Here is a 72,089-nt window from a genome sequence, read left to right on the forward strand (position 1 = left end):
ATCTTTTTCAAACCTTTTCTCTTATTTTATTTTATTTTCCTTTGCTTGTTTAATTGTTTTTATTTTTAATTTTTATTAGCTACTATGAATTCTCACCCCTCTGGTTTCAAGTTTAGTTCCAATGTTGTTGTAAGGAATGGAAACTATAATGAAAATAGGCATCAAGGTTGGAAAAATCAAAGATGGGAGGAGCCACAAGGATTTAATCAACCCTCTTGGCAACAACCCCCTCCAATGCGCTATAACCAACAAGTCCCACCATATGCTTATGAACCACCTCCTCAACACAACTCTGGACCACCATACTCACAAGCACCTTACCACCAAACACCCCCATATGACCCTAATCCTTATCCACCACACCAACCACCATATGAACCACACCTGGAACCACCACCTTAATATTCACCATCTCCATATCCTTATCAAGAAGAACCACCTCCGTATTATGAGCCCTCTCTCCCAACAAATGAACCCTCCTATCCACCCCAACCTCCATTGGATAACAACACACTCATCTCTAACATCATTGGTCTCACCTCTACACTCCAAAATCTTATATCCCGCATAGACCAATCCTCTACCTCCAATATTCAACCCTCAAGTTTTAGTGCGCTTCTTTTTCAACCACATAATAATCTTTCTATCCCATCACTACCCTCCATGGAAGAGCACCCACATCCATCAATCCAAGAGCAAGATGATCCCAATTATGCTATTGATATGGAACAAGAAAGAAGGAATCATCTTCGCGAATCCATACTTCATAAGAAGCTAGAGGAGGCCCTACAGATGAAGGTAGTAGAAACCCTTGAAGTCGAAGGAGTGGTTGAAGAATTAGTAAAGGAAGACATCGAGGAGGAGTCTGATCTTGTCTTAGAGCAAGAGGAGGCCCAAAAGGTGAAGGTGGAAGAGACTCTTGCAGATGAAGGAATGGTTGAAAGGAGCTATCATGGAAAGGAAATCATCAAGGATGAGTACGATTTTATGCTAAAACAACTGGACAAAGCAGCAATTATTGAAGAAGAAGAAGAAGAAGAAGAAGAGGTTGAAGACTTGGGAGATACAGAACCTCCATGGGAAAGTCCAGTCATAGAACCTCCTTCCAAGACATTTGAATTTGATGCCAAAGAGGGTGTACAACCTCCAAGGCATATCATGGCTAAAGACTTTGAAAAGGTTGATCAAGAGATGGAAATTAAAGAAGAAGAAGCACAACCTCCCATGCCCTTGGTAAGTAATGAAGAAGAGATTGAATTGGAAGAAAGTTACCAAGAGGAAGAGGTTGAAATTGAAGAAGTTTGCAAAGAGGTGGAAGTTGTCAAAGAGCACAAGAGAGTGGAGCTTGAAATCACCTTTCCAAAGTTATTGGAGACCTCTCCGCCTAAGTCACCATCATCCTTTACAACATTCAAGTGGGTAAAATTCATATCCCTTAGCTTTCTCATCCCACTTGAATATGGTTTACTTGAGACAGATGGTCAACTTAGAGCTCTTTGTGGCTATAAGAGTAAGAGGGAGATGGTTAGTGGTAAGAATTATCATGCAAGGTTCAATATGGTTGCATGCTCCAAACTGAAGTATCATGGTTGGAAGAATACTAAATTGTATGGGTCTAAGAAGCTGTTTGGATGCCTCAGTGAGAATTCGGATTGCTTACCACCCGGTTAGAACAAAGATGGTCAACAAGAAGATGGGTGCAAAAGTAAGGTTTGGGACCCCGGAGGCCATTGGAATCACAAACATTGGTGGAGATTCCTGGATGAGTTCAAGCACAAGCCACCATAACAAAGGACTCCCCAAATGTCCAACTTAAGGACTTTAACTAAAAGTGCTAGGTGGGAGACAACCCACCATGGTATATTCTTTCCTTTTTGTTCTTAGTTTTATTTTATTTTAGTTTCACTCGTGTTCATTCATAATTTCTGCATAGTCATCTGCATTATACATTTGCATCTTCATATTGCATAAAAAAACACGCACGTGATGCGTCCGCGTCACAAGTGCGTTGGGAAGAAAACAAACTGAACAGAAAGTCACGCGAGAGCGTGGCTGGAGGCGTGCCTTAGGCACAAACGTGCCCACGCATCCACGTCACCCACGCGACCGCGTCGTTTGTGAAATAGCCTCCCCATGCGTTCGCGTCACCCACGCGAATGCGTGGCCCTGTAAAATCGACGTAAATAGGTGTATGGCAGCATGTTGCAATGGAGTTAGGCTGGACTGATGCTAGAAGCACCAACTACATCAGGCGACCGCGTGCTCCATGCGGTCGCGTCGTTTTCAAAACATCACCATTCACGCGATCGCGTCAACCACGCGATCGCGTCACCTTAAAAATTTGGCAAAAAGAGTTTGAAACAGAGAGTCGCGTGAACGCGCGGCTGCTCTCGCGCCATTCGCACAATTCAAGTCACGCGACCGCATGACCCACGCGTCCGCGTCGCATGCGACGCACAATTTATCTAGATCAGTGCCAAAATCTTATCTTTTCTTCCGCAATCCTAATTTTTCCTTCCCTCTTTCTTACTTACCTCCTCTTCCTTTCTTTCACTTCTCTTTCTTTTTCACCTTCATTCTATTTTACTTAATTTATTTCATACTTTCATTCATTGCATTTTAATTTTGTACATATTTTTACTTTCTTTTCTAAATTTATTACTTTTCTGTTGGTGTTGAATTTCCTTATTTAACTGTTACATCTTTTCTTGAATTATTTTGGTGCTTAGTGACTTGCTTTACACTGTTGGGTAATATTTTATACTGTCTTTCATTACCTACTCTTCCCCTTTGTCGCAAATTTTTTTTGCAACATTGATATGCCATTTGCTTCCATTGTTTTCTCAATTGCATGTTGTAGCTACCATGTAATTGTGATCCTCATTATTTAGCATTAACCCAGCCATGTTTTATTTGTTTTTTTTATCTTTCTTTCTGGGTTACTTTTCTTCTTTTCCTCTACTTTCAGGCTGGCCACCGAGAAAGGGAAAGGGAAAGCTTCTAAATGGGGAGACAAACAAGTCCATCAGCACAATCTTTAGAGAAAAGCATTAGTTGAAGCAACCCTTCCACTTGCACATCTTAGCATGCACCGAGGACGGTGCAATCTTTAAGTGTTGGGAGGTCGATACCGATCTCCATGTGTTAGTTATTTTCTTCTCAACACCAATGTCTTATTTTCTTTATTAGTTCATTGTTGCATCTGCATATTTGATTACATGTTTTCTTGATTTTATGCATTTAGTTACTACTTGGTTGAAGTAATATTTTCTTTTTCAATAAATTTTTATAGTATTTCACTAATTTAAATTAAAAACTTTTGTGTTAAATTTGTTTGAAGTTGTATTTAGAACATAGTTTAAAAAGCTAAGAACACACAACCTGTGAGATTTGAGCCTAATTACATGGTTACATTATTTAACCATAAATTTTTATTCTTGTGTGTTCACTTCTCTATGATTGTAACTTTGCTTTATTCTATTCTATATGTCCACTATTTAGTGTATTTACATGCTTGCATATGATTGAGGCCATTACTTGTTTTAGCTCACTTTTTCCAAATAAGCCTACCATTTTATGTCACCCTTGTTAGCCACTTTGAGCCTTTTAATCCCATTTATTCTATATTTTACCACATTACTAGCCTTAAGCGGAAAAACAATTAAATATCCCAATTGAATCTTTGGTTAGCTTAAGATAGAAATTGTGTATCAATTAAGTATGGGAAAATTGTGGGAACAAGGGTTAATAATGGAATGTGTTATGTTCTTACTCTAATAAAATATTAGGAATTTGGGTGCCTACTCATGTAAAACAGAAAAATTAAAAATCCATGTGCATTGATAAGTTATGTTTATTTTTCTATTTAAAAAAAATAAAAAAAGAAGAATAAAAAAATGAAAAAGAAAAAAGAAAAAAAATATATATATATAAATGAATAAGGGGACAAAATTACCCCAATGTTAAGTTAATGAAAAATCAATGCATATGTGATAAAATTAAAGAAAAGTTGATACATGAGTATGTGATGAAAAAGTGGGAATTTTGGGTAGCTAGGCATGAATTAGAATTATATAGAGTATATGTATGTTAGGTGAAAGCTTAGGTTAATTAAAGATTCAATTTATAGCTCACTTAGCCATATATATACCCTCACCCTTACCTTAGCCCTATTACAACCTTGAAAAGACCTCATGATGTTTGCATTGGTACATTAAATACTTGTTGATTGGTTAGATGAAGAACAAAGTTTAGAAAGTATGATTAGAGAAGAGTAGAGTGAATTACCCTATACACTTGAGTGATTAGAGTGCATATAAACTACCAGTGAGGGTTTAATGCTTAATTCTATGTTCTCTGCTTTCATGAACTATCTTCTTACAAGTTTACTTGTCTTTTATTGTATGATTTGGATTAGTGGAATTTGATTTATATTTGTCTTGGAGAATTTATTTACTTTCAACTAAATAGGTAGAAACATCTTAGCATATAGTTGCATTCATACAGATAGGTTGCATTTCATACATTCCTCTTCACTCCTTTATAGCTTCTCTTGAGCTTAGAATGAGGACATGCTAATGTTTAAGTGTAGGGAGGTTGATAAACCACTATTTTATAGTTTATCTTATGCTCAATTGAGTGGTTTATATCAATTCTTTGCACACTTATCCATACAAAATGCATGGTTTTACATTCCCTTCCTGATTTTGTGCTATGATTGAAAACATGTTTCCTAGACCTTTAAATTGTTAACTTTAATCCTCTCTTATTACCATTCGATGTCTTGATATGTGCGTTAAGTGATTTCAGAGATTACAGGGCAGGAATGACTCAGGGGATGGAAAGGAAGCATGCAAAAGTGGAAGGAATACAAGAAGTTGAAGAAATTGCTAAGCTATCCAGCCTGACCTCTTTGCACTCAAACGATCATAACTTGAGCTACAGAGGTCCAAATGATGCGATTCCAGTTGTGTTGGAAATCTAATGTCCGGGGCTTCGATTTGATATATAATTTGCCATAGTGGCCGTACAGCTAGGCGACGCGAACGCGCGCTCCACGCGGACGCGTCGCAGTGACGAAAATCAGCGTGGCAGATTTCGCCCCCAGCAATTTCTGGGCTGTTTCTGGCCCAATTTTTGGCCCAGAAAACACAGATTAGAGGCTATAAAGTGGAATAATCCATTCATTCATAAAACACACTTTTCATTCACATAATTTTTAGGTTTTAGATGTAGTTTTAGAGAGAGAGAGGTTCTCCTCTCTCTTAGGATTTAGGATTAGGATTTCTCTTATTTTAGGATTGCTTCTACAATCACAGGTTCAAAGTTCCTTTAATTTATTTTATGATTTTATTTATTTCAATGCTTTTACTTGTTAATGTTCCTAAATTGGCTTATGAACGTTTTCATGTTAAGATTTGAATATTCTATTTAATATTATTTGAGGTATTTCAGACTTATGATTGCTTTCTTTAATTTATGTATCCAAATTATTTTCATTCAAGTAGATTTTCTTCCCTTTTGGCTTTGGTTGAGTAATTAGCAACACTTGAGTTATCAAACTCAGCTGTTGATTGAAATTGGAATTCTTTGCTGGTTAATTTGTACTCCAATAACTCTAGTCTTTCCATAGGAGTTGACTAGGACTTGAGGATCAAATTAATTTATCCACTTGACTTTCCTTTGTTTAGAAAGGGTTAATTAGAAGTGGGAGCATAATCCAATTCTCTTCACACCTGATAAGGATAACTAGGATAGGACGTCCAGTTCTTATACCTTGCCAAGAGATTTTACTATTATTAATTTATTTTTTCTGTTATTTAAATTACTTGTTCTTTATTTTAAAAAAACCCAAAAACATATCTTTTTACATAACCAATAATAAATCATACCTCCTTGCAATTCCTTGAGAAGACGTCCCGAGGTTTGAATACTTCGGTAATTATTATTTTTTTGGGTTTTTTTACTTGTGACAACCAAACTTTTGTAAGAAAGGAATTTTTGTCGGTCTAGAAGCTATACTTACAACGCGAATTTATTTGTGAAAATTCTAGATCGTGTGAGAGTTTTGTTCTTCAAGGCTCCATAACCATCACATTACCCAAGCTATAACTCATTAAAAGCCCAACCTGCTCTATTAAAACATCGTCAGGCCAAGCTTGGGGGCTATGATATAGCTGTTAGAACCTAATTTAAAAGGCATAAATCGGCTTTATATGTTATAGCTCGGCTCTGCACGTTATGACTTATTCAAACATCATAATTCGGATCCACACACCATAAGTAAGTATCATAATGATCTGATACGATATTGCTATCCTTTAATAAAAATGATTGCTAAAAACATAACTACTCTGCTTCACCTCACATATAAAAAAGGTAAGATGTTTTATCTTCGGCAGAACTAAGACGAACATACGCAATACTAACTTAAGCATCGGATTGCCTTTTGCAAGTACACTCCCCCTTTGTTCTCTCCACAACGAGATATACTCTTTGGACGGAAAGCTCGGACATTCAAGCCACCAGCTTGGAAATAAGGATAAAAGCTCGGAGCCGACTGTTATGAAGACGAGGTATATCCGGATAACTCACGCAAGGATAGTGTGCATTCATTGGTTACAGGAGAATTTAGAAGAGAATTGGTGAAGATTAAAGAAAAAAGAAGCCAGGAATCACTTTGAACAAGAAAGAGCAAAGATAGAGAAGCAAGCAGAAAGCTCTCTGAACTAAACAGAGAGCTCTTTGGATTGAAACCAAGTGTACCACGCCAACCAGTTATGCCCTCCCAGGGGCACTAGGTCTTTCAACGTACAACGTGTGAGCACTGGCGTACAACGCCAAAATAGAGGTCGTGCGTAAGCATCATTCATGCGTACGCACAAGTGGCGAAAAATGCTCAATCATGCATACACATGACCCCCAGTTCAACGTAGTATGTGAATACATCAATGTAGGACGTGAAAGCATCAACATAGGAAGTAGAGGTGCCATGCATACACATCTAGCATGCATACGCATAACAAGTGAATTATGAGGCATCTCATGCGTACGCATGATTGCACTTTCATGTAGTACCTGGGATTTTCCACATACAATGCATGGGACTAAATAGGGGCAAATTTTGAATGAATTCAAGGCCACGTTCAACGTGGGATATTTCATGTACGATGTGAATCATGCCAAAGAGCAATATGGGCCATCTCAAGACTTCATGTACAACCTGAATACCTCACGTACCATGTGAGTGAGGAATGGGTCACTTCCCAAGGGCTTAATGTATTCACCAAAGACCTCCAATTCTTCATCACTCAAGTGACTAATTCAAGACTCAACTCAAGCCCACTAATCACAATAATTAATTGAGCATTGCAAGGAGATAAGATTGAGAGCTTTGCTGGAGGAAAACATTAATTAGTTAGATTTTATTTTATTTTAAATTTGATAATGTTTTAGTTTGAATTTGAATCTTTAGGGTTTGTATTTAAGGGGAGAAGAGAGACGTTTTCAGACTTCTTCTCTTCTTCGGCACATTTACCTTCGATAATTCTAGGATTTCTCTAAAGAACATGAGCAACTAATTTTCCTTGGTTAAAGTTAGGAGCTCTGTTGATTCCATGACTTAATACACTAGCTTTTTCTACCTTTGATTTATGCATTGATATCTTTTCAAGAATAAATTTTTGTTTTTCATCCTAAAAGATTTGAATGTGTTGGGAAACAATTCTTCTCTGACTTGAATTCTTTTAACTTCTTGAAAAAGTTGATTAATTGAATTAAACTTGAAAACTAATTCTCACAAATTTTAAGTTTTGAAATTAGACTTGATAAGCGACATAAAATCAACTAAGGGAGATTCTTACGAATTGTGTGGCTTATGAATCAATGAACGTGCTTAATTCTTTTCTTAAATAATTGACTAAGGGATTAGCGATTAATTAGGTTAAAGAGAAATCGAATTGCCAAGGGATTGGGGTTTGATTATTGATGATTTGTCATGATTGTATCTTTACATAATCAAGGTGGAAAGTGAAAAGTATTAATCCAGAAGGTTCAACATCTCTAAAACCTTAACTCTTTTAATTATACTCTCTTCCAATACTCACTATTTGCTTTTGTTACTTTATTGTTTATGTTAAAACTTTTAAAAACTATAATTTTGATTGTCTAACTAGATTAAACAATTGATCATTCATTGCTTAATCTGTTAATCCTCGTGGGATCGACACTCACTCACCGTATGTTTATTAATTGGTACGATCCGATACACTTGCCGGTAGTATTGTGGTTGTAAAAACCGCAACAATATATATATATATATAAATAATTGGAAAAGAAATGAAAGCCTCAGCAATCAGCATGACAAGAATCATCTTAAGTAACCCCAAAAGAAAAATCATAAAAGACTGTCTATTTCCATGCCATATTCCTATTCCAAGTTGAAGTGTTTGCTTCTTGTTAAGCACATAATTTAAAACCAAGAGTTTGCTTCTTGGAATGTATAGCTGAACACAGATTTCGCATTTACGCATATATCATTGTTCTGCTACAATGACAAGTAGAGAAGTTTGGTTAACGCTTTCCATGCTAATCAGACCTCTACACACAGCGGTGTTCCACTCCTCTGAGAATTTCTACACAAGGAATAAAATGCAGGGAACAAACAAAGGACAGAAGGTACATGCAATGAAACTGCCTCAAGTGAATTAATAATTTTAATATAAATCCCTAATATATTATTGTCCAACAATCAAATCGATTCCCCAACTCACTAAGGTACACGTTAATACACAATGATGTTCAATATCGGAAGTTCATGGCCGCTCTCAACCGCAAAAGTATGCAATTTAATGCACAGGAAACTTCCAGAAAGCACTCCGCAAAAACAAATGATTAAATTAGGCATTGTGATCATCCAATGATACATAGATCATCCTGCATAAAATGCACATGTAATATAAGAATGATAACATCTATTGCTGATGAAAAAACGATGCCTATATTGTAGTAGGCATACCAGAATATGGAAAGGAAGAGGAGCAAAACAAGATAGAAGAGCTTAATGAGTCGTTGCTTCTTTTCCCGAGGGAGCAAGTTGAATATCTCTGTAACATCAACCAAATGCTTTCCTTGATTGTACCTGAAATAAATGTACAAAATACATCAAATTAGTAGGATTCAAGTGAGAAAATTCAAGTCCATTATGAAATAATGTATGACGATAGCAAAAACACAAATATAACAAGTTCTCTCCTTTGATAGGCTAACTGCGGCGAATTCTGAGATCATCTACTGAACAAGCAGCATGTGCCTCAATACTTGAGTGTTGCTGGCCTGCTGCAGCAGCATTGATCAATTCTGCCACTAGTTACCAGTTTAGAGAACAAACATTCTTCCCCTCAAATAGATATGTTAAGAATTGTAGCCTACCTAGCAATAGTTCTAATATATAAATCAAAATGCTGTTTGTGTCTGTTAAATCAGCTTTTTATTTATGCACAACAAAAATATCACTCCTACTTTTGTGCTAGTCAGCAATAGAGATGCTAATGGTTGGGTAATTGAGTTTGGTTTGATGCAGAAACTGCACCTATTGAGGTTTGAAGCTGCACTAATCCACAACTATTAGAAACCAAACAGAGACATGGAAACTTATTAAAATGGCCAAACTTAATCATTGACCCTGGTATCAAACTGACCAAACTTAACAACAGATCCCAGATTGTTCAGTTCTTAGTTTTTACGAGACAAAAAAGTAAGTAAACATCATAAACTCATTAGTTATAAAGCTGAAATAAATGGGTTAGTTAGCTTGGCTTTCGTTCTCGTCAAAGAATACACTTAAATTGAAATGAAGAAGAATGAAGGACCAAAAAATCCAAATCCAAATTTCAAACACTCCTCCCTCACCACACTACTGTACATGGATAACCCCCAACAAAACCAAAAATGAAGTTACAGTCATCCTCGGCTTATCTCATGTCAGAAAAGAAGTTATTACTATTCTAGGCAGTCATACATATACACTGCAGAGGAATGAAAACATCATCCTTATTTCAATTTGCTGTCTATAATGTAGTAGTTCCAATTACGGGCTCCACAAAACATAATAGTCATACTTCAGTTATTGTAATCATTCCGAAACAAAAAACTTGCTCAATTCATGTTTAGAGTTGATGGAAAACTTACAATCTATAATTGTAGTAGAGGTAAGGAACACAAAATAGTGACATAACCCAATGCCCTGTTATAAGGTAGAAGCAGCATAGGACACCTTGTGTTATAAACTCAGGTAAAATCACTTTGTTTATTCGCGATGAGGAATCGTAAGGATTTATATAATCAAACTCTAGATCTGCCAAACACATTAACTGCATCGGATATAAAAGGGAAAAGAAATAAGTTAGCATACGTTAGATAGCAAAAAAAACAGAAGCTTGATAATAAGCAAACAGCTGCAAAGACAATTTGATGGCATTGCAAAGAACACTTAACTAGAACATGATAGACCAACATGAAGAACATACAATCATAAGAAACTCAGGTCCTCTCTACTAGATGTACCTAATTCAAAATTAGACTAAACAGCATACTCTACTTAACTACGATCATATTTTTCCAGTCTTAGAACTGAGTTTAATATACAAAAATTTCACATGCATTCTGGCCATTGAATCACATCTTCTGAGGAAAATTACACAAAAAGAGCCCCATCGTACCACAAATTTTCATTCTTCACTGTCTTCTGTTGCAGAGAAAAGTAAAAGTTTCACTTTTTAACCTATTTTAAAAGTAAATTTCTTCTCGTTCATCAACTTCAGAGAATTAATGAAACTTAACACGCAAAAGAAAGAACGAGTGAAGCCTTTTTTTTCTGCAACCGATACCTAAAATCTATTACCACAAATGAACAAACTAACCAGAGAAATTCTTTCCGTTGCAAATTAAGAACTCAAAAACAAAAATGCACATAAAAGAGGGGTTGTCGTTTGGGAAATTTTGACCTGGTAAATAACGATGACAAGCAAGGCAATAAGGATAAAGAAGGAGATGAGCCACGCAAACAGATCAGCCATATGCTATTTCTCCCTCTTCTCCTTCCTTTCTAACTTATAATTTCAGGGCTTTTCACTTCTCTCTCTTCCACGCAGTGGTGTGAGAGTGCGCACGATTGCGGGTGTGCAGAGCTCGTGCGCAGTGCGCACGGCTTGCTCGATTTGAATAACTGAATGTAAGTAGTGAAAGGCAGAGAGAGAAGCAGAAGGCAGAAACCTAGAACCAATGGAAGGCTTGGAGGATCGGTATTCACTATTCAGTTCCGCAAGTAATCGGGGGAGGAAGCTAAGAATCCTGTTCCAAGTTGAAGTTAACACACTCTCTAATAATCATTCTAGCAAGAGCTTGTTTGGGTGTATTATCTTTTTTTGAATTATCTTTTTTTAAAAAATTTTATGAGAAGATAAAAATAATTTTATGTTTAGATATTTTATAATTTTTTTATTTATTATATAAAAAATATTTTTTTAAATAAAAAAAATTTAAAAAAATATAAATTATAATTTTTTAAAAAAGATATTTTTTTTATTTTTTTAATATTTTTATTTTTACTATTAAAAATTTACTAAATATATTAAAAATAAAAAAAATTATCTATTTTTATTAAAAATTTTTTTTATCGAAATAATAACGTTTAAACAAACATTAAAAAAAAGAGTGGAATTAGCTAAATAAATATTAAAATTAGTATTAATTAAAATTATTAAATTTTTAATAAGTATCTTCAAAATTTAAGAAATATTTGTATTTTTATGGAAGCTTTTTAAATTATTAAGCTTACCAAATACGCATAACAAGTTTAATAACTCATGTTATGCTTCGGAGTTATTTTTTAATAAATATTACTATATATTTTAGAATAAAAAATTTGAGACTAATTAATTTATTGAGAAATAATAATATAAGAATTTAATTTTGATGCGCTGTTAGTATGAAATAATTTTACACGCGCATCTAATTGTATAACGTCACATCAATAAAAATAACTAACTTTAAAATTAATTTGGTCATCCAAAAAAATAGATGTAATTATATGATTGGATAAAATACCTTACACTGTCAATATATCAAAATTAAACTCATAATATAATCATAAAATACTTTTTGATATTAAACAATTCAAAAAATAATTACCAAAGTTGCAATATTGTTATACAAAAATAATTAAAATTTTTTATCATAATTTATAGTTATTAATTTTTTTTGATACACTAAACTTTTGTCAGTATTGTACTCTCACGCATAAATGAGATTTTTTTTAAATAAATAATTTAATTCTTTTCTTTATTGATATATGAAATTTGTAAAGTATTTACAATTTTGCATTACTTTACTTATCTCATTTATATGGTAAATGAGTTGAGTTTAAGTGTATCTTATTTATACTACATTTTGGGATAAATATATCATGTTTGCACACATGATACATAAGAGAGGATGAACCACATGTATCTTATATACATTGTTAACGAAATGTGTGAAAAATGTGTGAAAAACTATTTCGACTAGTTATATATTTATAAAAGGATCTGCAAGCATCAGTCGTCTCCACAAACATTTTACTTCTTCTCCGCTATTCTTTCAATAAATTTAGTAAAAATATCTAGTAGTAGTAAATATATTGTCGTAAGTCTATATAACACCCAAACTTTCAGCACGTCATGATCGTACCAAAGCAAGGCGTTACTTACCTGTTTTCCTTATTTACTATTTAATATTGAGCCTTTAGTTCAATTTCGCATTTCAATTTTTAGGAAAAAGCCGAAAATTTTTGTTTTTATTACTTAAAATCATATATCAAAGATCTCAAAAAAAATACTAGTCACATAATTATTAATAATAATAAATATCTTACAAAAGAATACAAAAGAAATTCAGTTACAACTCCTATCCCTCTGTATAAAATAAAATAAAATAAAAACAAGGGCGAGGGAATTCTATAAAAGCAACTCAACACATAAACTTAAATAAAACTCCTAATCGCCCGCGGCTTCAAACTGAGTCTCCGAACCTGTCACTAAAAGGGTGGAAGATTTTGGGGTGAGAACAAACCACTAGTTCTCAGTAGGGAATATGAATGCTGCACTAAACAGAGTAAATACAAATAGCTAATTCATATCATAAAAACAATTTCACTTAAAATAGTTTTAAGTTCCTTCCTTTAATTCACGTTAATTAAACAAAATTCCAATCACATTAACAATTCCTTATCCATAAACATCATTCCTAATTACTTTATTAAGATCACAACACAAGTAAAATATCCATAAAGCACGTAAGCACATCACCAAAACAACAGCACAAACACAAATAAATAAAATAAAGCAAACACAATCAAATGTAAATGCGCAAACAAGATGATGCATGCCTGTTCCTAGCGCAGGCCATGAGCTCATGCGTCGGTTGTCTACCCGCAACCCGACGTTACTCAGAGTGAACCCCGAGTATGGTCCCTTTACTGTGTCAATTAGACACCTTGGCATCACGGTTACCCGTGTCAATTAGGCCTCATTATAATAACATTTCAATGTGTATCACAGTAAGGAACAGTGCTATCAATTAGGCGAACATTCCCGCATTAGCAATCTCAGGCTATCCATTAGGCGGGCACTTTCGCATTAGCAGTTCGGCACAAGGCCCATTCAATATAATTCTCAACTTTTATTTCATTCCTTGTTCCTCATTTTTCTTTCTTCACTTTATCTCTCAATATCATTGTCTTTAACTTTAACCTTTCTTAGGAGCAACTTACACATTTTTATTAAACTAAGTCCTTGAACTTTTATAGAAATTCGGACATAATCTCCTCTAAAATAGCACTAAAACCACCCTTACGGGTTCCCTCAGCTTTAACAACGTTCAAACTTTCCTTAACTATTTACCAGGTAAACATTCTTAATTAGTCATTATACTCTCTTTAATCCCTTTAGTTATTGTAAAATCACGGGTTTAGAAAATAAAACTTGGTTCTGGGGCATTCCGACTATAACTGAAAATTGTACAAATGTTTTAAAATTCTGCTATCATTGCAGAAAAACAGCAGTGAGCAGTAAATTTGTTAAATTCACTAAAAATCCAGTTCTCATCCATTGCCTTTCAAAATTTATGTACTTAGACAAAACTCTTTCAGCTTTCCAGAAAACAAAATTTCAGATTATTACCATGTCACATGAAAAAGTTATGAGCTTAGGAACACAGCCCTGTTTTCACAAACCAGTTCAGAGTTTCCAGCAAACAACTGATTTTCCAAGTGACTTATCTAAGTCTACAAAATAGATATGAACATGAAACTTGTACTCACTTAAAATAGACTGATAGATCTTTAAAATTCTTTTGGAACCAACTCAAAATTCTATTTAAATTAAAAGTTATAGCATCTGAAAGTTGGTACTGCAGAACCAGAAAACCAGAAAAATCTGCAGCAACCACTAAACTTCAAAAAATCATATCTTCCAAACCGCTTGGCCAAATTCTCTGAAATTTTTATGACATGTTCAAGACACACTAAAGTTTTACAGAAAAATAATATCATCTAAAAATTTGGTCTGGACTGCTCCCAGAAAATCATTCGTTTTACTGCCAATTATGCATATTTCTGCAGAAATTCTGCACAAAACATTTCCAACAACCTCACATACCAAATCCTATAAATCCTATATTCAAGCCTAGGATTCATCTAAAACCATAATTTTACCTTTCTTTTGACTAACTAAAGTTGCTAGCATAATCAACACAGCTCTAAGAGTTTATATTCATTAATTTACCCCTTGTTGCAAAGGCTCACTCATAACTCAAACTCACTTTTCTGCATCTTTATCATAACAAAAATTCACTATACACTTTTCAACAAACAAACACATGATAAACCATCAATCATAAGCAGTATACACAGCTGCAAGTAACATATCTTGTATAGACTATCCCTTACAACATTCAGCACGCACAATCATCAAATCAATCACCAACTACAGTTATAATTCAACTCAATTCCGTCAATTATTCACACAAAGCAACCATAAACCATTTGCAGTTACTCATTTAATTTTAGTAGCATTCATAAGTTAAAACCTTTACTTTTAAAACAAATCTCCTACCTTAGTTAGTCGAAACCCACAAAGTTAGGCGTGACTCCAACTTCGTTCTAACTCGCAGCAGTAGCAACAGCCTCAAACCGGATTAGCAACAGCAGTGGCATTAGCCTCACCAACAACTCTCCCCAATAGCAATATCATCGAACAATTTGCAGCGGCATTTACACAACCCTAATACATTAATATCTCAAGGTTCTCAACAACCATGAAAAAGAATGGTAACAGTGAGGGTTTTTGGAATGAGTGCAACTTACGGAATTCAAAAGAATAGTGGAATGAGGCGACCAAAACTTCGTCGGTGACTTCCGACGATCAGAGCAGAGACAAGGAGCTCTAACAGCCACATGCAACTTGATGAGGGTGACTGAACGGCCTTCCTTCAGCGGCAGTAGTACGGACGACTATAGCAGCAACGGGGAAGATGGCTTTCTCCTCCACCTTGGTTTGTGACTCCGGTGGTGGCGATGGCTAAGAGAACACCCACCACCACGCGTTCTTCTCGTCCTCTGGTTGCTCGCGATTCTCCTTCTCCCTAACCTAATCGATGACGCGGCTTTGGAGATGATGGTGGCAGTTTCCATGGCGACGGTTGATGCGAGCTCGACGGCAGCTGAACTAACGGCGGCGGCGGCAACGCATGGCAGTGACAAGGACGAACAGCGTGAAAGTCTCCGTTGATCTCTCTGTCTTCGCGATTTTACTTCTCTCCTTCTCTAGCTCTCCCGGCAGCGATGACAACCGGCGCAGGGAGCAGCACAGCCCGGCGATCCTCCTTCCTCTGTTCCGTCACACTCTCCCTCTGATCTCTGTTTTCCCCTCAAGCCCCCCCAGTTTCCATTCTTTCCCTTTCTGATTTCTTTCTTTCTTTTGTTGCGTGGGTGTGGGTGGGGATAAAAGGAAAAAGGGAATGGTGATGGTGAGTGAATAGCGGTAAGGAGTGGGTAACGTGGCTAATTGGGGGGTGAACGAGTGTGAAGGGAGGGGGTTACGTGTGTGTGGGTTGGGTAGAAGGGATTAGGGTTAGTAAAATTAGGGTTTGGAATTGGGAATTTAAGGTTTTCTATTTGAAATTGAGAATTTCGGATAATTTAGTAATTTCAATAAAATTGAAGGTAATAGAGTAATAATTTGAAATCAAATTTAATCAAATAATAATATCTATGAAAATACTATTTAATTATCAACTTATAATTTATTTTTCAAATAAAGACTCAAATTCAATAATTAGAGATAATTAAATTAATTTTATTTTAAAATTATAAAATAATGTTCAAAATCTAATTATTCAAATTAGCGCATATAAAATCCTCATTGTTTTTAAATCACTAAACCTTTAAATCAATAATAAGAAAGTACTTAATTAATACAAAAATTTCTGAAAATATGCTCTCAAATAAATAAAATAAATCATAAATAATTTATTATTAAATTTTCAAAATCTAGGGTCTTACAGTCTATATGCTAAATTGTCACATGAAAAATAGTGACAATGGAATTGTGTTTGAGTGTGATAGTCCTATTCTCTTGCGCATTTAGAGACTAAGTTCTTTGTTTGAGTTAAAGAGTCTAATATTGAAGAGTCTCGGAGCTAATGGGACAAATGAGATTGAAAGAGTTGGATATATGTTACAAATAATAGTCAACAAAATAAGTTACTAACAATACATTTCACCACCTAATGAAAACTAATCTGACAACTAACTTATTTTATGTTACTAAAATAACATCTATTCTAGTCATATATAACAATACTAAATTTATAAAAGTAACTTAACTATAACTATATGCTTATTTATTTAAAAGAAAAAAATAATAACACTAACTGGAAATCGATCGCTCCAGCGACATGTCATATCGTATTCAAGCAATTGATGTCGTCATCTTGTGCATCTGCGTGCGCTATAATGTCCAAATACCTCTAAAATATCAAGAAAATGTCCAAAAAGAAGAAAAGAAGAAGTGTAAAAGTGAATAAAAGTGACATTTTTCACACTATAAATATGACTTCCTTATAGAAGCGAGAATTAGAATTATTTTGTTTACACTGTAAACGAGATATGCTCAAGATTAATTCATTTACAATCTAAACGAGATATGTAAAACGATACAAATTAATAAATAAACTACAAATTACATATATCAATAAGTAAAGTAATTAAATAATTTATTTTAAAAAATCCAGCATAATATGTTCTTGTTAACTTAACAGTGTTTTTTTAATTATCATAATTATTCGATAATCATTAGAATTTATTGAATATCTAAGTATTTAAAAAAATATAATTTATGAATTATAACATATTTTTTTATAATTATAATATTTATTAATATTTTATTTTTAATAGATACTCAATAACTATAATAATTATAAAGTAATTAATAAGTTATTAAAATCCAAAAATAAGACCGTTAATTTTATAACAAATAAAATAAAAATTCACTTATAAAAATAATAAAATAAAATTTTATATAATTATTTAAATATGATCCAGTTTAACTAGTAATCTAACAATTGAATTATGAATAAGAATAAAAATAGGACGAGCTGAATTTAACTTTGAATTAGATGAGTTTACTTATGTTATAAATAGTTAATCCAAGTCTAGACCTGTTGTTTCTTGTCACAACATTTTCGCTTGAGACAATGTAACTGAAAGGCGACTGAGATATGAGAGGAATAATCGTCGTTTTTAAAAGAAACTGTGCTATAAGATTCAACGTTGCCACTAATTAATTTTTTCACCAGAATAAAATAACTGACTGGATATCAAAAAATGAGAAAAATCTATCATAGTAGAGTTTAAGATACCTTAATGAAAATTGTTGCACAAAAATATGTGATATTTTAGTCAAAATTATTGCACAAGCCATTATTATAGTCTTGGATTTGAAATAAAAGGAATAAGAAGGCATATTCCTTGTTCCAAAAAATTAAATAAAGAAGAACAAATAAGTAAACTAATATACAAGGAGACAAAATAATAATAAAATAAAATAAAATTAAAAAAATTAAATAATTGGAATAATAATAATAACAATCATACATTATTTAAGGTAGTATTTACACGCAACACACATCTCAAAATACTCATTCTTATTTTTCAGAGTATCTCTTCTCTTCTCTAATTAAGGTAAGCTTCTATTTTTTTTATATTTTATTATAAAAATTTTTTAAAAAAATTCAAAAAAAAATAATGAAAAAAATTTATACTAAAAACCTTTAGTTTCACTAGTTCTTTGAAATTTCTTTAATAAATCTCTAGAGATCTTTCTTTTTCTTTTTTTTCGATGTATTAAAATTTTAAAATATAATTTTTTTGAAATTTTTATTAACAATGAATAATGGTCTCTCTGAACTATTTTTTTTGTTGTAATATTTTCTCTTTTCTATTCTCTTCTTCCTCTCTTTGGATACTGATGCATTTTGATATTTATAAAGAAAATATAGCTCAATCAACTCAAATTAAAAATCTCTTAGCACACTACAAAATTTTTACTTATTTATGGAAGTTTTTTGGAGAAAATTTTTAGAAAACTCTATAAAATAATTTATTTATGGCAATTTATTAAACTCTTCTTGATAGAAACTCTCACTATTTACAGATGATTAAAACTCCCACCCCACAAATAAACCCAAACAAACAAAATAGTGAAACCCCCAAACCAAACCCTAAACAGAATTTCTCTATTTCAATGCAGGAGAAATGCCGCGATGCCGCACCTCCAACTCCTATTGCCACTGTCGACTCAATTGCATCTAAGCTTACATCCACAAGGCCAGGTCCCTCTCATTAGGGCGCATCAAATCCGCGCGGTGTCATTGCTGCTTCGTCTTTCGCGGCTGGTTCTGCCACTGGTTCTCACTACAAGAAAAATGCTGAGAATCGTCGGATTTACCGTTGAATTTAGTGTCGGATATTAGCGGCGGATTTTTCATCAGATTTACCGTCGGAATTGGCAATGAATTCGTCACCCTAAAATATTATCATCAGAGTTGATGTTCTGATGGTAACGTCGACGGTAAAAATTGGAGGGAAAAAAATTGGTGCACTAGCTACTGTCGGATTTACTAGTGAGTAAATCCAACGCTTAACCTTATTTTGTGAAACGCTGTATTTTGGTTACACGCACAATGTTACCATCGGATTTATTTGCTAGTAAATCCGATGATAATCGTGTCCTAAATTCGAACTGCGAACCTTCTTCCTCTTCATTTCGGAATTGGTTTCTCTCTCTACTCACTCACCTTCCTCTCTCTCTCTCTCTCTCTCTCTCTCTCTCTCTCTCTCTAACCTCTCACCCCTCAGTCTCTCTCTAGCCCCCTGCCACCACTACTGCCCTATCCTACTGCTGTTGGAAAGACTGCTGCCGCCGTTGTTCGAAACGCTCCCTTCTATGTTCTCTGTTATTGCCACTGCTGCCCTGCCGCCACAGAAAAGCCCGCCACCACCGCTGCTCAAACTGTCTATTTTTGTTCTAGGTTTTCTCTCTTCTCTCCTCAAATTAGTTTAATTAGATTGATTTATATTTTAGTTGATTTTAGATGGTTAGGGATTTTCAATGAATTAGTTTTCATTGATTTTAGGTAGATTAATTTCTATTGTAAATTATTTTTAGGTGGTTAGGTTAGGATAATTTAGTTAGATTGATAGGTTCTGATCTCTGCTCAATATGTTTGGAATTATTATCTAAGATTGTTGATCCTTGTTACTGGGATTATGTGAATCAGTCTGAATCATTAATTTGTATTTTACTGTTATTTTGGCTGAAGAATTGTTGCTGAATTTGTTTGAGCAATGCTTAACTGTTTTGATGATTCACTGGTTGCTGTTGTTTTGTCAGAAAATTACTATTTTAATTCTTATTTTGCTTATTCATATTGCTACTAGAACTGCCGGTTTATGCTGATTAATTACAGTGTTTTGTCGTACGCATTGATGTTTCATCATGTTATTTTGTGCTTTCTTGAGTTTGCATATGATAGTATTTTTTTATTGTTAGAATGCTTTAAAAGTTGGAATGTTTTGAAACATTGTTAACAAAGTTAGAATTCTTTGAGAGTTAGAATGCTATGGAAGTTAGAATACTTTAAAAAGAAAATAAGATAGAATAAAATTAGAATGGTTTAAAAGTTTAATTTAATTATTTTCAAACTTAAACACTATGTAATTTCCTTTTTTTATTTACTAAGCTAAACCACTTTTTGAATTATTTGTTATTTCTTGAGTTTTTTCTTATGTTATTATTTGTTCGTGTTTGTTATGTTATTAATATGTTATTAATATATTTGCTGCATAAACATGACGATAGGCAGTAGAGGTAGGTCAAGTGGGACACATGGTTGTGGTAGTGGGCGAGCTTCCACCGAATCCCCCAGGGCTGCCCAGTCATCGCCCTCTACCCCAGCTACCCCATCAACCACTGTGACGTCATAGGCGGGTCCATCAAACCAGCAATTTATTATGGTCCCAAACCCAAACTAGGTGCCTCCTTCTACTATGCCCGCTACAGATACAACAATGACGTCGACAGAGCCTGCGATGGGTGATACCTCCAATTCCCTCGAGCAGGATGCCCCTCCAACACCGCCCGTCATTTAGAGTGTCTATACATGCTAAATTAGGTTATTTAACTGATATATGTGGCATGAATGTCCATGAGCATACATTTGGGGCTTTGAAGCACTTGACTTGAGATATTGAGAGTGATCAACTTGATATCACTTATTTGGTGTGAACAGGAACCAGATGTTGACTCACAGACGCGGTCGCGAGCAAGGCAGAGGTAGATTAGGCAATGCAAATCCTGAACCAGCAGGGAATAACCCTGTGGACTTTATGGCTGCCCTGGAAAATATGACTGCGGCTATGCAGGCGACATCCGAGGCGTTGAAGAATCAGATGAATAACGGGAATAACGGGAACAATGGTGAAGAAGGGCCAATGACGCTTGCCTCTTTTCTGAAAGTGCACCCTCCAACCTTCAGGGGGACCACAAATCCTACTGAGGTGGATAACTGATTTCAAGCAATGGAGCGGGCTCTGCAGGCTTATCAGGTTCCCGAAGAACAGTGGGTTGAGTTCGAGACCTACCAGTTATAGGGTGAAGCCCAGTACTAGTGGTAGGAAACACAACGTATCCTGCAACCAGATGGTGCTGTGATACCTTGGGAGGTGTTCTGAATGGAGTTTTATAGAATGTATTTTTCCAGTTCAGTTAGGAACGCTAAGGAGCTTGAGTTGCTGTAGTTGAAATAGGGCCAAATGACTATTACAGAGTACACTAATAGGCTTGAAGAATTGTGCCAATTTTTGCGAATCTGTCAAGGTGCTCCAGAGGATTTTACTGAATGAAAGTGTATAAAGTATGAGGAAGAACTTTGGAGCGATATTCTGAGCTCCGTTGGGCCGATGGAGATTAGGGACTTTTTCAGCTTGTGAATAAGAGTAGGGTGACTGAAGAGTGTGTGAGGAAGGCAGCATTAAATAAGGGAAATCAGAGAATGCCTTTTCAGAGAACTCAAGGAAGGAATTTCGCACCAAGGGGTAGAACCTTTAAGCGGGGAGGCTTTGTTCTACAGCATAATCAAGGACATAACAACTTCAGAAGGCCAAATAACACTGGTAATCAAGGTAGAAGGTTCGAGAAGCAGCCACAGAATGAGCTAAGTTGTCAGAGGTGCGGAAATTATCATCCTAGAGTCCCTTGAAGATTAGGTTGGGAGTGTGTTACTTTTGTGGATGACCCGGACACCTGGCCTGGAATTGTCCAGAAAAGAAGAAGTATGAGATCGGTAGAGTACAAGAACCAGGGAGAGTGTTCACGACTTCTGCCGCAGGTGCCAAGGGATTCGAGACATTGAATAGAGGTAACTGTGAAGTTTCTGATAAAATTTTAAATGCTTTGTTTGATTCTGGAGCAACGCATTCATTTATAGCATTTGAAAAGACTAATGAGATAGGATTAAAGATGGTAGTGTTGGGTGATGACTTGAAAGTGCATAATGCTACTTCTGAAGCCATTGTGACTAGAATAGGTTGCCCACAAGTATCATTCCAAGTTAAACAGCGAGATTTTGTTCATGATTTGATTTGTCTGCCGATGATTGGTCTTGATCTCATCTTGGGATTGAATTGGTTATCTAAGAACCGCGTGCTGTTAATCTGTTCTGAAAGAATGTTGCACTTTAGTCAGAAGGATCAGAGGGGCCGGTTGTGGCAAAGGATTATTATTTGAACTCTATCGTTGTGAACTGTAGTGGGTGTGAATTGAGGGTGTTATACTGTTAGCTGCAAATGTGTCAGGTGAGGAACAAAGCTTAGAGCAAATTCCGGTTGTATGTGAATTTCCTGAAGTATTTCCGGACGACATTCTTGAATTTCCTCCTGCTCGAGAAATCGAGTTTGCAATTGAGTTGCTACCTGGATTTGGGCCAATCTCAGTTGCTCCATATTGAATGTCACCGTTGGAATTAACTAAACTCAAATATCAGCTAGAAGAACTAATGAGTAAAAGTTTTATCTGGTCGAGTGTTTCTCCGTGGAAATCGCCAGTGTTACTGGTAAAGAAAAAGGATGGGAGTATGCGTTTGTGTGTAGACTATCGGCAACTAAACAAAGTCACTGTGAAGAATAAATATTTATTACCGAGAATTGATGATCTAATGGACTAGTTACAGGGAGCTAGAGTATTTTTCAAGATTGACCTTAGGTCGGGCTATTATCAGATAAGGGTTAGAGATGAGGACATTCCGAAGACTGCTTTCAGAACGCAATACGGTCACTACGAATGCATGGTAATGTCTTTCGGGTTAACCAATGCTCCGATAGTGTTTATGGATTACATTCCGTCCATTCTTGAATAAATTCATTGTCATCTTCATTGATGGCATTCTCATTTACTCAAAAACTGAAGAAGAACATGTGGAGCACTTGCGAACTGTGTTACAGATCTTGAAGGAAAGGAAATTGTACACCAAGCTATCTAAATGCGAATTCTAGAAGAGTGAGGTGAAGTTTCTTGGACATGTGGTAAGTCAACAAGGAATTGTTGTGGATCCTGCTAAAGTAGAGGCGGTAATGGATTGGGGGCGACCAACTTTTGTGACAGAGATAGGAGTTTTCTTGGTTTAGTAGGTTATTATCGAAAGTTCATCAAAGGTTTCTCACAACTCGCTTTGCCTCTAACTAAGCTGACTAGGAAGGATGCACCATTTGTCTTGACCTTTAAATGCGAGGAAAGTTTCCAAGCATTGAAACAAAAGTTGACCACTACACCTGTATTGGGGTTTGATAAACCCTAATTTTGTGGTTTATCTTGTGTCGATTTTAGGAGATTTTATCATCTTTTCTCACATTTATTCAATGAAATAGCATGGTTTTGTGAATTTTTCCTAATTTGAGCTTAAGAGTAAAAACATACTTTTTAGGCCTTAAAATTGCTAATTTTAATTCACTTTAATTTCATTCGATGCCTTGATATGTTTGTTGAGTGATTTCAGGATTAAAAGCAAAGATTGGGTTGAAGGAATGAAGAAAAAGCATGCAAAAATGGAGAATTCATGAAGAAATGAGGATTTGCTGAACCGAAGGGCCAGATTCACCGTCGATCTAGGTTTTCACAAATTAGAATCTTATCGTTGAAGGTATAGCCTAGACCAATGATCAATCCACCACGTCAAATGTTTAATCTAAAGAAATGTCACAATTCAAAATCAATTCAATTCCGGGAGTTTCGATTCCCGAGTCGTCTCCCAAGGACACTTGAGACCAATGAGTGTGCAATCTTGGTTGTGAGGATCATGAGATTTTCAATAAAGGAATAAACATATAAAGCAATAAAAGAACATGCAAAATTGTAATAAATGAACTAATAAAGGAATTGATGAAGTAACTATGCAATATAGACAAGTAAAGTGTAAAAGGAACTAATGTAAATGTGTATGAAGAAATCGAAGCATAAAAAGTATCTTGGCTTGGAGTGAGCTAAGGGTCATTTCTTTGTTGGAACCACAACTATGCCAATTAGAATGGATCAATCTCATTTGATCAACTTTTACATCGGAAAGTAAGTTAAATGAGCATAAGTGTTCTTAACCCACAAATCCTAAATTGCTTGCTAATTAACCTAGCAACAACATAGCGTTAGTGGGAACAAGAACAATTAACAATCCAGAATTGACACTAAATGTTGGAACCCAATTGCTCACTTTTCCCAAGCCAAGAGATAGAAAACTAGCCCAAAATCATGCTTGACATGTTGTCAAACACTTGGTGGGCAAAGAGCTTAAACATGGGTAAAATGAGAAAAAGCTTGAAACCAAAAGCAACAAATGATCTCAATCAACAATAAAGACTCAAGAAAGCATGTAAACATCATCAAACATCAAATTTATCAACAAGAAATAGAAATTGCAAAGGAGAAGTGAAATTGAACTATAACTTGAATTATAAGAAAGTGTAAGAACAATGTAACTATAAAGAGCAATAGCAAGAGAATACTTACAATGAAAGCTAGCAAAATCCAAGATCAAAATGGAAAATGGCACTTGAATGTAAAACCCTAATATAAACCCTAATAGAGATGATGAAAAACTTAGAGAAAAACTAAACTAAAAGCTTCCTATTACTACTCCTAAACTATACTAATGATATGCTATCTTCTATTCTTCATTTCCTTTCCAATATGAGCTAAAAGACTTCAGAAATGGGCCTCCAAATCCTCTAAATCGCGAGTCACATGCCATTTTAATGAAGTCATGCGCGGACACCTGTGCGGACGCACAGATGCGTGTGTCTGCACACTTTGCGAAAATCCCTTCCTGTGCGTACATGGTGCGTGGCAGAAGTTAAACAATTTAGAGATTTCAATTAAGAGGACAGCGTTGCACGTATAGCTCTTAACCGGCTAAGATCTGCCTCACCAATTTAAAAAAGAGTTGTCACAAATTTTAGAAATAAAATACTAGGAGTATGAGTCCTAGGTCGTCTCCCAACGAGTTGCAGGAAAGAGTGCTATTTTATTAACTGGGGGTTTTTAGAAAATTTAAGTTTTGATAACGAGTAATTAAAATGATTAAAAATTAAAGCAATAAAAATAAACTAATAATAATTATTGATACTCTGAATAAAAGGCCTTGACTGGGGGAATAATTAGATGGAATTTCTATCCTTGTTGGGATCTTCTCAAGTGTAGTGTAAAAAGGGTGTTGTTCTCACTCGGTTATCCCTTACTAAATAAGGAAAAAGTATGGTGATTAAACTAACTCTTACCCTCAAGTCCTAGTCCTCTCCCTTGGGGAGGTCTAGTGCTAGTAGATATGGAATTAGCTAACAACGTCCAATTCAACCAAGCACTTGAGCATTCCAACTCAAGTATCTCCTCTTAATCAACCCCTATGTCAAGTAGAAATTCTACTCTATTGACATGAAATTAATAATCATAAAAATATGAGAAGACATAATTAAATAAAATAAAATAGAGAATTAAAATTAATTAGAATAAAAATAACTCTATATATTAATAAATTCAAAACGCAACATAATTATCTGAACAGAGTCAATGAGTAACTAATTAAAAATAAGGGAGTAAGGAAGCAAACTAAAGTAATGTCTTCAACGGAGGTAATGACTCTCAGCATCCAAAAATCCAAGCAAAAGCATAAACTATCAATGTAATGCAAATCTAAAAACTCAGATCTAAAACTGACGTAATCCTAATGTGATGAATCTGAATGAGTGTAGATGCGTGTTGAGTCTCAGCATGTTCCCTAGGTTTAGTCTGTGTTTTTGGGCCGAAAACTGGGTCAAAATGCGGCCCGAGATCGCCCCCAGCGTATTCTGTTATTTTTGCAGATTGCGCAGGTCACGCGTACGCGTCGTCCACGCGTTTGAGTCATTCAGCGATTTTCCTTGTCACGCGTTCGCGTAGTTCACGCGTTCGCGTCATTCGTGCAGACTCCAATCCACGCGTTTGCGTCAGGCACGCATTCGCGTTGTTGCGAATTCTCCATTTTGCGCGTTCACGTGGGCCATGCGCTCGCGTCATTGCTCGCTGGTCATCTCCTTAGTTTCTTGTGTTCCTTCCATTTTTGCAAGCCTCCTCTCCAATTTCCAAGTCATTCATGCCCTATGAAGCCTGAAACACTTAACACACGGATCACGGCATCGAATGGGATAAAGGAGAATTAAAATACATAATTAAAAGTCTCTAGGAAGCAAGTTTTCAACCATGGAGTGATTTTGGGACGGAATTGTAAATACATGCTAATCATATGAATAAGTGGGTAAAGATTTGATAAAACCACACAATTAAACACAATATAAATCATAAAATAATGGTTTATCAACCTCTCCACACTTAAACATTAGCATGTCCTCATGCTTAGTTGAAGGAGATAAAGTAAATGAGTAGGGAAATGTAAAACTCATGAAATGCATATATATATATATATATATATATATATATATATATATATATATATATATATATATATATATATAGAATGCAACTATATGATTGATGAGCGGATAATTTATACGCTTTTTGACATTGTTTTTAGTATGTTTTTAGTAGAATCTAGTTACTTTTAGGGATGTTTTTAATAGATTTTGTGTTAAATTCACATTTCTGGACTTTACTATGAGTTTGTGTGTTTTTCTGTGATTTCAGGTATTTTCTGGCTGAAATTGAAGGACTTGAGCAGAAATCAGATTCAGAGGTTGAAAAAGGACTGCTGATGCTGTTGGATTCTGACCTCCCTGCACTCAAAGTGGATTTTCTGGAGCTACAGAACTCGAAATGGCGCGCTTCCAATTGCGTTGGAAAGTAGACATCCAGGGCTTTCCAGCAATATATAATAGTCCATACTTTGCACAAGGATAGACGACGTAAACTGGCGTTCAACGCCAGCCTTCTGCCCAAATCTGGCGTCCAGCGCCAGAAAAGGATCCAAAACCAGAGTTGAACGCCCAAACTGGCACAGAAACTGGCGTTCAACTCCACAAATGGCCTCTGCACGTGTAACACTCAAGCCCAAGCCCAAGCACGCACCAAGTGGGCCCCGGAAGTGGATTTGTACATCAATTACTTACTCATGTAAACCCTAGTAGCTAGTTTATTATAAATAGGACCTTTTACTATTGTATTAGACATCTTTGGACGCCTGGTTCTTAGATCAGAGGGGCTGGCCATCTCGGCCATGCCTGGACCTTTCACTTATGTATTTTCATACGGTAGAGTTTCTACACTCCATAGATTAAGGTGTGGTGCTCTGCTGTTCCTCAAAGATTAATGCAAAGTACTTCTATTTTCTATTCAATTCTTCTTATTTCGCTTCTAAGATATCCATTCGAACCCAAGAACGTGATGAAGGTGATGATTATGTGTGACGCTCATCACCATCTCCCCTATGAACGCGTGCCTGACAAACACTTCCGTTCTACATGAATTAAGCTAGAATGAGTATCTCTTAGATTTCTTAACCGGAATCTTCGTGGCGTAAGCTAGAATGATGGCGGCATTCAAGAGAATCCGGAAGGTCTAAACCTTGTCTGTGGTATTCTGAGTAGGATTCAATGATTGAATGACTGTGACGAGCTTCAAACTCGCGATTGTTGGGCGTTAGTGACAGACGCAAAAGGAAGGTGAATCCTATTCCAGCATGATCGGGAACCGACAGATGAATAGCCGTGCCGTGACAGGGTGCGTGAGCATATTATTCACTGAGAGGAGGGGATGTAGCCACTGACAACGGTGATGCCCTTGCATAAAGCCAGCCATGGAAAGGAGTAAGACAGATTGGATGAAGATAGCAGGAAAGCAGAGGTTCAGAGGAACGAAAAGCATCTCCACTCGCTTATCTGAAATTCCTACCAATGATTTACATAAGCATCTCTATCCCTATTTTATTAATTAATATTCGAAAACCACATAACTGTTTTATATCTGCCTGACTGAGATTTACAAGGTGACCATAGCTTGCTTCATACCAACAATCTCCGTGGGATTCGACCCTTACTCACGTAAGGTATTACTTGGACGACCCAGTGCACTTGCTGGTTAGTTGTACGGAGTTGTGTCCACACATAGTAAAGAGCCATAATTTGGATTCAATACAATTATATATTGTTAATCTCACACAAGTACAAGGAACATGGAGATCACAATTTCGTGCACCAATGATCCTTGTCTACTTGGTTAAAAGTAAATAAACTCTTCAAGACACACATAAATCAAATTCCACTAATTTAATTTATATAGTAAAAACAGGTAACATTGTAGAAAGATAGCTCATGAAAGCAGGGAACATAGGATCAAGCATTGAAGCCTCACTGATGGTGTATGTGCACTTTAGTCTCTCAAGTGTATAGGGTAATCACTCTGCTCTTTCTAATCATGCTTTCTAAATTTTGTTCTTCACCTAATCAATCAATAATATTTAACATACCAATGCAAACATCATGAGGTCTTTTCAAGGTTGTAATGGGGCTAAGGTAAGGGTGAGGGTATATATATATATATATATATATATATATGGCTAAGTGAGCTTATAAATTGAATCTTTAATTAACCTAAGCTTTCACCTAACATTCATATACTCTATATAACTTTAGAATCATGTCTAGCTACCCATAGTTTTCACTTTTGCATTACATACTCATGCATCAACTTTGTTTTAATTTTTTTTATTACACATGCATTGATCTTTGAACTTAACTTAACTTAGAATCGGGGTAATTTTGTCCCCTTATTATTATTATTATATTTTTTTTTGAACATGAAAATAAATATAGCTTATCAATGCACATGGATTTTTTTAATTTTTATAGTTTCACATGAGTAGGTACCCAACCCATTATTTTACCATGACACATTCCCTTATTAACCCTTGTTCCCACAATCTTCCCATACTCAATTAACACACAATTTCTATCTTAAGCTAACCAAAGATTCAATTGGGATATTTAATTGTTTTTCCGCTTAAGGCTAGTGATGTGGTAAAATATAGAACAAATGGGATTAAAAGGCTCAAAGTGGCTGGCAAAGATAATTTAAAGGGTAGGCTTATTTGGGATAAGTGAGCTCAACAAATAATGGCCTCAATCATACGCATGCATATAACATATTAAACATTGGAAATATAGGATGAAACAAAATAAGATTACAATCATAGAGAAGTAAACACACAAGAATAAAATATTTATGGTTAAATAATGTAACCATGTAATTAAGCTCAAATCTCACAGGTTGTGTGTTCTTAGCTTTTTAAACTATGTTCCAAATACAACTTCAAACAAATTTAACACAAAAGTTTTGACTTAAATTAGTGAAATTTTTCAAAAAAAAAATAGGGTCTTAGAAGAGACTTATTATTTTCAATCAAGTAGAACATGCATGCAAATAACCTATTTCTATGCAATCTATCCTATTCTAAAAAAGAAAAATTAACTGAATATCCTATTTTACTGGTGTTTAAGGAAGAGAATTTACCTTCGGAAGTCAGGTACTGACCGACCTCCCCACACTTAAGGCTTTGCACCATCCTCGGTGCCATCTGTCAGGAACAAAGGAGGGCTGGTAGTAGCATCTCCACCATCGGGACCGTCATGGCTCCCTGTGCTGGTAAATGAAGTGGAGTCTGGGGTGTCTGGGTCTTTGTAGTTTCCCATAAGTAGCTCCTTGAGGTATGTAAATTGGCGCTTGTTACGACGCTCTCTTAACTTTGCTTTGTGTTCCTGCCGATCCAACCTTTCAAGTATCTGATGGAGCAGTTAGTTTGTTGTAGGTGCTTGTGGTGTTGAAGGAGGAATGTCTTCAGCCGGTTCTGTAGGCTGGCTTATAGTGGCTACTGGCGGTCTGATATATTTTCCATTAGGGACATACTGATCATCCCGTGGAAGTAGGGCTTTGGTGTCCCCAGCTCTGTAGGAGACTCCGGCTGCCGAGACGAGATCTGAAACCAAGGCGGGAAAAGGTAGGTTGCCCGCAATTTATACGTGTCCCATTGTATTCTGGATGTGTCTTGGTAAGTTTAGGTGCTAGTCTGTAAGGATACACCAGAGTAAAACAGCCATGTCTACAGTGAAGGAGGACTCGTGAGTGCTTAGAATGACATAATGGGACATGATCTGTGCCCATACTCGAGCCTCCAAGGTAAGTGCTGAAGCCGATATCCCTTTTGGTCAGGATCGATGGTATCCGTAGATCCATCTGCTGTCAGGTTATGCTATAACTCTGAAAACGGCGTCCCAGTCAAATTGGTATATCTGGCGCTTGAGTGAGGCTTCTTGGAATGCGTCCAATCCTTCTGGAGCAGGGGGAAGATCTAAAGCTTGTTGAATGGCCTCTTCAGTTATGGGGACTTGCTTCTGACGGACATAGACAGATTGCATGGTTGGCATGTGAAAGTTGGAGTAGAATTCTACTACCCATGAGAGATTAACCTGCCGTGGCTGTCTCCATAGGAATTCCCATTGTCTTTATTTGATTTGCGGCTCGACAAATTCAGCAATGCGGGTCGGGAGGATGAGAAGGTACTTATTGTTATAATTTCTTGCTGCCAGGATGGGGAACATCTGCTCACAGTAGCGGTTAGTGAACCCCACAGTGTCCTTTGCTAGGAAGGCTTTCTCTTTTTCATCGACCTTGATGATCCTCTTGATTCTTTTTGTTGAGGGCTTTACTGCTATTGAAGATGGCTCTGTCACTAATGCTCTTTTTGTTCCTCTCCTTTCTGGTGGTTTGGGAGTAGTTTTCTCCTTGCTTTTCTTGGTGGCAATCCTAAAAGAGGAAAGAGAAAGTAATATGTAAAGCGAAGGGTTCGAGCAAGGGAGCGAATATTATGAGTGGTAATCAATGCACGGTAAGGAAGGATGTCGTTAACACATGGTCTAGACTACATGTGAAAAGTTCATCAAAGGTAATATAGTAAGTGCATGTGATGGCAATTAAATGCAAGATGTTTATTGGCATGCCGGCAAAGGCATGAGTGGCATAAATCAAGCATTCAATGTCCAAGTTTGATTACCACATCATTCAAATTAACAATCTATTTGTATTGACAATTATATTTTAATCAATAAAATATAAAAGGGATTTTGTGAAAAACAGGCATTAAAGTAGTAGGATAACATAAAAGTAGTACATGATGCCATACGGGCTTTTTCACAAACACATAGCATGCATGGTAAATATATTTTTGAAATTATAAAATAGAACATGCAAGTAACCCTTTAAAAGGTAATATTAATTGTCAAACAAACCCATGATAATCCACAAGCAAAATATAGAAAATAAAGACCGAAACAAATTTCCAACACCAATTAAAAGGAATAAAAAGGAAGAAAGAAAAAGAAAAAGAAAATATAGATAAAGAAAGTGAAAAAAAAAAAGAAAAAGAAGAAGAAAACATAATAAAAATAAGAATAATAATGGAAAAGTATAGAGGGGAAGAAGAAAATAAATACCTTGATAATGGTGGCGAAAAGGAAGAAGTAGAAAGTGAGAAAGAAGTAAGAAGGAAGAAGGGGGAAGAAAGAAATAAGAAAGCATAAGAAAAATTAGGATTTGGGGAAGAAAAGATAAGATATTTTGGCTGATCTGGATATTCTGTGCGCCACACGTGACATGGACGCGTGAGTCACGCGGTCGCATGGTGTGTGATGTTTTTCAAGTGACGCGAACGCGTGGATCACGCGGTCGCGTGACTTGATTTGTGCGAATGGCGCGAGGGTAGTGACGCGTTCGCGGAACTCTTTGTCTCAAACTTATTTTGCCAAAATATTTGGGTGACGCAATCGCGTGGTTGACGCGATCGCGTGAATGGCCATTCTTTGAAAAATGATGCGGACGCGTGGGGCACGCAGTCCCGTGACAGGGCTGGTGCTTCTAGCATCACTCCAGCCCCACTCCATCATAACTTGCTGCCATACACCTCTTTTACGTCGATTTTTAAGGGCACGCGTTCGCGTGGGTGACACGGACGCGTGGGCATGTTTGTGCCTAAGGCACACCTCCAGCCACGCTTTCGCATGACTCTCTGTCCAATTCTCTTTTCTTCAAAACGCACTGGTGACACGGACGTGTCAGCGACGCTGCCGCGTCGCGTTTTTTGTTGTTGTTGTTGTTGTTTTTCTTTTTTTTTAACATATGCAGAATGCTCATGTAAACTATATGCAGCTATATGCAGGAATGATGAGAAGAGTCATTAACATCATAAAAATAAAGTAAAAATAAAACTAAGACTGAAACGGAACGATCATACCATGGTGGGTTGTCTCCCACCTAGCACTTTGCTTTTACGTCCTTAAGTTTGACGCTCGTTAGGCTCATTCTGCTTCTCTTGGTGGGTCTTCCAAGAGGAAAATTTCTAGTTCCTTTTGATTTTTCATCTTCTCACCATGATAAAGCTTTAGGTGATGTCCATTAACCTTTAGAAATTTGGAGCTACTAGGATGACGCAGGTGAAAAACTCCGTATGGCTCTACCTTTTCTACTCTGTATGGACCTTCCCATCTTGATCTCAGTTTACCCGGCATGAGCCTCAGTCTGGAGTTATATAGTAGAACTAACTCCCCTGGTCTGAATTCTCTCCTTTTAATGTGCTTGTCATGGAAAGCCTTCATTTTCTCCTTGTAACGCCTGGAGTTGTCATATGCTTCTAGGTGGAGGTTCTCTAGTTCTGCTAGTTGTAGCTTTCTTTCAGCACCAGCTTTTGTAAGATTCATGTTGCACTCTCTTACAGCCCATAAAGCCTTGTGTTCCACCTCCACGGGGAGGTGGCAAGCCTTTCCATATACCAAGCGGAAGGGGCTCATCCTAATGGGTGTCTTATACGCTATTCTATATGCCCAGAGTGCATCTTGTAGCTTGGCACTCCAGTCCTTCCTATGAGGTTTTACTATCTTCTCCAGAATACGTTTAATCTCTCTGTTAGAGACTTTTGCTTGCCCATTGGTCTGGAGATGATAAGCTGTTGCTACTTTGTGAATTATCCCATGCTTTTTCAGTAATTCTGTTAGTCTCCTATTACAAAAATGGGTGCCTTGATCGCTCACGATTGCTCGTGGTAATCCAAAGTGACAGATAATATGGTTTCTAACAAAGGAAACAACAGTGTTAGCATCATCAGTGCGGGTAGGAATTGCTTCCACCCATTTAGAAACATAATCTACGGCTAACAGTATATAAGAGTAACCGTTAGAATTTGGAAATAGACCCATGAAGTCAATGCTCCAAACGTCAAAAATTTCATAGAAAAGCATAATCTGTTGAGGCATCTCATCCCTCTTGGATATGTTACCAAACCTTTGGCATGTGGAACAAGATTTACAAAATTCAGCAGCATCTTTAAAAAGAGTAGGCCACCAGAATCCACAGTCTAGCTGTTCTTTGAGGGCCAAAATGTCCTCCACTCTTAGATGAGTGGCAGGCCTCTAAAATGGACTAGAATTTTGATTGAGGTACACACCGTCTAATTACCTGGTCAGCACCACACCTCCATAAACATAGATCATCCCATATATAATATTTGGACTCGCTTTTCAGCTTGTCTCTCTGGTGCTTAGTAAAATTTAGAGGAAAAGTGTGGCTAACTAGATAATTAGCTATAGGTGCATACCAAGAAACTACTTCAGATACTGCTTGTAAGCTATCAAATGAGAAATTATCATTTATAGGAGTGGAGTCATCCTTAATGTGCTCAAGACGACTCAAGTGGTCTGCCACTAAATTCTGGATACCACTCATATCCTTAATTTCTAAATCAAATTCTTGCAGCAGCAGTATCCAACGTATTAGCCTTGGTTTGGACTCCTTTTTAGCTAATAGATATTTTAGAGCGGCATGGTCTGAGTACACTACTACCTTAGTACCAAGTAAATAGGCTCGAAATTTATCTAGAGCAAAAACAATAGCAAGAAGCTCTTTTTCAGTAGTAGTGTAATTAGACTGAGCAGCATCTAAAGTCTTAGATGCATAAGCAATTACAAAAGGGTCCTTACCTTCGTGCTGAGCCAGTGCTACTCCTACTGCATGGTTGGAAGCATCACACATAATTTCAAATGGCTAGCTCCAGTCTGGTCCTTTCACAATTGGAGCTTGAGTCAGGACGGTCTTTAGCTTATCAAATGCCTGCATACAATCCTCACTGAACTCGAACTCAATTTCCTTCTGTAGCAATCTGGATAAAGGTAATGCTACCTTACTGAAGTCCTTAATGAATCTCCTGTAAAAACCTGCATGGCCAAGGAACGAACGGACTTCCCTCACGGAGGAGGGGTAAGGTAAACTAGAAATAACATCCACCTTTGCTGGATCTACAGATAGGTACAACATGTCCTAGTACAATTCCTTGTTTGACCATAAAGTGACATTTTTCAAAATTTAATACAAGGTTTGTACTAACACATCTGTCTAACACTTTAGATAAACTATCCAAGCAAAGGCTAAATGAATCACCATATATTCTGAAATCATCCATAAAAACCTCCATATAGTTCTCAATAAGGTCAGAGAAAAGACTCATCATACATCTTTGGAAAGTAGCTGGTGCATTGCATAAGCCAAAGGGCATTCTCTTATAACCATAAGTCCCAAAAGGACATGTAAAAATGGTATTTTCTTGATCATTAGGAGCTATATGAATTTGAAAGTAGCCTGTATAACCATCTAAAAAGTAGTAATGGGATTTAACTGACAGGCGATCAAGCATTTGATCAATGAATGGCAAGGGGTAATGATCCTTGCGAGTGGCTTGGTTGAGACGCTTATAGTCAATGCAAATGATGCCAGGGCATCTTGGCCAGTTTCACTGACCTTTTCTTTACTGTTTTTAGGATAGTTTCATACATTTCTTTAGGAAATAAGCTAGTTTTGGGTAAATATTCACTTATGCCTTGATTCAAGCATACATTGTGCATTTTACATAATTTCATGAGGATTTTGCATAAGTTTAGTGACAAATATTATGTTGCATTACTCATGACTTGGACTAGAGTTTTGATGCACTTTATTGCTTGATTTCAGGACCAAAAAGGAAGCAAGAAAATGGGAGGTAACTTGCAAGATTAATGAGAAAAGTAATTGCCAATAACATTCTCAAAAAGCCATCAATGCCCACGTTAGAGAGTCACGTTAACTAAGTTAACGTGAACTCTAACGTGGAGAAGAGAAGTTGAGCCAACGTTAGTGACACTTAACATTATCACTAACGTTGGCAATTACTCATAAGTGGCCACGTTAGAAGCCACGTTAACCTAGTTAACGTGGCCTCTAACGTTAAGGGGGGAAGAGAAGCCAACGTTAGTGACACTCAACATTGTCACTAACGTTGGCCTATGGTGCAAGGCACCACGTTAACTCCCACGTTAACTTGGTTAACGTGGGAACTAACGTAAAGGATGAAGAGTTGTCGACAACGTTAGTGACACTCAACATTGTCACTAACGTTGAAGCAACCATACAACCCCCAAGAGTCACGTTAACCTCCACGTTAACTTAGTTAACGTGGAAGCTAACGATGAGGGATGAAGGATGAGCCAACGTTAGTGACACTCAATATTGTCACTAACGTTGGGATGGCTAAAGATGGCTACGTTAGAGGCCACGTTAACCTAGTTAACGTGGACTCTAACGTGAGACCCAGGGGCACATTGGAACGTTAGTGACAATGTTGAGTGTCACTAACGTTCTCGAAGGTTGGCAAGGACCACGTTAGAAGCCACGTTAACCTAGTTAACGTGGGCTTTAACGTGAAACAAGAAGGGGCACACTGGAACGTTAGTGACAATGTTGAGTGTCACTAACGTTTTCGAAGGATTAACAAGGAAACGTTAAAAGCCACGTTAACCTAGTTAACGTGGGTTTTAACGTAAGGCAAGGGGGTGCATTGGAACGTTAGTGACAATGTTAAGTGTCACTAACGTTCTCGAACTTATATTCTCACTAAATATTAACACCCCTAACGTCCTGAGCTGAAGTCCCTGCCCACTTAGCACTTTCTCTTTGTAAGTAAAGCCAAGCCCAAATGAAGAAAAGAACTGCTTCAAACTCAAGATCCAAAGGCCCAAGACTTGAAGAGTAAACTAGAAGCTGAGAAGAGTAGTATATATAGGAGTAGCTTTGAATTGTAAAGAAGTTCTAGAGGCTGGGAAAAAGGAGAACTACTCTCTGTATTTTATTTTCTTTGCAATTTCTAGTTTTATGATGTATTCTCCATCTTTGTTTTCATTTTCAAGAGCTATGAACAACTAAACCCCTTTCATTGGGTTAGGGAGCTCTGTTGTAATTTGATGGATCAATACTAATTTTCATTATTCTTCTTCTATCTTTCCTCTTGATTTTACTTGAAAGCTTTCGATCTTCATCCCATTGAGTAGTTATCTTGGAAGAAAAGCTATTCAAACTTGGATCTCTTTTGAACCTTGAAAGAGGAATGAATAGATCAAGCTAGAAATGCTTTCTCATGCTGGACCAAATTGGGTTTGGATGGGCATGTGACTATAACCCTCTCAATACTTGGTTTGGGAAATGCATGTGGTATAATCAATGACCATACTTCATCTCTTCTCATGAGCAATTGACCAAGGAATTGGCTATTGATCAAGATTTGAGAGATTGAATTGCAAGAAATTATAATTCAATCACTTAAGATTGCCAAGGAGATCAATGAGTGCATTGATTGAGGAAGAGATGAAAATGAACTTGATCCGGAGAATTGCAACATCTCCTAAGCCCAATGAAATCCCCATCTCTGATCTTACCCATTCTCTTTAATTTCTGTCATTTACTTTTATGAGCAAATCCCCCATTCCCATTTACAATTCTGCAATTTATTTCCAGTCATTTACTTCCAGTCCTTTAATTATAGCATTTACTTTTCTGTTATTTACATTCCCGCCATTTTAATTTCTGCAACTCTCAACCCAAAATCTGGATTCGCTCAACTAGAACATTCTTCTAATTAAAGTTTCTTGATCAATCAATCCCTGTGGGATTCGATCTCACTCTATTGTGAGTTTTTACTTGACGATAACTTCGGTACACTTGCCGAAGGGAGATTTGTTGTGAGACAAGTTTTTCGTGCATCAAGTTTATGGCGCCATTGCCGGGGATTGATTGTGCATCAACAATGATTAGATTGGAAGATCACTAGATTGAGCATTTTATTTTGTGAATTTCATTTTTTGTTTGAGTGATTTACTTTTTGTTTTAGTTAAACTTCTTCCATTCTCCCTCTACCCGTTTATTTTTCTTTGTTATTTTCAATTCTGTTTGCTAACCCACTAACTGTTTGATATATTACATCACCCACAACTAACAATAACTCTGACACAAATACTTTCTGCACCTATTTTCTTTGCTTGTACTTGTTGGTTGTATGACAGGGAGAAGAAGCAGGGCTTCAACTTCCTTTGATTCTGAACCTGAGAGAACCTTCCTTAGACTAAGGAGGGAGGCAAAAGAAAAACATGTAGTTGGTGCTGAAGAAGAGGAGGAACACTTTGAGGAATACTTTGAACCTAACATGGAAGAAAACATGGAAAATCATCATGAAGAAGAGACTCACAACCAAGGCAGAGGAGGTGGAGCAAATCATGCTGGGGAGGTGATGCGCATAAACTTGTTATGCTACGATTTAGGAAATTGCACGATCGGCAAAATTCCTTCCGGCAAGTGCACCGGTTATCGTCAAGTAAAAACTCACAATAGAGTGAGGTCGAATCCCACAAGGATTGGTTGAGTGAGCAATTCGGATTAGAAATATGTTCTAGTTGAGCGGAATCAAGATTTAGATGAGAATTGCGGAATGTAAAATTGGCGGGAAACGTAAATGACAAGAAATTTAAATGGCGGAATCTTAAATTGCATGAATTAAAGAGCAGAAGCTAAATTGCTGAAATTAAAAGGGAATGGGGGTGATTGCATGAATTGAGTTGCAGAATGTAAAGAGAAAGTGGTAGATCAGAAATGGGGAATTCATTGGGTTATAGGAGATATTGAGATCTCCGAATCAAAACATGTTTATCTCTTCCTCAACCAATGCGTTCATTGAATTTTGCTTGGCAATCTTATATGATTGGATCCCAATCCCTTGGCTCACCAATTCTCTCTAAAAACAAACAAATTCCCAATCCCTTGGTTTAAATGTTCATAAGAAGAGATGATGCTCGATCACTGATTATACCACACAGTTTCATGAACCACAATTTGGTAGGATTACATGTCACAATATCCATCCAAACCCCAATCCAATTCACTGTGAGAAAGCTTCTCTAGCATGAATCCTCCATTCCTTTCCCAAGGTTCCGAAGGATTCCAATTATGGGTAGTTTCTTTCCCAAGACAACTACCCAATGGAATTAGATCGAGAAGCTTTCTAACAAAATTCAAGAGAAAAGATTGAAGAAGAAGATAAACTATTGTTGATTCATTGAATCACAATAGAGCTCCCTAACCCAATGAAAGGGGGTTTAGTGAGTCATAGCTCTGAATTCAATTACAAAGATATGAAAACTAGCCAAATGGAAAGGTAAAAGTCCTTCCTAACTTGAATTCTATCCTATTTATACACTTTCTATATTGAGCTTCTGTTGTGTTTCTTGGGCTTTGAGGCCTCTCCCTGCTTCCCTTTTGTTTTGGGTTTATGATCCATAATCTTGATGAGGCTGCTGATCCAAATTCTGTAACATTCATTGAGCCAACTTAGTGATAATCAAATAGTAATACATGACTCAACAATTTGAAATTTCAGACTCATCAATCCTTCAGGCCCAATCCCATAAACCATGATATTCAATTGGGTTTCATACCAGAGTAAGTTTAAGTTAATGTTTGTGCTCAAAGACTAACTTAAACCGCAATATTTTTGGCCCAGAAACCTTTTCCAAGAGTGGCGTTTAAGTTGCAGTTTAAGCTTAAACTGCAGCTTAAATGCCAAACACTTCCAGTGAAGCCTTTTGTAGAAGCACGTTTAAGCTTCAGTTTAAGGTTAAACTGAAGCTTAAACGTGGAAATTGAAGAAGGCAGCCCTGGAGAGTCATGTAGTCGAACACGTTTAAGCTTCAGTTTAAGGTTAAACTGAAGCTTAAACGTGGAGATAGGAAGGGCAGCCCTGGAGGTCGAACACGTTTAAGCTCCAGTTTAAGGTTAAACTGGAGCTTAAACGTGGAAGAGGAGAAAGCCATCCTGGAGGTCGAACACGTTTAAGCTCCAGTTTAAGGTTAAACTGGAGCTTAAACGTGGAAGAGGAGGAAGGTAGCCCTGGAGGTGTCGAACACGTTTAAGCTCCAGTTTAAGGTTAAACTGGAGCTTAAACGTGGAAATGGAGAGAGCAACCCTGGAGGAGAAAACTTGGTCGAACACGTTTAAGCTCCAGTTTGAGGTCAAACTGGAGCTTAAACGTGGAAATGGCTCCCTGGTGCTTTTCCCATTTCTGGCGTTTAACCTCCAGTTTAAGGTTAAACTGGAGGTTAAACGTGGAACTCCTTCCTGAGTGGCATTCTCATTCTGGCGTTTAACCTCCAGTTTAAGGTTAAACTGGAGGTTAAACGTGGAAATGCTTCTTTGGTGAGACTTTCATTCTGGCGTTTAACCTCCAGTTTAAGGTTAAACTGGAGGTTAAACTTCAATTCCAGCATTTCTTAGCCTTCATGATTCTGGTGTTTAAGCTCCAGTTTAGGCTTAAACTGGAACTTAAACTCCACATGTGATATTCAAGCTTCCTTTATTGATTTTGTTGCTTCCTTGCTTAGCCTCTTCTTCCCTGAAATCATCCAAACAATTGCATCAAAGTCTTGCAAAATTTCATGAGAATTCTTCCATTCATAGCATTCAAGTAATATAACTAAAACTCATAGAATTTGCATCAAAATCATACTGTTTGGATGGTTCATTGCTTTGTTATTCATTTAACCATTCTTGGTTACTTAAAGCTCAAGAAAATGCATAAAACTACTAAAACTAACAGAAAAATGCTAGTGAAACTAGCCTAAGATGCCTTGGCATCACAACACCAAACTTAATACTTGCTTGTCCCTAAGCAAGTCCTGAGTTATTTGAGAAGAAAGTATGAAACAGAAAGCAATTACATTGGCTATATTAGCAAGCATTTGAAGTTCATCAGAAGGGTTTTATGCAGAAAGTTGCAGCATCACTTTTTCATTCTTATCAGGTAAGATTATCACTTTTTCATTGCATCCATCAAACACTGCTATGGCCTCTTGTTATTCTTATGTCTTTGGCACTTTTCTCTTCTTTGTTTTTCTTTTCTTTTTCTTAGAGCTCCTTTGCTCCTTGTTTGCTTGGTGTCATGTGTTGTGCAAGCCTTTGGCATTTTCTTTTTTTTTTTTCTTATCAGTGCACTACACATATCCACTCCAGGCATTTTAGTTCACATTTCTTCTTGAGACATTGGTGCCCAGCACCTCTTTGTGTGACTAAATGTTTTGTATTTAGGTTGCTCTTGATAATGGACTTTTGGTTGATAATCCCGGGTTAGTTAACCCAAGTTACCAAGTGTTGAAACACTCCTCAGAACCTATTCATCCAAGCATATCCTTAATACATAAACACCACAGGCATTTGTCTCGGAAGTTCAAACCATTGGTGCCTAGCTTATTTTCTCAATTTTTTTGCTTTTTGGTTGCCTTTTTCAGTGGCTTTTTCTTCTTCTTTTTCTTTCTTTTTCATGGCCAAAGACATTTATTCATCAAGATCCATAGACAGTTTTCAATTTCTACAAAAATTGATAATTCTACACTCTATCTCCAGTGATCTGACTAAACAATCAAGCATGCATACCACCACTTAATTCTACTTGATTTGTCACTAATTGAGCCAAGTTACTTTTGTTCAAACTTTTCTTTTATTTTAGGAAACAGAACAAGCATGGCAAGCATTTGTTTAAGAAGGTGAAGTTATATCCAAACATCTAGGCATTCACTTTATTCAAAGCAATAAACAGACAAACATACTAGAAAAAAAAAAAAAACTCCACATAAAACTTAAATGACTTATGATGAAAGAAAGCTCATAAAGACAATTCACCAATTATCATTTGATTATTAAGGAACGAGACCACTTCTTATTTATTGCTTGGTTCTTCTTAATTCTTGGGATCCTGCTTCTTCTTGCTTCCTGCCTCTTTTTGACCACTTGTGCTTCCTTTGTCTTTTCTTATGAGCTTTTTCCAGAATCCAGCCTTTTTCATCGTTTCTTCCACTCCTTTTTCAAGGATCATTGCCTTGTTTATTTCTCCTTCTTTCCTCCCTTTGAAATACTCATCAAAAGCTGGGAATGCTGGGTCCATCTTGTGTAGATGTTCCCCTATGTAGTTAAGCTTGATTTGCGAACTGATGTTGTAATCAGCTTGGACTGAGTATCTTGCATTCTGTAAAGTGGTGGCTTCTTTGATTGCCACGACATTGGCATCTTGGTGTTGGCATATGTGGCTGAAGGATTCCTGTAAGTGTAAATTCTGTTCCCTTTGCAGATCTAAGAATCTTGATTCAAAGTTCCTTTGCATATCCATCATTTTTAGGTGAAAGTCCTCTTGTCTCTCCTGAGACCTCATGTATTGTTGAGACATTCCTTCCATGATTTCCTGCATTCTGCTCATATCCATGGGGTCTCTGGGAATTCGTTGTCTTCTTTCTGGAATTGCTTGCTCTTCTTGCTCTTCTTCTCTGTCTTCTCCTTCTTGTCCTTCTTGTTCTGCTTCTTGCTCGGCTTCCGCTTGTTGCCCTTCTTCATTTCTTCTTCTTGTATGTCTTGGAGGAGTTGGGCCAAGAGTCATTCTGTACGCAGTTATGGCCAATCCAGGATATAGCCAATTAGGTCTTTCATCCTCAAGTGGTACTTGGGCATCGATGCATAGTCTAATGATGGTGCTAGGGAAGTGGAGCCAGGATTCAGGGTCACTTTTCTCACTAAACTCTTGTATCTGTTCAGCAATGAGTTTATGAACTTTGATCTCCCCTCCCACCATAATGCAATGTAGCAAGATGGCTCTTTTAGGGACTATTTCTGAAGAGTTTGCAGTGGGTAGGATGGATCTCCTAACTATTGCATACCACCCTTTAGCTTCAGGTGTTAGGTCTCCCCTTCTCAAGACTCTTGGAGCTCCTCTTGTTTTTCTCACCCATTCAGCTCTGATGGCACAAAGATCTTCAGCAATAGTCGTGTAGTCAGGTTCTCCTATCATCCTTTCCTCATAACTTGCTTGGCTGAAATGTATGTTTTTCAGGCCAAGAGTTTTCATGATTGCCTTGGGGCTGAAGTCAACTTCCACCCCTCTCACATAGCTTTTGTTTGTGGGTTTCTTGGTTGAGTCTTCCCTCACTGCATTTGCATAGAACTCCTTCACCAAGTTGATGTTGATTTTAGTGATTGGCTTAGTCAGGAGCTCCCACTTCCTCTTTTTGATCTTCTCCCAAACACCTGGGAACTCATCCTTTTCAAGGTCAAAGGGAACTTCAGCTAGTACCCTTTTAGGTCTCATCCATTCGGCTTGAATCTCATGGAAAACTGATTTGTATCTCCTTGCATCGAATTCCCTGTTCTCCTCCATTGGTTGCTTGTCTTTTCTTCTTTTGTGGCTAGATGAAGCTGCCATTGGTTCTTTAGTTTTGGGGTAAGTGACAAGCTAAAGTTGACAAGGTGAAGCAAGAAGTGTTGTTGGAAGTGTGGGGAGGTTGTTTTCGGCAAGAGATAGTTTATGCTATGATGAAGGAAATGTGCATGAAGGAGATTTGGTGGTGTTGAACTCGTTCCCCAAGTGGTTCTTTATAATACCGTAAGTGAAAAATGGACGGCTAGGGTGGCTTGTGAAGGGTGGCTTGATGGTAAATATATGAATTAGGGAGAAGGACGAATTGCTTTTCATTTTCTTGGAAGTATTCTGGGTGCATTAGGTTGTACATGTAGCAATCTTTTCTTGCAGAACTTCCTTTTCCCATGTGTTAGCTTCAAAGACTTGTGAACTTTCTTTTTGACCAAGCACCGTACCTCCCTTTGTCTTTTTCCTCCATTTTTGTCTTTTCTTTTGTACCTGCACAAGCAAACAAGTGTGCTATCATTTTTCGGTCCATGTGAATGATGAATAGTACTTGCACATGTAAATCAATGATTAACTTCATGAGCTTAAAGCCGTGACTTGTGTATGTATGCACACTTATTACTGGACACCAAACTTAGTGTTTGGTAAAGTCTCCTGATGACATGAAATCCATATTGGTTGTCCTTAATGAATGTGCATAATTCTAATAAATCATAGTCACTTTGGCTCTTTGATTCTAAACAAATTTACTATCCTAAGTAATTGAAACCAAAGTATTAAAACATGCGAATGGTCTACTTGTCATGAATTTCGAAATCCAGAGGAACTTCTTGCTTTTCATGAACCGTGTTCAAAGAGGAACACCAAACTTAATGTTTGGTTGTGCACTTTGCATAAAAAAATTGAATGCATTTTGAATAAAATTTGGGTGCCTTCAGGCACACCAAACTTAGAGACAAATTGTATTTTACATGCAATGTTTAGTGCACTCTTTCAGCAGTCGTCCTGAGGATTCAAGTTCATGCATAAGAAACCATGCTTTATTAGATGCAAAACAAAACAATAAAGAGTAAGGATATTAAAAACATGGGTTGCCTCCCATGAAGCGCTTCTTTAACGTCACTAGCTTGACGGTTGTCCCTTGTTAGGGTGGATTGTAGTGCTTGACGTCTTCTCCTCTCACTATGCAAACGTCCCCACTTGATTCCTTCATGACCTCTAAATGTTCCATAGAAAGAACTTTCCTGATTGTGAACACTTGAGGGAGCTGGGAAGGAATGGTTTTGAAGCCAGGTGGAATTGGCAGATAATGACTTGATATCACTTTATCTCCCGGAGAAAAACCTTCAGTGGGAATTTTCTTGTTTCTCCACCCTCTTGGTAATTTCCCTATCATTCTTCCCTTTCTCTTGAGGATTTCTTCATTGACCCTTATGCTAGGAAGATCCTTCTGATCTGTTTCCATTGATTCTTGTGGCTTTAACTCTTGCAACTTCTGTTTGCCTTCCAAGGACTGTTTTAGAGTTTCAGCTGCTGGATTACTTCCCTCCAAACACAGATGGCTACTATCATCCTTAGGCTTTTCAGGTTCTGGTTCAGGCTCAGATGCAGGTTTGAAAACTTTGAAAATGAGCTGTTCATCATGTATTCTCAGAATTAGCTCTCCTTGTTCTACATCTATGAGCGCTCTAGTAGTGGCTAGAAATGGTCTTCCCAGAATGATAGGGTGTAGGTAGCTTTCCTCCATGTCCAAAATGACAAAGTCTGTGGGGAAGTAATAATCTCCCACTTTCACCAGCACATTCTCAACCACCCCTTCAGCTTGCTTCTGAGTTTTGTCAGCCAGTTGTATGATTACATCAGTGGATCTCACCTCATTCAGTTGTAGCCTCCTCATAAGAGTTAGAGGCATCACATTTATGCTAGCTCCTAGATCACAGAATCCTCTGTCAATTTTTGTTTCTCCTATGATGCAAGGAATATGAAAACTTCCTGGGTCTGTTTTCTTAGAGACTGTGTCCTTCTTGATGAGGGCACTGCATTCTTTGTTCATTGTTACCGTTTGTCCTCCCTTCAAAAATCTTTTCTTGCTCAACAATTCCTTTAAATACTTGATGTGTGTAGGCATTTGATGGAGAATCTCAAGAAAGGGAATATTGATATGGAGAGACTTAAATGTCTCTAAAAACCTTGAATAGGTTTTCCCTTTTTCACCTCCTCCTATCCTCTGAGGAAATGGTGCTTTTGGTTGGTATGTTTCCATCGTGCCTTTTTGCAGTTCCTTGGCTTGCTCAGTTTCACCTTCCTGCTTAACTTCTTCCACACCTTCCTTCAAGATTTCTGGCTCCTACTCTGAGGGCCTGATTCCTTCTTCTTCTGAAACTTCCTTCAATATGGTGATGGCCTTGCATTCTTCCCATCTCACTCTCTTTTGTTCCCCTTTAGGATTCTTTTCTGTGTCACTAGGGAACACTGCAGTTGATTTGGGGGCCTGTTGAGATAGCTCTCCTACTTGAGACTCCATCCTCTTGAGTTTTTCACCATGGTTTCTTAAGGTAGCTCTCACATCATCCCTGAAGCTTTTCAATTCGGTTATGTCTTGACTCATGGTTGCCATCATTCCTTCTATCCGGTTTAATTGATCTTGAAATTGTTGGTTCGGATTAAGTTGGGTAGGTTGATTATTTTGGCCATGATATGATGGTTGGGAGTAAGTGTTTTGTGTGGCTTGGTATGATCTTTGGTTGGAATTTCGGTATGTGGAATTGTTATGTTGGTTGTGGTTGTAAGGTTTGTGGTTTTGTGGTTGGGTTTGTTGGTTCCCCCACCCAAAGTTTGGGTGGTTTTTCCATCCTGGGTTGTAAGTGTTGGAATGTGGATCATATGATTGCCTTTGTTGGTTTCCCACATAGTTGGCCTCTTCCCAATCACCTCCTTCAATGCTTACTTCCTCTTGATCTTGTGTGTGTATTGCAGCCACTTGCTTTGTTTCTAATTGCCTGGTAAGCTCTGCTAGTTGCTTGGCAAACACCTTGTTTTGGGCTAAAATTGTATCAACATGGTTCAGCTCCATGACTCCCTTAGTGTTGTGTCTCTCTGAAGCATAGTAGTACTCATTCTCAGCCACTGTCTCAATCACTTCAATGGCTTCTTCCACAGTCTTTTTCCTGTTCAATGAACCTCCTGATGAATGGTCTACAGCCTTCCTTGATTCATAAGAAAGTCCATCATAGAAAATATGCAATTGCACCCAGTCATGGAACATGTCTGGTGGGCATTTCCTTGTCAAATCCTTGAACCTCTCCCATGCCTCGTAGAGAGTTTCACCATCTTGTTGTCTAAAAGTCTGAACCTCAGATCGAAGCCTATTGACCTTTTGTGGGGGGTAGAAACGTGCCAGAAACTTGCTTTCTACCTCATCCCATGTTGTTAGGCTCCCCCTTGGGAATGATTCCAGCCACTTAGCTGCCTTGTCCCTAAGTGAAAATGGGAACAAAAGCAGTTTATAGGCATCTTCCTGGACTCCATTGGACTTCACAGTGTCGCAAATTCTCAGAAATTTTGTGAGATGTTGATTTGGATCTTCATTAGCACTCCCACCAAATGAACAATGATTCTCCACAAGTGATATTAGCTGTGGTTTGAGCTCAAAATTGTTGGCCTGAATGGGTGGTTTCTGAATGCTGCTACCACAATTCCCAGAGGTTGGGTTTATGTATGAACTAAGAACCCTCCTCTCGGGAATAGCATTGTTTCCATCAGCTCTCTCATGGTTGTGAACTTCTCTCTCCATGTTGAGGTCTAGAGCTTCCTCAAAATTGTCCTCAGATTCTCCTTCAGATTCTTCTTCTCCCAGTACTCTCTTCCCTCTTGCTTCCCTTCTAAGTCTATGAAGGGTCCTCTCTGGTTCGGTATATGGAGGAGTTGATGTCTCTCCTCTCCTACCTGTCATACAAGAACACAGCACAGGCAACAAACAAGTGAAATACTCTTGGTTAATGGAAGAGTATGGTTAGAGCAATTGAGGAATTAATTCAAACAGTTAGTGAGTCAGTGAGTTAGTTGCTTGAATTTAAAGGCATAAAGAAAGAAAGCATGTAACAGAGTGCAGAAATTAACATTCAACAAGTAACTTGTACTGAATTAATCAAAACAAAAAAAAAATGCTCAATCTAGTTAACTTCCAATTTGAGAATTGTCAATCGAAAACCAATCCCCGGCAACGGCGCCATAAACTTGATGCGCATAAACTTGTTATGCTACGATTTAGGAAATTGCACGATCGGCAAAATTCCTTCCGACAAGTGCACCGGTTATCGTCAAGTAAAAACTCACAATAGAGTGAGGTCGAATCCCACAAAGATTGGTTGAGTGAGCAATTCGGATTAGAAATATGTTCTAGTTGAGCGGAATCAAGATTTATATGAGAATTGCGGAATGTAAAATTGGCGGGAAACGTAAATGACAAGAAATTTAAATGGCGGAATCTTAAATTGCATGAATTAAAGAGCAGAAGCTAAATTGCTGAAATTAAAAGGGAATGGGGGTGATTGCATGAATTGAGTTGCAGAATGTAAAGAGAAAGTGGTAGATCAGAAATGGGGAATTCATTGGGTTATAGGAGATATTGAGATCTCCGAATCAAAACATGTTTATCTCTTCCTCAACCAATGCGTTCATTGAATTTTGCTTGGCAATCTTATATGATTGGATCCCAATCCCTTGGCTCACCAATTCTCTCTAAAAACAAACAAATTCCCAATCCCTTGGTTTAAATGTTCATAAGAAGAGATGATGCTCGATCACTGATTATACCACACAGTTTCATGAACCACAATTTGGTAGGATTACATGTCACAATATCCATCCAAACCCCAATGCAATTCACTGTGAGAAAGCTTCTCTAGCATGAATCCTCCATTCCTTTCCCAAGGTTCCGAAGGATTCCAATTATGGGTAGTTTCTTTCCCAAGACAACTACCCAATGGAATTAGATCGAGAAGCTTTCTAACAAAATTCAAGAGAAAAGATTTAAGAAGAAGATAAACTATTATTGATTCATTGAATCACAATAGAGCTCCCTAACCCAATGAAAGGGGGTTTAGTGAGTCATAGCTCTGAATTCAATTACAAAGATATGAAAACTAGCCAAATGGAAAGGTAAAAGTCCTTCCTAACTTGAATTCTATCCTATTTATACACTTTCTATATTGAGCTTCTGTTGTGTTTCTTGGGCTTTGAGGCCTCTCCCTGCTTCCCTTTTGTTTTGGGTTTATGATCCATAATCTTGATGAGGCTGCTGATCCAAATTCTGTAACATTCATTGAGCCAACTTAGTGATAATCAAATAGTAATACATGACTCAACAATTTGAAATTTCAGACTCATCAATCCTTCAGGCCCAATCCCATAAACCATGATATTCAATTGGGTTTCATACCAGAGTAAGTTTAAGTTAATGTTTGTGCTCAAAGACTAACTTAAACCGCAATATTTTTGGCCCAGAAACCTTTTCCAAGAGTGGCGTTTAAGTTGCAGTTTAAGCTTAAACTGCAGCTTAAACGCCAGACACTTCCAGTGAAGCCTTTTGTAGAAGCACGTTTAAGCTTCAGTTTAAGGTTAAACTGAAGCTTAAACGTGGAAATTGAAGAAGGCAGCCCTGGAGAGTCATGTAGTCGAACACGTTTAAGCTTCAGTTTAAGGTTAAACTGAAGCTTAAACGTGGAGATAGGAAGGGCAGCCCTGGAGGTCGAACACGTTTAAGCTCCAGTTTAAGGTTAAACTGGAGCTTAAACGTGGAAGAGGAGAAAGCCATCCTGGAGGTCGAACACGTTTAAGCTCCAGTTTAAGGTTAAACTGGAGCTTAAACGTGGAAGAGGAGGAAGGTAGCCCTGGAGGTGTCGAACACGTTTAAGCTCCAGTTTAAGGTTAAACTGGAGCTTAAACGTGGAAATGGAGAGAGCAACCCTGGAGGAGAAAACTTGGTCGAACACGTTTAAGCTCCAGTTTGAGGTCAAACTGGAGCTTAAACGTGGAAATGGCTCCCTGGTGCTTTTCCCATTTCTTGCGTTTAACCTCCAGTTTAAGGTTAAACTGGAGGTTAAACGTGGAACTCCTTCCTGAGTGGCATTCTCATTCTGGCGTTTAACCTCCAGTTTAAGGTTAAACTGGAGGTTAAACGTGGAAATGCTTCTTTGGTGAGACTTTCATTCTGGCGTTTAACCTCCAGTTTAAGGTTAAACTGGAGGTTAAACTTCAATTCCAGCATTTCTTAGCCTTCATGATTCTGGCGTTTAAGCTCCAGTTTAGGCTTAAACTGGAACTTAAACTCCACATGTGATATTCAAGCTTCCTTTATTGATTTTGTTGCTTCCTTGCTTAGCCTCTTCTTCCCTGAAATCATCCAAACAATTGCATCAAAGTCTTGCAAAATTTCATGAGAATTCTTCCATTCATAGCATTCAAGTAATATAACTAAAACTCATGGAATTTGCATCAAAATCATACTGTTTGGATGGTTCATTGCTTTGTTATTCATTTAACCATTCTTGATTACTTAAAGCTCAAGAAAATGCATAAAACTACTAAAACTAACAGAAAAATGCTAGTGAACACAAGAGGAGTGATGGAGCTAAACAATGTAGATGCTCTGTTGGCCCAAAACAAGCTCATTACCCAGTAGCTGGCTGACCTCACCAAGAAGATGGAGAGGAACCAAGTAGCAGCAATCTCCACTTCATCAACAACACAAGAAGGAGTGCATGAAGAAGCAGAGGGTAGTCAGGAGCAAGCCAACTACATTGGGAATTCACCAAGGAAAAACTATGATCCATACTCAAAAACTTACAACCCTGGATGGAGAAACCACCCAAACTTTGGGTGGGGAAGTGAGCAAGATCAAAACCAAGACCAGAGACGTTACAACTCCAACAACAATGCAGCTCACCAGCAATTCACCCAGAGGACATCTCAACACCCCCACAACAACACTTCTCCACATACTTATCAAAACCAAAACAACACGTCTACCCCGAATCACTCATTAATTGATGACAAGTTCTCTAAGATTGAAGCCTTACTTGAAGGAATATGCCAAGAGATTCAAGAAAATAAGGTGTTCAAAGAGGAGGTGCGAGCCAATATTAAGAACCAGGGAGAGACCATCAGGAAGCTGGAATTCCAGGTGGGATATTTAGCTGAGAAGATTCCCAAACCTATTGATAGCTTCCCAAGTGACATGGAGAAAAACCCCAAGGGAGAAGCAAAGAAAGTAAGATGGGAAGATTGCAAAATGGTCACTACAAGTGATCAAGAGATTGAAGACAAGCAAAGCAAAGTGTGCAAACAACCTGAAGACAACTCAACAAAGGAGGAGGATAGAGATCACAAAGAACCAGAAATCTCACAACAAGAGCTGCTGAAGTTCTATGCACCATTCCCTCAACTGCTCAATGGTGCTGTGGGAAAAAGAATATACTCAAGGTTCCTAGACTTGTTTGCATCTCTGCATGTGAACATACCATTCATCAAGGCAATTCAACAAATGCCTGCATTCATCAAGTATATGAAGGAACTTCTTCCTAGGAAAAGCTCACTCAAGGGAGGGCAGACTATAGTGATGAACAAGGAATGTAGTGCCCTTATTCAACCTGAGTTGCCCATAAAAAGAAGAGACCCAGGAAGTTTTCATATACCTTGTGCCATAGGTGAAAACATGTTCGACAGAGCACTATGTGATTTAGGGGCCAGCATCAACTTACTGCCCTTATCCCTGGTGAAGAGGCTGCAGATCAATGAGATAATGCCCACAGATGTCATTATCAGACTGGCTGACAAAACTCAAAAGCAAGCAATAGGAGTGGTGGAAAATGTGTTGCTAAAGGTTGGGAAGTACTTTCTCCCAACAGACTTTGTCATTCTGGACATGGAAGAGAGTCACACTCATCCAATCATATTGGGAAGACCATTCCTAGCTACGGCCAGAGCACTTATTGATGTAGAGAAAGGGGAGCTAATATTGAAAATCCATGATGAACGACACAGCTTCAATGTTTTCAAACTCTCGCAAGAAACAGATCAAGAGGACAAGGAACTAAGCACAAATGATACTGAGACACTGAAGGAGGAAACAAGCACTGAAGCACAGCCAGTTCATTCTGAGATCCCCTTAACTGACAAACAAGGAAAACAGCAATTGCCACAGCTCAAGGAAAAGTTGGAGGAACCTAAACCTCTAGAGGCAGGTGAAGACAGCACCACAGCTCCTTTAGAAAAAGAGGTCACCAAGGGAAAGGCAACCTCAAACGAAACAAAGAAGAAGGTACCAAGAGGGTGGAAGAACAAGAAGATCCCTACAGAAGACTTCTCTCCAGGGGATAGAGTTGTCTCAGCCTACTTCCCAGATATTCCCCCTAATCTCCCTACTGTGCCATCTCAATTACCCAAGGTCTTCACTATCAACAGAGTTCTTTCCCTAGAACATGTGGAGATTATTGATCCAACCAATGGATATAAATCCACAGCAAGAGGGGAGGACTTTAAGCACTACCAACCACCATGATGAAGGAAAAACGTCAAGCTAGTGACGCTAAAGAAGCGCTTCATGGGAGGCAACCCATGTTTTATATGCTTTCAGATGATAATGAATAAGTCAATCTTTATGAGCTTCAATCCAAACTTAACAAACAATTGGTGAAAATCTTCTTATGCAGAATATAGTGAGGAACAAGTTTGGTGTTCAAAGCAAACCAAGTTGCATGCTAGTCTTGGGAGCTTTGAACACAAAACTTTCATCACAGTGATCCAAACTAAGTTTGGTGTCACCTCATGGTGCCACCAAAATGCATATAAGGACCCACCAATAGTTAGTTAGTTAGTTGGAATTCATAAACAAACAATCAAATCCTTTCTTTCATTTTTATTCTAGCCGTAGATTTTTTTTTATGATATTAATTTCCTTATTTCAAATCTTTATAGGAAGGAAAAAGGAGCATTAAAAGGGATAGATTGGACAACCAAACAAAGAAGGTTCGGACACAACAAAAGAGGGAATACATTGGAAAATGTTGCCATGCAACATTGAAAAAAATAGGACTCCTAGAAGACTGAGCAATCCCCATCATAAAGTGATGATCCTTGTCTTCTAGCCATGCATAACCCCAACCGTCCATCAAGTGACTATTTCATCAATCTACACCCTCCATTCCTTCACAACTTCTCTATATAAACAACCCTTGTCCGTATTACCCTTCATTGTCATCACACACCCTTCACCACTCTTCCTTTCTGTACAAGACACCCTCTATCAATCATAAACATTTTTTCCTACTCTCTTCACTGCCATAAAACCCTAAACAACCAAAAGTCTCCACAACCTTACCACCTTCACATATTAACCATCATTCATGGCATCTTCAAGTTCTAAGAGAAGGGAAGGGAAGGAACCCATGGAAGAACACCCATATGATGAGAAGAGATTTAGAAGCTTGCATCATGCATTGCAATACGGGTGGATGGTTGATAAGAAAATCATTTATGAGCTGGGATTCCAAGTTAAGAAGACTGAATGCCCCGAAATCACAGAGAAGGTAGAAAGGAGAAGATGGGAGCTCCTCACTGACCCGATCACTAAGGTGAATGCAAATCTCATAAGAGAATTTTATGCAAATGCAGTCAGGTATGATAAGAAAGATGAGTCATATACAAGCTTTGTGAGAGGAACAATGGTGGATTTTGGTCCCATGAGTGTAATGAGGGCACTGAAGCTACGGTCTATACCGTTTGAAGAAGAAAGTTATCACTCAAGATTGGACAACAACCCCAATTATGACCAGCTTTTATGAGACCTTTGTGTACCAGGAGCTGACTGGGAAAGGGGTGCTGGAAATAAACCAAAGTTCATTAAGAGAACAGACCTCACTCCTGAAGCCAAGGGGTGGTTTGAGCTAGTGAGGAGGTCTATCCTCCCAGCTGCAAACAACTCAGAGGTGAATCTCGAGAGAGCAACAATGGTGCATTGTATACTCAAGGGAGGAGATATCAAAGTTCATGAGATCATAGCTCAAGGAATTAGAAAGATGGCAGAGAAAAGCAACTCAAGAGGAACATTAGGTTACCCCAGCACTATTTACCGAATATGCAAGAAAGCTAGGGTGGTTTTTAAAGATGAGGACCCCGTTTGGATAAAGGAAGGCATTCCAATAACGGTCCGAAGGATGAATGCTGCAGCACTCCCCCTGCCTCAACGAAAGCAAAGAAAGAGGACAGCCCCTCAAGTAGTTGAAGGACAAGTCTTAGAGGGACAAGCACCACAGACCTTGGACATGCACCAATTACAGGAAGCCATTGATAGCTTACCTAGACAATATTTGGAAAGCCAAGGAGCACAGAAAGAGCTTCAACTACAGATGATGGGGCAGCAAGATGAGTGGCAAAGGCAAATGATGGAACAGCAACTAAGCCAAGGACAACAATGGGGAGAAGCATTCAACAGGATGGAACAAAGGCAAAATGAGCAACAAGAATCCACCCAGAGGCTAATCAACATCCAAGCACATCAAGGGGCACACATACATGAGATGCATCGAAGACAAATAGAACAGGAAGAACTATTGGACGAGCAAAGGGCATTCGCAGAAGGAGTTTACATGAGTCAAACAGGACATCAGATAAATACTCAAGCCAGGCTCGGCTACTTAGTGGGACAGCTGCCAATATTGCATCCAGAAATAGCCAAGTATGATGAAATGAAGGATGAATTAGCACAAAAGAAAAGACAGGGTGGAAGAGAGTCATGAGTCAGTGAGGAAGGCACTTGAGGATTGGAAGCAAGCAAGATTGGCACGGATGCGAGGAAATGCAAGAGGAAACAAGGAGGACAAGCAAGGAAAAGAGCGTGGACATCCACAACAGTAAAAGGTGGTGGAGCTCCTTCTTTGTTCCATCTTTCTCTGTGTTTTAAATAAGGAAGATCTTGTATGAAATAGAACTTGCTTCCATGTTATGTTTGAACCTTTTTCAAATCATGTTGTTTTTTTAGTTTTTGGTATTGAAGAGAGTCTATGTGCACTGGTCTTTATGTCACTGCACCATCACTTAACCTACTTGTAAGCTTGTCCCTTTAAATCAAATAAAAAGAGAATGATTATGTTTGTAAAAGACCAGAGTGGAGTTTATATTGTGGAAGTGCATTCATGAATCTTTGGGGTAGTCATAAGTTAGCTAAGTTGGTTCAACCACAAGGCTAGGAGGACAACTATCTATCCTGAATACTTTGCTTTGGATACACTCATGAGACTAAGTTAATAACAAGATCCTAAGAAGAGAAAAGGGAAAGAACAATGGAAGTGAAAAACAAAAGAAAAAGAGTAATCAATAAGGCTAGGCATCAATGGTTTTAAGCTTGAGGCAAGTGTCTGTGGTGCTCCTGTGTGAGGGATCTACTTGGATGAATAAGCTCTTAGGGGTGCTTTATCACTTGGTAACTTGGGTTAACTAACCCGGGATTATCAGCTGAAAATCCACTATCAAGAGTAACCCTCACTACGGAGCATTTAGTAACCCAAAGAGGTGCTGGACACCAAGGTCTCAAGAAAAGAAAATAAATAAACTATATGCCTGTGGTGTGTATGTATGGGGGAGAGACTTGAGGGAGTAAGTCCTTAGGGGTGCTTCAACACCTAGCACCTTGAACCAACTGGTTCGGGAGTGTTGGCTGAAAGCTTATCTTAAAGAGTTGCCCCCTTACAGAGCACTTAGCCTAAATAACACAAATAACCCTTGAAATAACAATAAAAGGATCAATGAATAAAAGTCTCATGAGATATAAACAAAGTAAGTGTTTAGGGACATGATAAAGGTCTGAAAGCCAGTAATGGAATGAACCTAAGTTGCTATGCATGAAACCACCATAAAATCAGTAATATGACTTCCACAAGGACGACTCATTCCTCTGGATATTCCATTCATCATTCTCTTGTTCCAGTACTTGCTTAGGGACAAGCAAGCTTTAAGTTTGGTGTTGTGATGCCAGGGCATCTTGGCCAGTTTCACTGACCTTTTCTTTACTGTTTTTAGGATAGTTTCATACATTTCTTTAGGAAATAAGCTAGTTTTGGGTAAATATTCACTTATGCCTTGATTCAAGCATACATTGTGCATTTTACATAATTTCATGAGGATTTTGCATAAGTTTAGTGACAAATATTATGTTGCATTACTCATGACTTGGACTAGAGCTTTGATGCACTTTATTGCTTGATTTCAAGACCAAAAAGGAAGCAAGAAAAGGGGAGGTAACTTGCAAGATTAATGAGAAAAGTGATTGCCAATAACATTCTCAAAAAGCCATCAATGCCCACGTTAGAGAGTCACATTAACTAAGTTAACGTGAACTCTAACATGGAGAAGAGAAGTTGAGCCAACGTTAGTGACACTTAACATTGTCACTAACGTTGGCAATTACTCATAAGTGGCCACGTTAGAAGCCACGTTAACCTAGTTAACGTGGCCTCTAACGTTAAGGGGGGAAGAGAAGCCAACGTTAGTGACACTCAACATTGTCACTAACGTTGGCCTATGGTGCAAGGTACCACGTTAACTCCCACATTAACTTGGTTAACGTGGGAACTAACGTAAAGGATGAAGAGTTGTCGACAACGTTAGTGACACTCAACATTGTCACTAACGTTGAAGCAACCACACAACCCCCAAGAGTCACGTTAACCTCCACGTTAACTTAGTTAACGTGGAAGCTAACGATGAGGGATGAAGGATGAGCCAACGTTAGTGACACTCAACATTGTCACTAACGTTGGGATGGCTAAAGATGGCTACGTTAGAGGCCACGTTAACCTAGTTAACGTGGACTCTAACGTGAGACCCAGGGGCACATTGGAACGTTAGTGACAATGTTGAGTGTCACTAATGTTCTCGAAGGTTGGCAAGGACCACGTTAGAAGCCACGTTAACCTAGTTAACATGGGCTTTAACGTGAAACAAGAAGGGGCACACTGGAACGTTAGTGACAATGTTGAGTGTCACTAACATTCTCGAAGGATTAACAAGGCAACGTTAAAAGCCACGTTAACCTAGTTAACGTGGGTTTTAACGTAAGGCAAGGGGGTGCATTGGAACGTTAGTGATAATGTTAAGTGTCACTAACGTTCTCGAACTTATATTCTCACTAAATATTAACACCCCTAACGTCCTGAGCTGAAGTCTCTGCCCACTTAGCACTTTCTCTCTGCAAGTAAAGCCAAGCCCAAATGAAGAAAAGAACTGCTTCAAACTCAAGATCCAAAGGCCCAAGACTTGAAGAGTAAACTAGAAGCTGAGAAGAGTAGTATATATAGGAGTAGCTTTGAATTGTAAAGAAGTTCTGGAGGCTGGGAAAAAGGAGAACTACTCTCTGTATTTTACTTTCTTTACAATTTCTAGTTTTATGATGTATTCTCCATCTTTGTTTTCATTTTCAAGAGCTATGAACAACTAAACCCATTTCATTGGGTTAGGAAGCTCTGTTGTAATTTGATGGATCAATACTAATTTTTATTATTCTTCTTCTATCTTTCCTCTTGATTTTACTTGAAAGCTTTCGATCTTCATCCCATTGAGTAGTTATCTTGGAAGAGAAGCTATTCAAACTTGGATCTCTTTTGAACCTTGAAAGAGGAATGAAGAGATCAAGCTAGAAATGCTTTCTCATGCTGGACCAAATTGGGTTTGGATGGGTATGTGACTATAACCCTCTCAATACTTGGTTTGGGAAATGCATGTGGTATAATCAGTGACCATACTTCATCTCTTCTCATGAGCAATTGACCAAGGAATTGGCTATTGATCAAGATTTGAGAGATTGAATTGTAAGAAATTGTAATTCAATCACTTAAGATTGCCAAGGAGATCAATGAGTGCATTGATTGAGGAAGAGATGAAAATGAACTTGATCCGGAGAATTGCAACATCTCCTAAGCCCAATGAACTCCCCATCTCTGATCTTACCCATTCTCTTTAATTTCTGTCATTTACTTTTATGAGCAAATCCCCCATTCCCATTTACAATTCTGCAATTTATTTCCAGTCATTTACTTCCAGTCCTTTAATTCTAGCATTTACTTTTCTGTTATTTACATTCCCGCCATTTTAATTTTTGCAACTCTCAACCCAAATTCTGGATTCGCTCAACTAGAACATTCTTCTAATTAAAGTTGCTTGATCAATCAATCCCTGTGGGATTCGACCTCACTATATTGTGAGTTTTTACTTGACGACAACTTCGGTACACTTGCCAAAGGGAGATTTGTTGTGAGACAAGTTTTCCGTGCATCAGCAAACTCTCCATGAATTCTACACTCTAGTTGTCAGGAGCACTCCATGCTCATTTCTTATTGTTGTGACTCCAGATTTCTTGGGCATCACTTGTACTGGACTGACCCATTCACTGTCTGAGATGGGGTAAATGATATCTGCTTCAAGTAGTCTGGTTACTTCTTTCTTGACAACTTCTAAGATGGTGTGATTCAATCTTCTTTGAGACTGACAGACAGGCTTTGCTCCCTCTTCTAAGAATATTCTGTGTTCACAAACTTGAGGGCTAATGCTTACTATATCCGCCAAGCTCCATCCAATTGCTTTCTTATGTTTTCTCAGCACACTGAGTAGCTCTTCTTCCTGTTGAGAAGTGAGTTCCTTTGCAATGATGATTGGGAACTTCTGCTTGTCCTCAAGGTAAGCATATTTGAGGTGTGGAGGAAGGGGCTTTAATTCTAATTTCTGCTCATAGCTAGGCTCTGGATTATCCGGGGCAGGTGATAATGGTAAAGTCTTCTCATTGTTTTCAGAAAGTATCCCCACACTTGGACCTTGCTCCATGTACTTCTCTTCTAATTCTTCCTGGTGAACTTCAACTACAGTTTCATCAATAATGTTGTATTGGAAGATAGAATGATCTTCCAGAGGATGCTTCATAGCTTTATTTAAACTGAAACTCAATGTTCTGCCATCTATCTCAAATGAGTAAGTTCCTGAGAATGCTTCCAGCTTGAACTTTGAAGTCTTCAGGAATGGTCTTCCAAGCAGGATTGATGATGGTCTTCCTGAGTCATTAAAGGGCATTTCCAGGATGTAGAAATGAATGGGAAATGTGAGCCCCTTAATGCTCACTAATACATCTTCAGCAATTCCAACTACTGTAATAATGCTTTTATCTGCTAACACAAAACGAGCTGCCAACCATTTTAAGGGAGGGAGCCTCAAAGTATCATATATAGACAAAGGCATTATACTAACACATGCTCCTAAATCACACATGCAGTTAGAAAAATTTACACCTCCAATGGTACAGTTAACCATACATGGACATGGATCACTACATTTTTCAGGTATATATCCCATCAAAGCAGATATAGAACTACCTAAAGGAATAATTTATAATTCATTAATTTTATCTTTATGTATGCACAAATCCTTTAGAAACTTTGCGTATTTAGGTACCTGTTGAATAACATCAAAAAGGGGAACAGTTACCTTGACCTTTTTGAATATTTCTACCATTTTGGGATCAAGTTCCATCTGCTTTCTGGGCTTCCTTGCAAGTTGTGGAAAGGGAATAGGATTGGCACTCCTTGTAGCTTCAACATCCTTTGGTGTTTCATTCTGTGGTTGAACTGCTTCTTCTTCAACTATGTCTTGTATGTCCTCTTCCTCTTCAGCATCTTCCACTTCCACCACATCCTCTGCTGGCACGTGTACTAGTGGGCTTGGCTCTTCATGGTTCCTTTCCTGCAGTGTGGTTTCAGACCTTAGAGTGATGGCATTGATGCCACCTTTGGGATTAGGCAGTGGTTGAGAAGGAATTCCACTGGAGCTTGAAGGTTGATGTGTGGAATTAAGTGATGAATCCATTCGGGAGACGAGAGCTTGATTGGGCGCACGCACACTAGGCGATGCCTGGTTGGATACGCGATGCACTCGAAACGATCCACGCGCTCTGATTGGGCAGCTGTGCACACGCACACGTCTCTGAACTCATCTCTATTGATTCTTCATGTTTCCTCCACTTTGCATGCTCTTCCATTTTCTCCAACCCATTCCTACCTTATACACCTGAATTCACTTACAAACAACATCAAGGCATCGAATGGAAGGCAAATGGAAAAAAATAGATTAAATTAGGCACAAAAGAGCATGTTTTCATAATCAAGCACAATTTTTAGGAGGAAAGTTCAAATGCATGCTATTTAGTGGAATAAGTGCAAGTTTATATATTAAAATCCATCCAATTTCAACCAAAAATCATCATCAAATATGGATTCATCAATTCCCCACACTTAAACACTAGCATGTCCTCATGCTAAACACACGCAAAGGAGATAGATGAAAGGGAAAATGACTTATGCTATATACTACTTAAATGCATACAAGTATCCTAAGGCTAATCGCCAATATGTACTATGATGAGAGTTGGTAGAAACAAACCATGAAATTCTAATCCATCATAAGAAAACTTTAGGGCCAATGCAAAGAGTTCATGCACTAATATCAATGTTCAAAGAGTTGAATTGAAATTATCAAAACTATCCAATTAAACAACTTGCAAGAAGATACAATATGAGGCGTAAAAACATAGAATTGAGCAATCGAACCTCTCACTGGATGTGTATCCACTCAATTCGCTCGGTGACGAACGGATTTTTGCTAGTAAAGAATTCACAATAAATTCCCGTTGCAAGTATAGTTTCTAAACCAACAAGAATCCTTTCATACAAAAAATTGTTTGTCACTAAAGCAAACCCAATAAAAATAAACCGAAGTATTTAAATCTCAGGTCGTCTCTCAAGGAATTACAGGAAGGTGTAGTTATTATTGGTTATGAGATTGTATCTTTTTGGGTTTTTGAAATAAGGAACAAGGAATGTAAATGACAAGAAAATAAACTAATAATTAATAAAGATCTTGGCAAGGTATGAGAATTAGAAGTCTATCCTAGTTATCCTTATCAATTGTGACACCAATTGTCTGTTTCTCCCACTTAGTTAACTCTTACCGAATAAAGGAAAGCCAAGTGAATGAATCAATTTGATTCCTCAAGTCCTAGTCAACTCCTAAAGAAAGACTAGCTTTAGAGGGATCCAAATCAACTAGCAATTCTCAATTATCAATCAATAAAGGAGTTTGATAACTCAAGAGTCTCCAATTACTCAACCAAAGCCAAGAATATAAAAATCTAACTTAAAATCCTCCCAAGCATTTTATCAAACACTTGGAAGGCATAACATAAAAGCATAGGAATTAATAAGAGATAATAAATCTAAATAACCAATAATTGCAAACATCAATAACATAAATTGAAGAAAGGAATAATAATTATGAAATACCTCAAATTGCATTAAACAGAGAAATCAAATCTAACAAGAGAATTCATAAACCAAATGGCAACATAGAGTAATCAACAAGGAAAATAAATAAACTAGAATGCTGGAACAAATAAGAGTAGAAGAAAACTAAATTAAACTAAGGTAGAAATCTGAAATTGAAAATAGCTAAACCTAAGAATCCTAAAACCTAGAGAGAGGAGAGAGCCTCTCTCTAGAAAACTACATCTAAAACCTAAAATTATGTGAATGAATATTGTGTGAATGAATGATTTATGATTCCCCCATTCTGTAGCCTATATTCTGTGTTCTCGGGCTTGAAACTGAGCCAAAAATGAGCCCAGAAATTGCTACCAGTGCTTTCTGAAAGTTTCTGCACGTGGCGCATGTCACGCGTACGCGTAGGTCACGCGTACGCGTCACTTGGCGAAATTTCTTGTCACGCGTTTGCGTCGCTTGTCTTCTGCGCTAGGCACGCGTACGCGTCACCCATGCGTACGCGTCGCTGCCAGCTTCTCAAAACTTCATTTTCTCACGTTTCTTCCACTTTTGCACGTTTCCTTTCCATCCTCTAAGCCATTCCTGCCCTCTATAGCCTGAAAACACTTAACACACAGATCACGGTATCGAATGGTATAAGGGGGATTAAAATACACAATTTAAAGGCCCAGGAAACATGTTTTCAATTATATCATAGAACTAGGAAGGATTTGTAAAACCATGCAAATTCTATGAATAAGTGAGCAAAGAATTGATAAAAACCATTCAATTAAGCACAAGATAAACCATAAAATAGTGGTTTATCAATCTCCCCACTCTTAAACATTAGTATGTCTTCATGCTAAAATCAAGGGAACCAAAAGAGTGAAGGCAGAATGGTGGAACTTATGCAATGCAACCTATCTAAATGTAAGCTACCTACATGAATCATGCTATTCTAATTACTATCTACCTATATATATATATATATATATATATATATATATATATATAGGTAGATAGTAATTAGAATATATATGCATACATGTGGTCAAATTGAGTCAAAATTTCAAGAGATCATATATGCGCAATCAAGGACTAAATCATATCAAAACACATTTGCAATTGAATTAAGTTAATCAAAAGAGTTCACAAACTTGCAAGACAAGTAATGATAAAAAATTGAACGGACGGAAAATTACCGATTAAGAATTTATAGAGAAAATAGCGTTGCAAGTGTAATAATAATAGGTTGTTGTTCTACTTAGTTATCCTTTACTGAATAAAGGAAAGTCAAGCAACTAACTAACCAACTCTGAATCCCAAGTCCTAATCCTCTCCTAAGGAAGGATTAGAGTCAGAGACTAGAGAGCCAGCCAACGACTTCCAATCAAAATCAACACTTGAGTATTCCAACTCAAGGGTCTCCTTTCAATCAATTCCCAAGTCAAGTTAGGAGTCTACTTCATTGACATGAATACAACGTTCACAGGCATATAAAGGGAATAAAGAGAAGACATGTTAAACTAAATAAAATAATAACTGAAAATTAATTAAAGGTAAAAATTGTTCTTTGCATTAATAAATCCCAAAATCATAAACATATGTATCTGAACAGGGTTAATAGGTAATCAAAAGAATAAAGGAATAAGAAAACAAACTAGAATAATGAAAACTTCAACGAAGGTAGTGACTCTTCTCAATATCCAAATCAAAAGCATAAAAGTAGAAATTTATGAATGTGAAGAAACCTAGAGGAAGTAGTAATTCCTTTCTAAGATTCTAATTTAAAACTAAAAAATATGCGAATGAGAATGTCTCTTGAGTCTCTGCTTGTCCCCTGGCTCTAGTCTGTGTTTCTGGGCCAAAAACTGGGTCCAAACTCGGCCCAAAATTGCCCCCAGTGTCTTCTGCATTTTCTGCACATGGCGCATGTCACGCGTACGCGTAAGGTACGCACACGCATCGCTGTGCAAACTCACTTCTCATGCGTACGCGTCAGGTGCGCGCACGCGTCGCTGTGCAAATCTTCAAATCACGTGCATGCGTGAGCCATACGTGCGTGTCGCTCCTTGCTGGTTGTCTCCTTAGTTTCTTTTGTTCCTTCCATTTTTACAAGCTTCCTTTCCATCCTCTAAGCCAGTCCTTCCCTATAAAGCGTGAAAACACTTAACACACAGATCACGACATCGAATGGTATATAGAGGAGTTAAAATTACATAATTTAAAGGCTTGGAAAGCAAGTTTTCAATCATAGAACAGAATTAGGAAGGATTTGTAAAATCATGCAATTTATATGAATAAGTGTGCAAAGACTTGATAAAAACCACTCCATTTAGCACAAGATAAACCATAAAATAGTGGTTTATCAATCTCCCCACACTTAAACATTAGGATGTCCTCATGCTAAGCTCAAGGAGACAAAGGAATGAATGGGGGAAAGTAAGACTCATGAAATACAACCTATGTATGCAACTATATGCTAAGATGCTTCTGTCTACTTGGTTAAGAGTAAACAAGTTCTCTAAGACAAACACAAATCTGATTTCACTAATTCAAATCATACAGTAAAAGACAAGTAAACTTGTAGGAAGACAGCTCATGAAAGTAGGGAACATAGAATCAATCATTGAACCCTCACTGGTAGTGTATATGCACTCTAATCTCTCAAGTGTCTAGGGTTATTCATTCTACTCTTCTCTAGTCATGCTTTCTAAAACCTTGTTCTTCATCTAATCAATCAACAAATATTTAATGTACACATGCAAACATCATGAGGTCTTTTCAAGGTTATAATGGGGCTAAGGTAAGGGTGAGGATATATATATGGCCAAGTGAGTTATAATATGAATCTTTGATTAACCTAAGCTATTGATGAGCGGATAATTTATACGCTTTTTGGCATTGTTTTTAGTATGTTTTTAGTAGGATCTAGTTACTTTTAGGGATGTTTTTATTAGTTTTTATGTTAAATTCACATTTCTGGACTTTACTATGAGTTTGTGTGTTTTTCTGTGATTTCAGGTATTTTCTGGCTGAAATTGAGGGACTTGAGCAAAAAATCAGATTCAGAGGTTGAAGAAGGACTGCTGATGCTGTTGGATTCTGACCTCCCTGCACTCAAAGTGGATTTTCTGGAGCTACAGAACTCAAACTGGCACGCTTCTAATTGCGTTGAAAAGTAGATATCCAGGGCTTTCCAGAAATATATAATAGTTCATACTTTGGTCGAGTTTAGATGACGCAAAAGGGCGTTGAACGCCAGTTCTACGCTGCAGTCTGGAGTTAAACGCCAGAAACACATCACGAACCAGAGTTGAACGCCAGAAACACGTTACAAACTGGCGTTCAACTCCAAGAATGACCGCTCCACGTGTAAGCTTCAAGCTCAGCCCAAGCACACACCAAGTGGGCCCCGGAAGTGGATTTATGCATCAATTACTTACTTCTGTAAACCCTAGTAACTAGTTTAGTATAAATATGACTTTTTACTATTGTATTTACATCTTTAGTTTCATCTTTGGATTATCTTTTGATCTATTGATCACGTTTGGGAGCTGGCCATTCGGCCATGCCTGAACCTTTCACTTATGTATTTTCAACGGTAGAGTTTCTACACACCATAGATTAAGGTGTGGAGCTCTGCTGTTCCTCATGATTTAATGCGAAGTACTACTTTTTTTCTATTCAATTCAACTTATTCCGCTTCTAAGATATCCATTCGTTCCCAAGAACATGATGAATGTGATGATTATGTGACGCTCATCATCATTCTCACTTATGAGCGCGTGCCTGACAAACACTTCCATTCTACATGCAAACAAGCTAGAATGAATATCTCTTAGATATCTAATACAGGGGACCGAGTCCGAGTTATTAGTATCTTCGTGGTATAAGTTAGAACCCATGGATGGCCATTCCTGAGATCCGGAAAGTATAAACCTTGTCTGTGGTATTCCGAGTAGGATTTGGGAAGGGATGGCTGTGACGAACTTCAAACTCGCGAGTGCTGGGCATAGTGACAGACGCAAAAGGAGGATGAATCCTATTCCAGCATGATCGAGAACCTCCAAATGATTAGCCATGCCGTGACAGAGCATTTGGACCATTTTCACAGAGAGGATGGGATGTAGCCATTGACAATGGTGATGCCCTTACAGAAAGCTTGCCATGGAAAGGAGTGGGAAGGATTAGATGAAGACAGCAGGAAAGCAGAGGTTCAGAGGAACGAAAGCATCTTTATACGCTTATCTGAAATTCTCACCAATGAATTACATAAGTATTTCTATATGTATTTTCTGTTTATTTATTATTTTTATTCAAAAACTCCATAACCATTTGATATCCGCCTGACTGAGATTTACAAGATGACCATAGCTTGCTTCATACCAACAATCTCCGTGGGATCGACCCTTACTCACGTAAGGTTTTATTACTTGGACGACCCAGTGCACTTGCTGGTTAGTTGTATCGAAGTTGTGACAAATTATGAATTAAGATTAGAGCACCAAGTTTTTGGAGCCATTACCAGGGATTGTTCGAGTTTTCGGCAAGTTTTTGGTCCGGTAACATCAGTGCCAAGTTCTCGGTCTGGCAACAACACCAAGTTTTTGGCGCCATTGCCGGGGATTGTTCGAGTTTGGACAACTGACGGTTCATCTTGTTGCTCAGATTAGGTAATTTTCTTTTTGTTTTATTTTCAAAAAATTTTTCAAGAAAAAAAAATCTTTCAAAAATTTCTCATCTGTTTTCGAAAATTATTCTAAATTTTTAAGAATGAATTCTAGTGTTTCATGAAGCATGTTGAAGCCTGGCTGGCTGTAAAGCCATATCCAAATTCTTTTGGATTGAGGCTTCTACTTGTCAACATAAAAGGCATGTATATGGAGTTGGATGAAGTATCAGCCGTTGCATGCCTGATTTATATCCTAAAGCTGGCTGGCTATTAAGCCATGTCCAACCCTTGGATTGGAGCTTTAGGCCAACATTGAAAGATTCCTGGGATTCTTATTAAAAATTTTGAATTTCTTATTTTCTTTTTCCTATATGTTTTTCGAAAAAAATTCAAAAGAAAATACAAAAAAATCATAAAATTATAAAATCAAAAATATTTTGTGTTTCTTGTTTGAGTCTTGAGTCAATTCTTAAGTTTGGTGTCAATTTCATTTTTTCTAAAAATTTTTTATGCATTTTTCGAAAATTCATGCATTCATAGTGTTCTTCATGATCTTCAAGTTGTTCTTGGCCAGTCTTCTTGTTTGATCTTCATATTTTCTTGTTTTGTGCTTTTTCTTATTTTTCATATGCATTCTTGCATTCATAGTGTCTATACATGAAAAATTTCTAAGTTTGGTGTCTTGCATGTTTTTCTTTCATTAAAAATTTTCAAAAATAAGTTCTTGGTGTTCATCTTGACATTCAAAGTGTTCTTGGTGTTCATCTTGACATTCATAGTGTTCTTGCATGCATCACATGTTTTGATCCAAAATTTTCATGCATTGAGTCTTTTTGATGTTTTTCTCTTTCATCATTAAAAATTCAAAAATAAAAAAAAATATATCTTCCCCTTTTTCTTCTCATAAATTCGAAAATTTGAGTTGACTTTTTCAAAACTTTTTAAAATTTAGTTGTTTCTTATGAGTCAAATCAAAATTTCAATTTAAAAATATTATCTTTTTCAAAATCTTTTTCAAAAATCAAATCTTTTTAATTTTTCTTATTTTTTGAAAATTTTAAAAATATTTTTCAAAAAAATCTTTTTCTTAATTTTATCTCATAATTTTCAAAAATATCATCAACAATTAATGTTTTGATTCAAAAATTTCAAGTTTGTTACTTACTTGTTAAGAAAGATTCAAACTTTAAGTTCTAGAATCATATCTTGTGATTTCTTGTGAATCAAGTCATTAATTGTGATTTTAAAAATCAAATCTCTTTCCAAACTAATTTCAATCATATCTTTTCAAAAATATCTTTTTATCTTATCTTTTTCAAAATCATATCTTTTTAATCATACCTTTTCATATCATATCTTTTTCAAATATCTTTTCTAACTTCTTATCTTCTTATTTTTTTAAAAAAAAATTGATTTTCAAAATTTGTTTCAACTAACTAATTAACTTTTTGTTTGTTTCTTATCTCTTTCAAAACTACCTAACTAACTATCCCTCTCTAATTTTCGAAAATACCTCCCTCTTTTTCAAAAATTCTTTTTAATTAATTAATTGTTTCAATTTTTAATTTTAATTTTAATTTTATCTTAATTTTCGAAAATCATTAACTCTTTTTCAAAATTTATTTTTCGAAATTCCTTCTCTCCCATCTCCTTCTATTTATTTATTACTTACTAACACTTCTCTTCATCTCATATCTCTGCTCTCCTCACCCTTGTGTTTGGATTCTCCTCCCTTCTCTTTCCTTACATTACATTCTTTTCTTCTTCTACTCACACAAAGGAATCTCTATACTGTGACATAGAGGATTCCATATTTTCTTTGTTATTCCCTTCTTTGTCATATGAGCAGGAGCAAGGACAAGAACATTCTTGTTGAAGCAGACCCAGAACCTGAAAGGACTCTAAAAAGGAAACTAAGAGAAGCTAAAATACAACAATCCAGAGACAACCTTACAGGAATTTTCGAACAGGAAGAGGAGATGGCAGCTGAAAATAATAATAATGCAAGAAGGATGCTTGGTGACTTCACTGCACCTAATTCCAATTTACATGGAAGAAGCGTCTCCATCCCTGCCATTGGAGCAAACAACTTTGAGCTTAAACCTCAATTAGTTTCTCTGATGCAACAAAACTGCAAGTTTCATGGACTTCCATCTGAAGATCCTTTTCAGTTCTTAACTGAATTCTTGCAGATATGTGATACTGTTAAGACTAATGGAGTAGATCCTGAAGTCTACAGGCTCATGCTTTTCCCTTTTGTTGTAAGAGACAGAGCTAGAATATGGTTGGACTCTCAACCTAAGGATAGCCTGAACTCTTGGGATAAGTTGGTCAAGGCTTTCTTAGCCAAGTTCTTTCCTCCTCAAAAGCTGAGTAAGCTTAGAGTGGATGTTCAAACCTTCAGACAGAAAGAAGGTGAATCCCTCTATGAAGCTTGGGAGAGATACAAGGAACTGACCAAAAAGTGTCCTTCTGACATGCTTTCAGAATGGACCATCCTGGATATATTCTATGATGGTCTGTCTGAATTAGCTAAGATGTCATTGGATACTTCTGCAGGTGAATCCATTCCCCTAAAGAAAATGCCTGCAGAAGTTCAAGAACTTATTGACATGGTTGCTAATAACCAGTTCATGTACACTTCTGAAAGGAATCCTGTGAGTAATGGGACGCCTCAGAAGAAGGGAGTTCTTGAAATTGATACTCTGAATGCCATATTGGCCCAGAATAAAATATTGACTCAGCAAGTCAATATGATTTCTCAGAGTCTGAATGGAATGCAAGCTGCATCCAACAGCACTCAAGAGGCATCTTCTGAAGAAGAAGCTTATGATCCTGAGAACCCTGCAATAGCAGAGGTGAATTACATGGGTGAACCCTATAGAAACACTTATAATCCCTCATGGAGAAATCAACCAAATCTCTCATGGAAGGATCAACAAAATCCTCAACAAGGCTTTAATAATGGTGGAAGAAACAGGTTTAGCAATAGCAAGCCTTTTCCATCATCCACTCAGCAACAGACAGAGAACTCTGAACAAAATACCTCTAATTTAGCAAACTTAGTCTCTGATCTATCTAAGGCCACTCTGAGTTTCATGAATGAAACAAGGTCCTCCATTAGAAATTTGGAGGCACAAGTGGGCCAGTTGAGTAAGAAGATCACTGAAACCCCTCCTAGTGCTCTCCCAAGCAATACAGAAGAAAATCTAAAAGGAGAGTGCAAGGCCATTGAATTGACCATCATGGCCGAACCCATAAGAGAGGAGGAGGATGTGAATCCCAGTGAGGAAGACCTCCTGGGACGTCCAGTGATCAATAAGGAGTTTTCCTCTAAGGAACCAAAGGAATCTGAGACTCATCTAGAGACCATAGAGATTCCATTGAACCTCTTTATGCCATTCATGAGCTCTGATGAGTATTCCTCTTCTAAAGAGAATAAAGATGTTACTGAAGAGCAAGTTGCCAAGTTCCTTGGTGCAATCATAAAGCTGAATGCCAATTTATTTGGTAATGAGACTTGGGGAGATGAACCTCCCATGTTCACCAATGAACTAAATGCATTGGATCAACTGAGATTGCCTCAGAAGAAACAGGATCCTGGAAAGTTCCTAATACCTTGTACCATAGGCACCATAACCTTTGAGAAGGCTCTATGTGACCTTGGGTCAGGAATAAACCTCATGCCACTCTCTGTAATGGAGAAACTGGGAATTTTTGAGGTGCAAGCTGCTAAAATCTCATTAGAGATGGCAGACAACTCAAGAAAAGAGGCTTATAGACAAGTAGAGGACGTGTTAGTAAAGGTTGAAGGCCTTTACATCCCTGCTGATTTCATAATCCTGGATACTGGGAAGGATGAGGATGAATCCATCATTCTTAGAAGACCCTTCCTAGCCACAGCAAGAGCTGTGATTGATGTTTACAGAGGTGAACTAGTCCTTCAATTGAATGAGGGCTCCCGTGTGTTTGAAACTCAAAGTTACCTTTCTGTAAACATGGAAAAGAGGCACAGTAAGCTTCTCTCAAAACAGAGTCAACCAGAGCCCCCACAGTCAAACTCTAAGTTTGGTGTTGGGAGGCCTCAGCCAAACTCTAAGTTTGGTGTTGAACTCCCATATCCAAACTCTAAGTTTGGTGCTGGGAGTCTATAAAATTGACCTGATCACCTGTGTGGAGCCATGAGAGCCCACTGTCAAGCTATTGACATTAAAGAAGCGCTTGTTGGGAGGCAACCCAATTTTTATTTATCTAATTTTATTTTTATTTTTATTGTTCTTTCATGTTTTATTAGGTTCATGATCATGTGGAGTCACAAAATAAATAGAAAAATCAAAAATAGAATCAAAAACAGCAGAAGAAAAATCACACCCTGGAGGAAGGACTTACTGGCGTTTAAACGCCAGTAAGGAGCATCTGGCTGGCGTTCAACGCCAGAACAGAGCATGGATCTGGCATTGAACACCCAAAACAAGTAGCTTCATGGCGTTCAGACGCCAGGAATGCACACTGAGGAAAGCTGGCGCTGAACGCCAGAAACAAGCATGGAGCTGGCGTTCAACGCCAGAAACATGCTACATCTGGGCATTGAACGCCCAGAACAAGCATCAGTTCGGCGTTTAAACGCCAGAATTGCATGCAAAGGTGTTTTACATCCCTAATTGGTACAGGGATGCAAATCCTTGACACCTCAGGATCTGTGGACCCCACAGGATCCCCACATACCTCCACTCACCTTACCTCCTCATAATCCTATATCACCCTTTCCCAAGAACCCTTCTCCAATCACCTCCAATTCCCCTCCAAAACCATCATACACCAACCTACACCCACCCACTCAAAATTTAAACCATCACTCTCTCCTTTTCACACCTCATAACCACCTTAAACCCCATATAGCCGAATACACACATCCCTCAATCTCCTCCATATCTTCTTCTTCTTCTACTATTCTTTCTTCTTTTGCTCGAGGGCGAGCAACATTCTAAGTTTGGTGTGGTAAAAGTATAGCTTTTTTTGTTTTTCCATAACAATTGATGGCACCTAAGGCCAGAGAAACCTCTAGAAAGAGGAAAGGGAAGACAAAAGCTTCCACCTCCGAGTCATAGGAGATGGAGAGATTCATCTCAAGGGTCTATAGCTCAGTGGTAGAACATTTGACTGCAAATTAAGAGATCCCTTAGATACCTCAGGATATACATTTTCCTCCACACAATTATTGGGAGCAACTAAGGGTGGAATATCAAGAGCACTCCATCATCCTTCATGAAATTAGAGAAGATCAAAGAGCAATGAGGGAGGAGCAACAGAGACAAGGAAGAGACATAGAAGAGCTCAAGGACATCATTGGTTCCTCAAGAAGAAAACGCCACCATCACTAAGGTGGACTCATTCCTTGTTCTCAAATTTTCTGTTTTTCGTTTTCTTTATGTTAAGTGCTTATCTATGTTAGTGTCTTATTACATGATCATTAGTATTTAGTAACTTTGTCTTAAAGTTATGAATGTCCTATGAATCCATCACCTCTCTTAAATGAAAAATGTTTTTAATTCAAAAGAACAAGAAGTACATGAGTTTCGAATTTATCCTTGAACTTAGTTTAATTATATTGATGTGGTGACAATACTTTTTGTTTTCTGAATGAATGATTGAACAGTGCATATGTCTTTTGAAGTTGTTGTTTATGAATGTTAAATATGTTGGCTCTTGAAAGAATGATGACAAGGAGACATGTTATTTGATAATCTGAAAAATCATAAAAATGATTCTTGAAGCAAGAAAAAGCAGTGAATACAAAGCTTGCAAAAAAAAATGGCAAAAAAAAAATAGAAAAAGAAAAAGCAAGCAGAAAAAGCCAAAAGCTCTTAAAACCAAAAGGCAAGAGCAAAAAGCCAATAACCCTTAAAACCAAAAGGCAAGGGTAAATAAAAAGGATCCCAAGGCTTTGAGCATCAGTGGATAGGAGGGCCTAAAGGAATAAAATCTTGGCCTAAGCGGCTAAACCAAGCTGTCCCTAACCATGTGCTTGTGGCGTGAAGGTGTCAAGTAAAAACTTGAGACTGAGCGGTTAAAGTCAAGGTCCAAAGCAAAAGAAGAGTGTGCTTAAGAACCCTAGAGACCTCTAATTGGGGACTTTAGCAAAATTGAGTCACAATCTGAAAAGGTTCACCCAATTATGTGTCTGTGGCATTTATGTATCCGGTGGTAATACTGGAAAACAAAGTGCTTAGGGCCATGGCCAAGACTCATAAAGTAGCTGTGTTCAAGAATCAACATACTGAACTAGGAGAATCAATAACACTATCTGAACTCTGAGTTCCTATAGATGCCAATCATTCTGAACCTCAATGGATAAAGTGAGATGCCAAAACTATTCAAGAGGCAAAAAGCTACAAGTCCCGCTCATCTGATTGGAGCTATGTTTCATTGATAGTTTGGAATTTATAGTATATTCTCTTCTTTTTATCCTATTTGATATTCAGTTTCTTGGGGACAAGCAACAATTTAAGTTTGGTGTTGTGATGAGCGGATAATTTATATGCTTTTTGGCATTGTTTTTAGTATGTTTTTAGTAGGATCTAGTTACTTTTAGGGATGTTTTTATTAGTTTTTATGTTAAATTCACATTTCTGGACTTTACTATGAGTTTGTGTGTTTTTCTGTGATTTCAGGTATTTTCTGGCTGAAATTGAGGGACTTGAGCAAAAAATCAGATTCAGAGGTTGAAGAAGGACTGCTGATGCTGTTGGATTCTGACCTTCCTGCACTCAAAGTGAATTTTTTGGAGCTACAAAACTCAAAATGGTGCGCTTCTAATTGCGTTGGAAAGTGGACATCCAGGGATTTCCAGAAATATATAATAGTCCATACTTTGGCCGAGTTTAGACAATGCAAAAGGGCGTTGAACGCTAGTTCTACGCTGCAGTCTGGAGTTAAACGCCAGAAACACATCACGAACCAGAGTTGAACGTCAGAAACACGTTACAAACTGGCATTCAACTCCAAGAATGACCTCTCCATGTGTAAACTTCAAGCTCAGCCCAAGCACACACCAAGTGGGCCCCGAAAGTGGATTTATGCATCAATTACTTACTTCTGTAAACCCTAGTAATTAGTTTAGTATAAATAGGACTTTTTACTATTGTATTTACATCTTTAGTTTCATCTTTGGATTATCTTTTGATCTATTGATCACGTTTGGGGGCTGGCCATTCGGCCATGCCTGAACCTTTCACTTATGTATTTTCAACGGTAGAGTTTCTACACACCATAGATTAAGTTGTGGAGCTCTGCTGTTCCTCATGATTTAATACGAAGTACTACTGTTTTTCTATTCAATTCAACTTATTCCGCTTCTAAGA

The 72,089-nt window shown here is 37.6% G+C and overlaps 1 protein-coding gene and 2 non-coding genes across 3 annotated transcripts; 1 reads left to right on the forward strand and 2 right to left on the reverse strand.

Annotated features, from left to right (window-relative positions):
- Nucleotides 1–8,378: 8,378 nt before the first annotated feature.
- Nucleotides 8,379–11,410, reverse strand: LOC107630604 (protein cornichon homolog 4). The gene is made up of 4 exons (XM_016333801.3): nt 11,004–11,410; nt 10,189–10,370; nt 9,017–9,139; nt 8,379–8,934 (listed from the first exon to the last, which is right to left on the reverse strand). The coding sequence occupies exons 1-4, from the start codon at nt 11,073–11,075 to the stop codon at nt 8,898–8,900; spliced, it is 414 nt and encodes a 137-aa protein (XP_016189287.1). The 5' UTR covers nt 11,076–11,410; the 3' UTR covers nt 8,379–8,897.
- A 34,555-nt stretch (nt 11,411–45,965) lies between these two features.
- LOC148576712 (small nucleolar RNA R71) lies at nt 45,966–46,069 on the forward strand. The gene has a single exon (XR_015903198.1). It is a non-coding gene; the product is annotated as a small nucleolar RNA R71 (small nucleolar RNA).
- Nucleotides 46,070–67,103: 21,034 nt separating this feature from the next.
- On the reverse strand, nt 67,104–67,211 carry LOC148576713 (small nucleolar RNA R71). The gene has a single exon (XR_015904428.1). It is a non-coding gene; the product is annotated as a small nucleolar RNA R71 (small nucleolar RNA).
- Nucleotides 67,212–72,089: the final 4,878 nt, after the last annotated feature.

The sequence above is a fragment of the Arachis ipaensis genome, chromosome B1, assembly GCF_059453495.1.
Source record: "Arachis ipaensis isolate K30076 ecotype BB chromosome B1, ASM5945349v1, whole genome shotgun sequence".
Classification (NCBI taxonomy): domain Eukaryota; kingdom Viridiplantae; phylum Streptophyta; class Magnoliopsida; order Fabales; family Fabaceae; genus Arachis; species Arachis ipaensis.

Bases quoted from the DNA above. Each gene is read 5' to 3' on its own strand.
- LOC107630604 (XM_016333801.3), bottom strand. From the start codon at position 11,075: ATGGCTGATCTGTTTGCGTGGCTCATCTCCTTCTTTATCCTTATTGCC. The intron at 10,371-11,003 runs GTCAAAATTTCC...TATCCGATGCAG, and splicing joins TTGTCATCGTTATTTACCAG to TTAATGTGTTTGGCAGATCT. The intron at 8,935-9,016 runs GTATGCCTACTA...CATTTTATGCAG, and splicing joins CTCTTCCTTTCCATATTCTG to GATGATCTATGTATCATTGG.